Genomic DNA, 72,089 nt, shown 5'->3' on the forward strand with positions numbered 1-72,089 from the left:
AGAAGTGACAGGGAGCAGGGGCACTGCATGAGCTCTGCTCCGGAGGCGGGCCTAGTAACAGAGGCCCAGGCCTGGAAGAGGGAGAAGGAAGGAAGAGGAGCGGAGAAGGCTCCAGGAACGAGGAACGAAGAGATCCCAGGGGTGCCGGCGGGCGAGTCGACACCGCACGCCCGAATACACCTGAGTGGAGGGGTCAGGCCAAAGGGGGAGACCGGTCCCCGAAACTAGTGGAGGCGGGAAACGACCCTCAGCTAGAAACCGGAGGCTGTGACATTTTATGTGGCGCAGCACCTCACTACACCCGCTAGGAAGGCACCACATAGGGTCAGGGAAACTGGCGCCAAGTTTACCAAGAGGAGCCCGAGGCAGCCGGACAGAAGGGTTGGTAAGAAAGGCCAGACAAAGGACACACAAAGGGGGTCCTGTGAAGCGCTCCAAAGTTATCTGGGAGTTGTCTGAGCCCCTCACCTGGTGAGCACAGTACGACGTGGGCAGCCGTTACCTGCAGAAGTGGTCTGGATAATAAGAACTGTGAGTAAAGGCCCTGGACTGCTTCACTGACTTCATATCATTACTGCTGCTGCCCTGCACCATCACCCCCATCCTCCGCATACACTGCCCTGAGGCTATACTCCTCCCATGGGGAGTTATGCTACGCTCTGCTGCACCCACAACACCAGCCTCAGCGGTCTGCCCTGCAGCGGCGGTTCACTCTGACCGCAATCCACGGGTGGCGTAGTCGGACATTTAAACATCAAAACCACATAAATAGTTCCGCCACTGGATTGACCGCCCTGAGCCACGGAACCGGGTCGCCGCCACGGAGACTACAACCACCTGCATCCACCAAAAAGGGTCCGGCTCCGGGTGTCCCAAGGCCCAGGGGGCGCGTCAGAACATTTTCATCACCATTCATAATCACCAATGGGACAAGGCAGGGATGTCCTCTGTCCCCTCTCTTATACATCCTAGTGACGGAGCACCTGCTCTCATCAATTCGCCATAACCCCAATATTAGGTGGATTGAGGTGGGAGGCACCGAGTACAAGTGCTCTGCATTTGCTGATGATGTCCTAGTATATAGCACTCAATCACATATATCCATCCCTGCTGTTATGGCTGAAATAGATCACTTTGTTACATGGTCAAATTTTAAAATCAATGCAGCGAAGTCTGAGGCCCTCGATGTCTCCCTCCCCAAATCCATACAGGATTCCATCCAGTCCAACTCTCCCTTTGCCTGGCCCTCACAGGGTATCAAATACTTAGGAATTCCTATTCATAGAGACCTCTCCCATCTATGTTATCTTAATTTTGGGCCCTTTATTGAACAACTCCATACAGACCACGGTTGGCAAGTTAGAACTGTAAGATTCACTACGTGAACCACTGGTGTTTTGTGGAAAAGCACATGTACACTGTGTTCCAAATTATTATGCAAAAAGTGTTTAGGAGTGATAAGGGAAGAATTTGTTTGTTTGTCAGTTAAACTCATTGATGGTGATGTGTGTCAGGGCTCTTTATATCACTGTAAGCAATTGCAGACACCTGTGCTAATTAGTTTGGCAGGTGTGTCCAATGAAAGGCAAGACTACTTAAGAAGGCTGTCTCACATTATTAAGCAGCCTACATTTTCTGCCAAAATGGGAAAGAAAAAGGATGTGTCGGCTGCTGAGAAGCAACAAATTGTGGAGTGTTTAGGTCAAGGCATGACTACAATCAACATTGCCAAGACACTTCATCCTGATCATCGCACAATCAAGAAGTATGTAGCTGATTCACAGTGCACACGTGTGCGTGCTGATAAGGTAAACTTGAGGACTCTTTCCTACAGGCAATTACGTCAGGTTAAAAGAGCAGCGACAAAAAAGCCTTGTCATAGCAGCAGACAAGTTTTTGAAGCTGCTGGTGCCTCCAACGTCCCCCGAACAACAAGATGCAGGGTCCTTCAGAGGTTTGCAGCTGTGCGTACGCCATCCTGTCGACCTCCTCTATCCACTGCACACAAGCAGAAACGTCTCCAGTGGGCCAAACAATACATGAAGACTGACTTCAAAACTGTTTTGTTCACGGATGAGTGCCGTGCAACGCTCGATGGTCCAGATGGATGGAGTGGAGGATGGCTGGTTGATGGACACCCCACGCAAACACGGCTACAGCGTCAACAAGGAGGAGGTGGAGTAATGTTTTGGGCTGGAATCATGGGGAGAGAGATTGTCGACCCCTTTAGGATCCCTGAAGGGGTAAAGATGAACTCCATAATGTATGTGGAGTTTCTCAAACAGCACTTCCTGCCATGGTTCAAGAAGAAGAACCGTGTATTCCACAGCAAGATCATTTTCATGCATGATAATGCAACGTCTCATGCTGCACATAACATATCTGCATCTCTGGCTGATATGGGCATAAAAGGGGACAAGCTTAGGGTGTGACCCCCATGCTCCCCTGACCTGTACCCCATTCAGAACCTTTGGAGCATCATTAAAAGGAGTGTCTATGATGGCGGGAGGCAGTTCACATCTAAGCAACAGCTCTGGGAGGGTATTCTGTCCTCATGCAAAACAATTGAAGCAGAAACGATCCAAAACCTGACAAATTCAATGGACGAGAGAGTTCAGAAGCTCCTTTCGAACAAGGGGTCCTATGTGCAAATGTAACATTACCTAGAATAAAGTTTTGAGTTGAAAACTGTTTGATTTCAGTTTCTAATAACCTGCTAATGCTTATAATTTCAAAAATGACCATTTTTTTGGTCTTTATTAAAATGAAAAGGTTGATCGAAGAGTGTGGGGGATCTAAGAGTGTGGCAACCCAGTAGTCATTATTACTTCGAATTCTGACAATCTGAGGATCATGTTGCAGGTAGTGCAGCAAGAAGGCACTTATGTGTCTTGCGCATCTCGGAGCGCCAAAATTATTTTCCGGGCTAGATGCAGCTAAAAATTATTATTAATTTTAAATCTGGTGAAGCTTATTATAGATGGCCTAATAGGATCAGTGCTGCACACTGCTACAAAGTCCAAATTATTTTCCAGCCAAGATACAGATAAACATGATTAGTAATTTTAAAGCTTAAAACGGTTGGTGAGGTGATTTTAACCAATCATCAAGCTTTTACTCTCCCCAGGATGACACAGGGGTAGAAAAGTCATTTCGGATCCATGATTTGTTCATCTTTATAAACGTGAGTCTGTCTACATTATCAGTGGAGAGCCGCATGCGCTTATCTGTCAGCACACCACCAGCAGCGCTGAACACACGTTCAGACAGAACGCTGGCTGCGGGACATGAGAAGATCTCCAAGGCATAAGTGGCGAGCTCCGGCCATTTATCCAGATTGGAAGCCCAAAAAGAGCAAGGGTCCAGTGACACAGTCATGGCTTCAATGTTTACTTGGAGATACTCCTGTACCATCGTCTCTAGGTGTTGACTATGTGTCAGACTTCTTGTCTCCTGTGGCCTTGCAAAGGATAGGCTAAAAAAGTGGTGAAATGATTCCGCAAAATTGATGTTACCAGCAGATACTGTGGTTCTGTTACGGTTTGAGTGCTGAACACTCGACGGTCCCACGGTTGGCAAGTTGAAACTGTGAGATTCACTACGTGCACCACTGGTGTTTTGTGGAAAAGCACATGTAAGATTCTGCAACAGTCTCTGCTGATACTCCTGCATGCGTGCATCTCATTCTATGGTAGGAATAATTTCTGCAAATTTACTTTTGTACCGGGGATCTAACAGTGTGGCAACCCAGTAGTCAGGATTATTTCTAATTCTCACAATTCGAGGGTCATGTTGCAGGTAGTGCAGCAAGAAGGCACTCATGTGTCTTGCGCATCCAGGAGCGCCAAGTCCCTGTTGTGTTGGTGGCGAGGTAACAATCATGCTTCCTTCCTCTGTCCTCTCCCCCCAACCTCGCACAACAGAAATGTGTTCAAGGTCTCCCTCATCTGATGAGTCTTCCATCAGTTCGTCCTCCACTTCTTCCTGGGCTCCTGCACCTTCCTCACTAGTTTGGCTGCTACCATGCGCCCTGGTAAAACCATCTCCCCCACCCTCACATGCCTGCCGCCTTGGTGCTGCCGACCGTCTGGACCTTGCAGATGTTAGCCCTTCCGCATACAACTCCTCCTCCTCTATTTCCTCCACCTCCTCTTGCGCCACCACCTGACTCCGAATTCTGTTTAACATGTGCTCCAGCATGTAAATCACCGGAATAGTCATGCTGATAATGGCATCGTCAGCACTAAACATCTTCGTCGCCATTTCAAAACTGTGCAGAAGGGTGCATAGGTCCCTGATCTGAGACCACTCCTCCAGCGTGATTTGCCCCACCTCTGGATCTCGTTGGCCCAGGCTATACGTCAGAACGTATTGCACCAGGGCTTGTCGGTGCTGCCACAGTCGCTGCAACATGTGCAGAGTTGAATTCCACCGGGTAGGCACATCGCATTTTAGCCGGTGAAGTGGCAAGCCCAACGACTCCTGTAGAGATGTAAGTCGCTGAGCTGCGGGATGCGAACGGCGGAAGTGAGCACACAGCGACCGTGCCCTCTGCAGAAGGCCATCTTGTCCGGGATAGTGGGCTAAAAATTGCTGGACAACCAGGTTCAACACGTGAGCCATACAAGGCACGTGTGTGACATTGCCCCGGCGAAGGGCCGCACCCAGGTTTGCAGCATTGTCGCACACGGCCTTCAATGGTTTCAGGTCCAGTGGAGACAACCATTCATGAAATTGGTTCTCCAGAGCTAACCACATCTCCTCAGCTATGTGACTCACATTTCCCAGACATTTCAAAGTAAAAACCGCCTGATGACGTTGAGCCCTACTGCCAGCATAGTAAGGAGGTGTGCAGGATCCCTTCTGCACAGTTAGAAAGCTTTTGGCATGACCAGACAGGCTTTGGGTGCAGGTGGAGGACCGAGAGGAGGTTGAGGAGGCAGAAGCAGTGGAGGAACTTTGACATAAAGAGGATTGAAGCACAACTCGTGGGGACGGCAAGACTTGGACAGCAGCCCCTTGTCCTGCTGTCACCATAGTTACCCAGTGCCCAGTCAGCGACATGTAACGCCCCTGTCCATGCCTACTCATCCAAGTGTCTGTGGTGAAATGCACCCTGTCACACACAGAGTTTCTCAAAGAAGCGGTGATGTTGTGTGCGACATGCTGGTGGAGCGCAGGCACACCTTTCTCTGAGAAGTAGTGCCGACTGGGCATCTGGCACTGGGGCACTGCGACGGACATAAGGTCTCGAAAATCCTCTGTGTCCACCAGGCGGAAAGAGAGCATTTCTGTAGCCAAGAGCTTGCAGATGGTGAAATTCAAACTCTTAGCTTTCTCATGGCTAGGAGGAAATGGTCTTTTACTTGTCCACATCTGAGGGACCGAGGGCTGGCTGTTGTGCTTTGACGGGGTTGATAAGGGTGTCCCCGGCAAACTGCCGGTCTGTGAGGAAGATGCAGTCGGACATATTAGGTTGCCTTGATCCAAAGGTGGTGCTATCGATGTCGGACAGCGCTCAACACCAGCTGGTGTTACCACCTCCAAAGAAAATGATGACCTGCCAATCACGCTGGCTGTTGCGGGTAAAGAGGTTTCAGGTCTGCGTCCCAAAACAGGTGTGACTGCTGTCCCACCAGTCACAGAGGATGAAGAGGCCGCAGATGCACAAGATGGGGCAGACGGTGGTTGGCCCGGCCGGCTAGGTCGCATTGTAGCACAGTGAGCTTCCCACTGCAACTTATGCTTCATGTCCATGTGCTGGTTCATGCATGAAGTACTCAAACTATGTATTTTTTGGCCTCTACTTAGCTTTTGCTGACAAATGTTACAGATAACACGAGTTGGGTCATCTTTATCGATCTGAAAAAATGCCCAAGCTATGCAAGGCTTAGCACCCATGCGACCTGAAGAGCCACCACGACTTGTGGTCAGAGGCAGAGTTGTGTTTGAGGATGCAGTTGTTGACGTGCTTCCAGTACTACGTCTCTGTCCAGGAAGGCGCAACCTGACCTCGTCGTCACTAGCATCCTCCTCCACCTCCTCTGCTGACCTCATCTCTTGGCTGACTGTGGGTTGACAGTAAGTGGGATCTCCTACCTCATCATCATCACCCTGTGTGTTATCACACCCGTCGTCCTCAGAGCCAACCTGTTCCTGCCCTGACAAAAAACTAAAGTTGTCGCTCCAATCAGGTATTTGAGTCTTATCATCGTCTTCCTCATTGTCTCCACCAACAGGAGTTACAGTTTGGGAATGAGGGTCTACATTATGGTCAGAACCTTCTGCGTCTGGTCCTGGATCCGACTCATAAAGATTCTGGGCATCAGTGCAGATCATTTCCTCGTCTGGATTCACAGAAGCGCTGGAGCCGACCTCTGATTCCCAGGCTATAGTATGAGTAAACAGCTCTGCAGACTCAACCATCTGTTCTACCTCATACTCAGACGGGCAGCTGGAGATTTGGGAGCTGTGAGGAAGCAAGTGCGATTGGGGTGACACCTTTGAGGACTGGAGTATTTGTGATGTTGAAGTTGATGTGAAGGAGAGCCCACTTAAAGGAGCACTTGATATCCGTTGAAGCACCTGCTGTTTTTGTGCCTCATCTGGAATTTGTAGCGATTGGCATGGCCGTAAGAAAGGGATCTTATCACATTGCCCGCTAAAAGAAGTAGACATTTTAGTTTGGCTGGAAGATGGTCTTTCTTCTGCAGATGTTACTGTTGCTTTAACACCTACCCCACGGACACAACCTTTTTTCCCCTTCCCAACACGCCTATTCCCCTTTCCACCAGCAGCAGGCCTTTTTCCACTCATTTTGGTGGTTAACTAATTCACAACTTTGGAGTTGTTTGCACAAAAAAACAATGGATGGGAACCGAGCAGAGCTGAGTGGCCAAACTGTGGTATTAGGCCAAAACTATTGTCTGGGTTAAATGCAGAAAAAAATTATATTCAGTTTGCAACCTGATGGAGGTCAGTATAGATGGACTAATAGAACAAGTCCCACACACTACTTGAAGTCGAAATATTTTTTCAGAGGTAGATGCAGAAAAAAATTATATTCAATTTGCAACCTGATGGAGGTCAGTATGGATGGACTAATAGACCAAGTCCCACACACTGCTAGAAGCCCAAATATTTTTTCAGAGCTAGATGCAGATAAAAATTATTTTTAATTTGCAACCTGATGGAGGTCAGTATAGATGGACTAATAGACCAAGTCCCACACACTGCTAGAAGCCCAAATATTTTTTCAGAGCTAGATGCAGAAAAAAATTATATTCAATTTGCAACCTGATGGAGGTCAGTATGGATGGACTAATAGACCAAGTCCCACACACTGCTAGAAGCCCAAATATTTTTTCAGAGCTAGATGCAGATAAAAATTATTTTTAATTTGCAACCTGATGGAGGTCAGTATAGATGGACTAATAGAACAAGTCCCACACACTGCTAGAAGCCCAAATATTTTTTCAGAGCTAGATGCAGAAAAAAATTATATTCAATTTGCAACCTGGTGGAGGTTAGTATAGATGGACTAATAGAATGATGCTGTGCCCAAAAGGTTTTACTTCACTAGGTGCAGTAAAAAAATTGGTATTCTATACACAGGTGGTGCAGCTTGCAACACAGATAGGCTACTCCACTGACTAACACACTCTGCAATAGGCCCAAAAGGATTAGCTTTGCTAGATTTAGCCAAATGCTGTGAAAAAAACTTGCACAGCACTGGCACAGACCTACCTGGCAAAAACTGATAGGAACTGATGTAACTTAGTCCTGAAAAGGACTGCAATTACAATTAGTCTTTACTCCCAACCTATCTATTTAAGAGCACAGACTTGCCTGATAAAAGTCGTAGGAAATGCTGTAACCTAGTCCTTAAAAGGACTGCAATCACAACTATTCCCTACTCCCAAGCTATCTGTAGATTTGTGCGAAAATTGGCTTGAAATTAACAAGGTATAGCGCACAGCAACAGCGGTGCCGTCTAACACGCAGCTGCAGCAATGAGAAAATGGTGGCGACGGGATAAATGGCTGGGTCTTATAGGGCAAGGACATGTAACATACAGTGCCAATAACACATGCCCTTGCTTGTGTGAAAAAAAGCACTTCGCTCCGTGTGTGCGCTGCTGATAGGCTGACAGACTGCACCGCCCCACTGTAAATGCGGGAAAGAGAAAAAAAAATGGAGATCTTCATTATTCCTGCAGAGATCCATCCCCTGCCCCTCCCCCCGCCCCACTGTACACTATAACTGCGTATTAACATTAATTTTCAGCATTACTGAGAAAAAATCCAGTTATGATTTCGGTGCACGAACAGTTATCGAACATAACCTCGAACAGCCGAATTTTTTTCAAATCGTTCGTGTTTGCCGAACGGCTCGAACACCGCCCAAAACAGCTCGAATTTGAGATTGGCGAACAGTTCGAGTCGAACAACGCTCATCTCTAGTACGGAGCCAGTCCACAGCTTTTTTTGCTGAGTTGTATTTCACCACAGCCATATTCTGTAGCTTGGTGAGAGGACTTGGGAAACCATATCTACCCAGCTGTCATTTCTCCCAGGAAGTCCTCTAAAGCTGCTTTCACTTGAAATGTGGCCTTTTAGGCTCGTGGAGGCGGAAGCTTTTCATAACCTCATGACGACGGCAGCCGGGTGTCCATACTTGGTCCCCAACCGCCACTATTTCTCCCGGTATCGTCTCCGCCTTCCACAAGCATGGGTCCCATAACATTACTAGTGCCCTCCCCAGTGCACTTACTGGGAAGGACCGCCTAACCACAAACACGTGGACAGGTGAATGTGGCCAGGGACGGTACGGAGCCAGTCCACAGCTTTTTTTGCTGAGAGTTGTATTTAACTCAGTGAAAGGACTGACATAGAGGGAAACGGTATCTGCCCTGAGTGTCATTTCTCCCAGGAAGTCCTCTAATGCAGCTTGATGCAGAAGCAATGGCAGCTCATCCAACATCAACTCGCACTTGCCAGTGGTGCTTTAACACGCAAACATCTTTCTTTGCGCATTTAATTTCATGAATACAGAGTTGGACACTGGCCTGATCTGCAATGCGGTTTAAGAAATAACATGCATAAGCATGACCAATGCACATTAAAAAAGCAGCCATAGAGTGTCCGGGAACCTTCCCCCACACTTTTCGTATCCAGGGCTGCTTCTCGGCAGGGTTGGACGGGCCTACCAGAGAACCGGAGACTTCTCCTGTGGGCCCTGGCTTCTCCTTCAGGAGAGTTCATAGTGCCGAGGTGAGGCCATGATGATGATAGAGGCCACCATCTGCTTAGTTTTCTGTTATTTCGAATGCAAGGGCAAGTATGCCGCCACCCACCCACCCACAGGCCACAACACTTAACTGCCAGATTTCTGGGCAGCTGCTTGCACTTGAAATATGGCGGCGGAAGCTTTTCACAGCCTCATGCTGGCGGCGGCCGGGTGTCCATACTCGGTCCGCAGCCGCCACTGTTCCTCCTGGTGTCGTCTCCGCCTTCCACTAGCATGGGTCCCACAACATTACCCATGTCCTCCCCAGTGCACTTACTGGGAAGGACCGCCTAACCACAAAAACGTGGACAGGTGAATGTGGCCAGGGATGGTACGGAGCCAGTCCACAGCTTTTTTTTTTGAGAGTTGTATTTGGTGAAAGGACTGGCATAGAGGGAAACCGTATCTACTCTGGGTGTTATTTCTCCGTCACAAGGTTCCGCCCATTGTCACACATGACCATGCCTGGCTGTATGTTCAGCGGTGAGAGCCACAGATAAGGCTGCTGTGTTACAGCTTTCAACAACTCTGCAGCGCTGGGCGGTTTGTCAATTAAGCATGTTATCTTCAGCACAGCCTGTTGCCGCTTGGCCAAGGCAGTGCTGCAGTGCTGTCAGCTTGTGACTGCTGTGGTCATTTCGGAGATGGAGGAGGAGGTGCAGGAGCTGAACAATGTGATTACATTGAGGTTAAATTGGTGACGCTGTTTTTTATACTAAAGAAAGATCCTATTGTTTTGGGGTTTTTTACGTTATTTTTTAAGACAAATACATTCACCGGGAAATGTCATTTTAACATTTTACAACCTTATCTGGCAATGTGGTGTGTGACATCATCAGACACATCCTGTTTTATTTATGATGGACGGACTCTGAAAGTCATAAAGCCTATTTTTATAGGGCCATCAGACGGCCCTTACTATTCTTAAAAGGTCAGAAGTCAGCCCTCGCTATTGTTAGAGAGCCATCAGCCGGCTATACTTTGTTGTTCCCACTATTTACAAGTGGTTCTCCTATACTGTTATTGCGTATCCAGTGACTGCAAGGGCTGCCAAGAATTTGGACGCAACCCAATACCCCTTTGATGAGACATAGAGGAGAGTCTCAGTAAAAAAAATGTTCCCAATATAAATGAGCGGGTCTCCTATAGTGGTAATGCCCATGCTGTGACTGCAAGGGCTGCCAAAATTTGGGAAAAACCCCACTAAGTATTTAAAGACACATAGAGCAGGGCCACAGTAACGACAAATTCCCATTAGAAAGGAGAGAGTCTGCTGTACAGTTATAGGGTATGCAGTGAGTCCAACGGCTGACCAATTTTAGGAAAAACCCCACTAAGAATTTAAAGACACATAGAGCATGGCCACAGTATGACAAATTACCATAAGAAAGGAGAGAGTCTACTATACAGTTATAGGGTATTCAGTGAGTCCAACGGCTGACCAATTTTAGGAAAAGCCCCACTAAGAATTTAAAGACACATAGAACAGGGCCACAGTAATGACAAATTCCCATTAGAAAAGAGAGGGTCTGCTATACAGTTATAGGGTATGCAGTGAGTCCAACGGCTGACCAATTTTAGGAGAAAACCCACTAAGAATTTAAAGACACATAGAGCAGGGCCACAGTATGACAAATTACCATAAGAAAGGAGAGAGTCTGCTATACAGTTATAGGGTATTCAGTGAGTCCAACAGCTGACCAATTTTAGGAAAAGCCCCACTAAGAATTTAAAGACACACAGAGCAGGGCCACACTAACGACAAATTCCCATTAGAAAGGAGAGCGTCTCCCTTAGTGTTGGCCTATGCAGTGAATGCAAGGGCTGCCAAAAATTTGGAGGCACTTCAATGCCCCTTGGAAGAGACGTGGAGGAGGGCCTCATAAAAAAATATTCCCATTAGAAATGAGTGGGTCTCCTATACTTGTTATGGGCTGACAAACATTTACACCTGGGGGGTATACATGAACATACTGTATAAAAAAAAATATTTACAGGCATCATAAACACCCTTTAAACAATTATGTGGGTGTTGCATCATGGACCATGGTCACCCTAGTGATATGGTGGTGGAGGATGAGGAGAACGAGGAGGACAAGAGCAAATAGCCAAAATCAGAAAGCGTATACCCATGTGTGGGTGTGAAAAGGTGCATGGGAGTACACCTCCCAAAAAAAGACACTGGATTTGAGTTTATGATACGCTGCTATCATTCGGTGGTGTTGAGAAGTCTGGCCCAATCCAGCCCTTGTTCATTTTTATAAGAGTCAGCCTGTCAGCATTTTCAGTTGACAGGCGGTTGCGCTTATCAGTTATAATTCCACCAGCGGCACTAAAAACCATCTGTGATAAAACGCTGGCGGCAGGGCAGGCCAGGACCTCCAAGGCATAGAGAACTAGTTCATTCCACGTATCCAGCTTGGATACCCAATAATTATAAGGCACAGAGGAATCACGGAGGACGTTGGTGCAGTCGGCAAAGTACTCCCTCAGCATCTTCCAAAACTTTGCACACCTTGTGAGAGTACCCCGCTCCTCAGGGCCTGTGCGATGGGAGGGTCTGAGAAAACTCTCCCAGAACTTTGACAGTGTTCCCCTGCCTCTGCTGGATTGAAGTTGTGTCTCTCTCGCTTGTACTCCTTGGTTGTCCAACGAAGTGTGCCCTCTGCCGCCGATGTTTTCAGATGGGAATTTTTTTAATAGTTCCGCAACAAAGGCCATCTGGTACAGCCCCATTTTTGTAGATCCGTCCGCCTCAGGAATAAAAGATATAAAGTTCTCCTTGTAGCGTGGGTCTAGAAGTGTCACCAACCAGTAATGACTGTCACCCAAAATTTTTAGAACGGAAGGGTCATGGGAAAGGCACCGTAACATAAACTCAGCCATGCGTGCCAGACTACTAACAGGCAAGACTTCCATGTCCTCACCAAGAGGATGACTGACCATGCTCTCCTCCTCCTCCTCCTCTCTGTCCTCTGGCCACCCACACAGAACAGACGGTATGACAGCTGTGCAGGTACTACCATCTATAGTGCACGAAACTAGCTCGTGTCTTTCCTCCTCCTCCTCTTCCTCATTGTCGCCCAATCCACGTTGGGATGAGATGAGGCTTGGCTGTGTGTAATCACCCTGTATGGTTCCTTGCTCCATCTCATCGTGCTCCGCCTGCCAGCCTGACTACAAGTCCAGTCCGCCAGCCTGACTACTAGTCCAGTCCGCCTACTTGTCTACTCTCCAGCCCGACAGTCTATCTACAGTCCAGTTCGCCAATCTGTCTATGGGCTCTGTCCGCCTGCTTACCTGGAAGCACCTGCCTGTTACCTGCCGTGCCTACCAGCCAGCCTACCTGGAGGCTCCTGCCTGTTACCTGCAGTGCCTACCAGCTAGCCTACCAGGAGGATCCTGCCTGTTACCTGCCATGCCTGCCAGCCTTCTTACCTAGAAGCACCTGCCTTTTACCAGCCGTGCCCATCAGCCCGCCTACCTGGAGGCTCCTGCTTGGTACCTGCCGTGCCTGCCAGTTCGTCTGCCCGGATCACCCATCAGCCTGCCTGCCGTGCCCATCTGCTGTACCGGTCAGTCCCTACCTTATGACCCGTGGGAGTCACCTGCTCTCATACAAGGTCAGTCCCCAGAGTAGCACCTGGTCCCTCTGCTCGGTCCCTCCCTGGTCACGGAATCGATTGAGCCACCGTACAGCCTTGGTCAGTCAAAGTTGATACCTAATTACGCCCCTCTGGTCCCTCCTTGCACCGCAGCACAGAGGTTCCACCACCCGGATCCGTAACAGTTTGCAGGGGCCATGGAACCTGGTGGCCCCCAGGCCCCTTCGCTTCCTGACCTGTACCAGGAGGTTTCTCGTCAGAGATCCCAACAGGAAAACATCCTGGCCTACCTGCGGTCTGTCAACTCTCGCCTGGACACACTGTCTGTCCCACCTGTGTCTGCCTAAAGTCCAGCGACACCCGCTCCGGCAGCGCTGCTACCTACCAATACCACGGCATCCAGCCTAGGACCTCGGCTTTCTGCACCTCCTTGTTTTGGAGGTGACCCCGTACTATGTCGGGGCTTTCTGAATCAGTGCGCACTGCACTTTGAACTTCTGCCACATCAGTTTCCCTCCGACCGGGCCAAGGTGGCGTTCATCATGTCTCACCTCACCGGGGAAGCACTGGCATGGCTTAACCCTCTATGGAAGAGAGGGGATTCACCTGGTGTACGATCTTCCGGCTTTCCTCACTGCCTTCCGGAAGGTCTTCGATGAACCCGGACGAAGGATCTCTACTGCCTCCTCATTGCTCCGTCTCACCGTGGCCCAGTATGCCATACGGTTCCGTACCCTCACTTCTGAGCTTGCCTGGGACGAGGCCCTGGTGTCCACCTTCTGGGAGAGCCTTTCCAGTCGGATTAAGGACGAGTTAGTCGGCCGGGACATTCCTACCATCCTAGATGACCTGGTGTCACTAGCAACCCGGATTGACATCCGTTTCCTTGAACGTGCTAAGGAGACTACCCGGGAGAGAAGATTTCCTTGTATTGCTCCTACTTTCCAGAAACCTGCTTCCCAATCTGCAACTCCCCGGGCACGCTCGCCCGAACCTATGCAGATCGACCAGGCCAAGATGGTCAAATCTCACCAAGAGACACGCCGAGCCGAGAGGAGCTGTTTCTACTGTGGTAGTAAGGAGCACCTGATTCGTTCCTGCCCGGTTAAGCCGGGAAACTCCAGTGCCTAGGACCACTCAGAGAGGTCGTCCTAGGCAAAAGTAAGTCCTCTCCGTTCTTGACTTTATCTGTCTCTATTTCCTGTGGAGAGAACCGCTTCTTTGAAACTGCACATCTGGATTCCGGAGCCGCTGGGAATCTCATATCCCAGTCCCTGTAGAGAAGTATTAAATTCCTACTAAATCTCTGGCCGAACCATTGGCAGTCGCTTCCGTGGATGGAAGAATCCTTCCGGTGACCATCTTGGTCATCACGGAGCCCGTAACCCTGCAGGTGGGAAAGCTGCACTCAGAGAGGATTTCCTTCCATGTGCTTTCTGGACTCTCTCACCCCCTTTTGCTAGGTCTACTCTGGCTACAGAAGCATGAACCCATTCAGAATTGGCAATCCGGTGAGGTGCTCCGTTGGTGGCAGGATTGCCATGAGACCTGCCTGGTTCCAGTTTGCCTGGCTTGACCCCCATCTACTCTGACTAATTTACCCGGTCTACCGGCACCGTACTGGTCCTATGCTGATGTCTTCGACAAGAAGGAGGCAGAGACTCTGCCACCCCATAGGCCATATGATTGCCCTATTGACCTGATACCCGGTGCCACTCCACCCCGTGGGCGTATCTACCCATTGTCGTTGGCCAAAACCCGGGCCATGTCGGAGTACATCGAAGAAAATCTGGCTAGGGGATTCATCCGGAAATCTTCCTCCCCGGCTGGAGCCGGATTCTTCTTCGTTAAAAAGAAAGACGGTTCACTACGTCCATGTATTGATTATAGAGGACTCAATCAAATCACTGTCAAAAACAAATACCCCCAGCCGCTCATCTCTGAGCTGTTCGACCGCCTTAAAGGCGCAAAGATCGTTACCAAGCTCGATCTTCGTGGGGCGTATAACCTGGTTTGGATCCGCCAAGGAGACGAGTGGAAGACGGCATTTAATACCCGGGACGGTCACTATGAATACCGTGTGATGCCCTTCGGTCTCTGTAATGCTCCCGCCGTCTTCCAAGAATTAGTTAATGACATCTTTCGTGACCTCTTATATTCTTGCGTGGTGGTGTACCTGGACGACACCTTGGTCTTCTCTCCGGATCTTCCCTCTCATCGGAGGGATGTTTGTCAGGTCCTGCTTAGACTTAGGCAGAATCACCTATATGCAAAATTTGAGAAATGCCTCTTCGAGCAGTCCTCTCTTCCGTTCCTGGGCTATATCATCTCTAAGACAGGTCTACTGGTGGACCCTGAGAAGGTCTCTGCCGTCTTAAAGTGGCCCCGTCCGGAAGGGTTGAAGGCGATTCAGCGATTCCTGGGCTTTGCCAACTATTGCCGTCTCTTCATCCCACATTTCTCTTCCCGGACTGCTCCCATCTCTGCACTCACCCGAAAGGGAGCAAATCCTAAGGAATGGCCGTCCGAAGCGGAAGAGGCCTTCCTCTCTTTAAAACAAGCCTTCTCTTCTGCCTCTGTGCTGCACCATCCAGATAACAACAAACTATTCTTTCTGGAGGTTGATGCTTCCTCTTCCGTAGTCGGAGCGGTGCTCACCCAGAAATCTCCATCCGGGAGAATGGTAACCTGCGGCTTCTTCTTCAATCTCTTCTCCTCATCTGAGCGCTACTACTCCATAGGAGACCGAGAACTGCTAGCTATCAAATTGGTGCTGGAGCAGTGGCATTACCTGCTCGAGGGGACTCTGCACCCGGTGGTCATCTATACTGACCACAAAAACTTGGCTTATCTTCAGATAACGCCCAAAGACTCAATCCGCGTCAGGCCCGGTGGTCTTTGTTCTTCGCCCACTTTAACTTTACCCTACATTACCGCCCGGTTGACAAGAACATTAAAGCAGAAGCCTTGTCCTGATCCTTCCTATCTTCCAATCAAGAGGAGGAGCCTATGCATATCATCGATCCCTCCAAAATGATGAATGTGGCCCCCTTGGATCTGTCTCGTCTCCCACCCGGTAAGAGGTTTGTAGCGGTTCCGGATCGTAAGAAGGTTCTTCACTGGGGTCATTCATCCAAACTAGCCGGCCATGCTGGCCAGAAGAAGACCTTCCTGCTCATTACCCGGCATTACTGGTGGCCTACCCTGCGCCATGATGTGGTAGACTTCGTCACGGTCTGTTCGTCCTGTGCCCGCAACAAGGTTCCCAGACATCTTCCTGCCGACCGTCTCCTGCCTCTTCCCGTACCTGCTGCCCGTTGCAACACATTGCTATGGACTTTATTACTGATCTCCCTGTTTCTGCCGGTTGTACGGTCATTTGGGTGGTCGCTGATTGCTTTTTTAAAATGGCACACTTCATCCCTCTGCCTGGTCTCCCGTCTGCATCTGTGCTGGCTAAGGATTTCATCCATCACATCTTTCATCTCCACGGCCTACCCCTCCACATTGTGTCTGATCGAGGGGTCCAGTTCACTTCGCGCTTTTGGAGAGCTACGTGTAAGCTGCTGGATGTCACCCTAGATTTCTCCTCCGCTTACCATCCGCAGTCCAATGGCCAAGTGGAGCGTATCAACCAGATCCTTACCAGCTACCTCCGGCACTTCGTCAACGCTCACCATACCAATTGGGTGGAGCCCCTACCATGGGCCGAGTTCTCCTACAACAACCATGAGAGCGAATCTTCTTCCAATTCCCCGTTCTTTGTGGTCAACGGTCAACATCTCCGGATTCCGTTTCCCGTTTCCGCTTCAGTGGACAACCCGGCCATGGAGTCTCTGGTCAGCGAATTTTCCACTATTTGGGAGGACACTAGATCCGCACTTCTTCAATCCTCCGAGCGGATGAAGAAGCATGCTGATAAGAGACATCTGGATCCACCTCAATTCCGTCCGGGAGACAAAGTTTGGCTCTCCTCCAAACATGTTCGTCTCAAAATACCCTTCTATAAGTTGGGTCCACGGTTCATCGGCCCATTTGAAATCCTCAAGCAAATCAACCCAGTAGCCTACAAGTTAAAACTCCCGGCCACCTTACGGATTCCCAACTCCTTCCACGTATCTCTCTTCAAACCAGTTGTGCTTAATTCTTTTTTCGACAATCCAGGTACCTACCCAGCTCTGGTCTCCGCTGAGGACGTCTATGATGTAGAGAACATTCTGGCCACCAAGAGGGTAAAAGGAAAAACCTTTTTCTGGTGGATTGGAAAGGATTTGGCCCAGAGAAGAGATCTTGGGAACCTAGGGAGAACATTCATGCCCCGCTTCTCCTTAAAAAAATTTCTTGCTGGCCTGAAAAAGAGGGGGCGTAAATGGGGAGGGTACTGTAGCATCGGCGTCTCTGCATCCTGCCCGGCAGAGACGCCGTCCCCCTTACTGCCGCGGTCCTGCTCCGGCGTCTTCTGGCCTCTCTGCAGCTGCTGCTGGGGCACGCAGCTTCCCCGGCTCTGTGCTTAGGGCACGTGCGTGCGCTCCCCCCTCTTAAAGGGGCCACACGTGCCGTCCTAAAACGTCCCCGGCCAATGGCAGGAGGACTTCCCCTATAAAAGGCACCTCCTCCAATATGGAGGGGCCCGTGCAAGGTTGTAGCTTTGTGTGTGATGCTCTGCTTCAGCCCTCAGGTCCCGCTGCTAGCCTGACTACAAGTCCAGCCCGCCAGCCAGACTACAAGTCCAGCCCGCTAGCCAGACTACAAGTCCAGCCCACCAGCCACTGAACCACAAGGTTAAGCACATGGGCCAGGCATGGTACGTGTGTGAGCTCGCCTCGCCTCAGAGCCGCCACTAGGTTCCGGCCATTGTCACACATGACCATGCCTCACTGTAGGTTCAGCGGTGTGAGCCACAGATCTGCCTGCTCTTTCAGAGCTGTCCAAACTCTTCAGCATTGTGCGGTTTGTCACCTAAGTGTAGCATCGGTGTCTCTGCATCCTGCCCGGCAGAGACACCGTCCCCCTTACCGCCGCGGTCCTGCTCCGGCGTCTTCTGGCCTCTCTGCAGCTGCTGCTGGTGCACGCAGCTTCCCCGGCTCTGTGCTTAGGGCACGTGCGTGCGCTCCCCCCTCTTAAAGGGGCCACACGTGCCATCCTAAAACGTCCCCGGCCAATGGCAGGAGGACTTCCCCTATAAAAGGCACCTCCTCCAATATGGAGGGGCCCGTGCAAGGTTGTAGCTTTGTGTGTGATGCTCTGCTTCAGCCCTCAGGTCCCGCTGCTAGCCTGACTACAAGTCCAGCCCGCCAGCCAGACTACAAGTCCAGCCCGCCAGCCAGACTACAAGTCCAGCCCACCAGCCACTGAACCACAAGGTTAAGCACATGGGCCAGGCATGGTACGTGTGTGAGCTCGCCTCGCCTCAGAGCCGCCACCAGGTTCCGGCCATTGTCACACATGACCATGCCTCACTGTAGGTTCAGCGGTGTGAGCCACAGATCTGCCTGCTCTTTTAGAGCTGTCCAAACTCTTCAGCATTGTGCGGTTTGTCACCTAAGTGTAGCATCGGCGTCTCTGCATCCTGCCCGGAAGAGACGCCGTCACCCTTACCGCCGCGGTCCTGCTCTGGCATCTTCTGGCCTCCCTGCAGCTGCTGCTGGTGCACGCAGCTTCCCCGGCTCTGTGCTTAGGGCACGTGCGTGCGCTCCCCCCCTCTTAAAGGAGCCGCGCGCGCCATCCTAAAAAGTCCCCGGCCAATGGCCGGAGGACTTCCCCTATAAAAGGCACCTCCTCCAATATGGAGGTGCCGTGCAAGGTTGTAGCTTTGTGTGTGATGCTCTGCTTCAGCCCTCAGGTCCCGCTGCTAGCCTGACTACAAGTCCAGCCCGCCAGCCAGACTACAAGTCCAGCCCGTCAGCCAGACTACAAGTCCAGCCCGCCAGCCTGACTACAAGTCCAGCCCGCCAGCCTGACTACTAGTCCAGTCCGCCTGCTTGTCTACTCTCCAGCCCGACAGTCTGTCTACAGTCCAGTCCGCCAGTCTGTCTATGGGCTCTGTCCGCCAGCTTACCTGGAAGCACCTGCCTGTTACCTGCCGTGCCTACCAGCCAGCCTACCTGGAGGCTCCTGCCTGTTACCTGACATGCCTACCAGCCAGCCTACCTGGAGACTCCTGCCTGTTACCTGCCGTGTGTGAGAGTGTGAAATGTGATAACAGCAGGAGAGCACTAGGACCCTGTGACTTTTGCCTGGCTGGGCTCAGAGGAGGGGCAGTGCTAGAAACTGTGTGTATTCTAAGAGCGTCTGATGTGTGAGTCTAGACAGGAAGTCTGTGAGAAGGAGCTGCAAGAAAATGCTGTCTTTACACTCTTCCATGTGGAGTTTGTTTACCCCTTTCTCTGTTTAAGGACAAGTGCTGAGCTGGGGAAGCTGTTAGGCTCTGTGGAGTTTTGTGGAAGTCCATGCTGAGTGGATTATAGACTTTGTGCTGAAGGAGTCACGTGTCGAGTGATGAAGGGACTGAGTAATCCATTTCTGTGACTGAGCACGCGGTTGGTGTACTGGATAACAGTGAGAGACTTCAGGAGGAAAGAAGGTTTCTGGTGCCATTTCCACTGAGAGGATATTGACAAGACTTTGTGAAGAGATCTTCCCAGACCTTAATCTGAGGCTACAGGACTAAAGTCCCCGGCGTGTGGGCTCGGCATCGGCCAACAAGACAAGGAATTTTTGCTGTTTTGTGAACTTTGTTTTTGTTTTGGCGCCAAAGTTTTCCGGGACTAGCTGCAGCCACCGTGATTCACAGGCCTGTGATAGACTGCATCTGAGGTTAACGGTACCATAACTTTAAGATATTCGGATATCCTGATAATAAGGGTATAAGAGCAATTGATATAGTTTCATGCATTATTATTGTTCATAGTGGTAGGATTGTATGCAGTGTGCCATCTCAGGGGGTCCGCATATACCGCCCTCACTAGACTGACACAGTGTTTAGGTAAAATTGTTCCAGATCTCTAGAATAATTCACACAAGCTGGAAACCTTGAGATTGGCACATTGATTTCAGCTTTTGCTGATTGTGTGTATTTAGTAGAGACAGTGTCCCAGGCAGAATGTGAGACTGATTCATTCAATACTGAATTTTAGTCTAATCCCTATTTTAGTAAAGAAAGTGTTGTTTATTTCTGTCTCTGTCTCAGTTTGTGACTCACTGGTTCTCTCTCGGACCTCCGGTCATTACACGTGCCTACCAGCCAGCCTACCTGGAGTCTCCTGCCTGTTACCTGCCGTGCCTACCAGTCAGCTTACCGGGAGGCTCCTGCCTGTTACCTGCCATGCCTGCCAGCTCGCTTACCTAGAAGCACCTGCCTGTTACCAGCCGTGCCCATCAGCCCACCTACCTGGAGGCTCCTGCTTGGTACCAGCCATGCCGTGCCCATCTGCTGTACCGATCAGTCCCTACCTTCTGACCCATGGGAGTCACCTGCTCTCATACAAGGTCGGTCCCCAAAGTAGCACCTGCCGTACGGCCTTGGTCAGTCCGAGTTGATACCTAGTTACGCCCCTCTGGTCCCTCCTTGCACCGCAGCACAGAGGTTCCACGACCCGGATCCGTAACACTAAGCATATTAGCTTCAGCACAGCCTGTTGCCACTTGGCCAAGGCAGTGCTGCAGTGCTTCCAGCTTGTGACTGATGTGGTAATTTCAGAGATGGAGGCTGAAGAGGAGGAGGAGGCTGAGGAGCATGAGGTGCAGGAGCTGTAGACCATGGGGGCAGCCCTGATTGACCTAGGGCCCGCAATCCTTGGCATCGGGAGGACGTGTTCCGTCCCAAGGTCCAACTGGGTACTGGCTTCCACTATGTTAACCCAGTCTGCCATCAGCGAGATGTACCATCCCTGCCCACAAGCACTTGTCCACGTGTCCGTGGTTAGGTGGCCTTCCCTGGTAACTGCGTTGTTGAGGGCACAGCTAATGTTTTGGGACACGTGCTTGTGTAATGCGGGGACGGCACACCGGAAGAAATAGTGGCAGCTGGGGACCGAGTACTGATGGACGGCCGTCGCCATCAAGTTGCGGTATGCTTCCGTCTCCACAAGCCTAAAAGGCAACATTTCGAGCGCAAGAAGTCATGAAATGTGAGAATTTAGTAGTGTGGCCTGTGGGGCGTTGGCTGCATATTTGCGCTTGCGTTCCAAGGACTGGGGTATTGACAACTGAACGCTGCGCTGAGACAAGGACATGGATGTGCTTCCTGATGCTGCTACTTGAGAGTGCGCAACGACAGGTGCTGGGCAGGATGCATCTTCGCATGCACCATGGAGAGGGGATGGGCTTGCATGCACAACAGCGGAAGAAGCAATGGTGCAGACACTGTTCCTGGACCCCGGGGTTCGGCCCACAAGGTCGGGTGCTTTGCTGTCATGTGCCTGATCATGCTGGTGGTGGTCAGGCTGGTCGTTTTGCCACTCCAGCTGATGCTGGCCTGCCAGGTGTTGCAAATGGCCTTTTTGGGGTTATCGGCAGAGTCTTTAAAAAACAACCAGACTCGGGAAGACCTAACAGTTGTACCTGCAACTTCCTTTGTCTTGGTGTTACGGGGCACGGTTGCCTGCCTTCTGTCTGCGGCCACCACACTGCTTCTTCCTGCCTGTTGGGGTGCTCTGCCTCCCTCCCCTGTGTGCTGCTGTCCTCACTCTGCATGTCCTCCTGCCAGGTTGGGTCAGTTACTATATCATCCACCACCTCGTCTTCCACTTCCGTATCCTGGTCCTACTCCTGACTTTCTGGCAATTGTGTCTCATCATCGTCCACCTCTTGTGACACTTTCCCACCGTCGCCTTTGTGTGACCGTGGCTGCTCAAATATTTGGGCATCGCTACACGCGATCTCCTCTTGCCCCGCTTCAAGTGGCGGACCAGACTCACGGCTACTGAGGCTTGACCATGTGGAAGACAGGGTGGTGGTGTTGGCTAAGTGACTGGAAGCATTATCCAACTATCCAACCAACAACCTTTTGACACTGCTATGGGTTCAATAGTGGTGTGCTGCGGTCCCCTAGGAATTGGGACAGGAAGGTCGGGCGAGAAGATGTGGGTGTTTGTTGTGGCAGAATTTCAGCTTGTCCTCAGCCTCTGCATGCACCATTACCATCATGTCCAGTTCGCCGTCCCTTGCCACGTGCCTTGCCCATTTTAAATGGAGGACAGTATCTTCCACGCTCACTACAAATGACTGAGTTTGGAGCGAACTTATATGTGATCCGTGTGACGGAGAAAACAGAGTTTTAAATACCTGGCCTGTATGTAAGTAGTTTGAACAGCAAACTGGTGGGAATTGCTTCACTGACACACTAAAGGAAATTTTTAATGGAGGCCAGAAATGGCAGTATTTTCTGACAACGTATATGTGATCCTTTTGATGGAGAAAACACGGTTTTAAATAGCTGGATTTCTAGCGCTGTAATATGGAAAGGACGTGGCTGTATTCTGTAGTGCCAACAAGCAAATGGCGCAGAAAAACTGTGTTCTCTCAATTGCTTTTTAAGCAAATAGTGAGGATTAAGATCCAAAAAAAGTATTCCTGGCCCCTGAGACCTGGGCCTTTGTATAGAAATATCTAACAGCAGCAGAAGGCAGAACTGGAATGGAGCCTCTTGTCCTATGTGCACTGTAGTCTGCTGTATACCCTGCCTGCCTGCCTGCCTGCCTATATACACTGCCTGCCTGATATCTCAGAAGATGGATTAGTTAATCCTCAAAAGGACTGTTTGTTAACATGGATATGTGTAATGTACGGTTTTTCTCCCTACACTACCTAATACACAAGCAAATCTCTCCCTGACGCAGCAGCACCTCTCCCTACTGTGCCTGATTTTGGAGTCACTGTGACGAGCACAACGGCGCCAGGTCTGATATAGACCCGATGACGCTATGCGGCCAGCCACTCACTGTAATGCCACAAGCAACATGGCTACGGCATTACAGTGAGTGGCAGGCAATCCCTGCATGTTGATTGGCATTCTAAACAGCGCCAAACATGCAGGGAGGGGACCAAAGCTCCCTCCGAGCAACCCCGGAAGTACTCGGCGAGCGCCAAGCATCTTGAGAAGTGAGATGCTCGGGCGAACATCGAGCAGTAGCGAGCATGCTCGTTCATCACTAGTTCTCTGTCAAAAGTGGTACATGCCTATAACTGTGCAAAGAGCGATGCAACAGGTTACTCACCCTTCTTCCTATTGTATGGACGATCGCCAAGACTGCCAATCAACATCATGTTTGATACTCCGGTGTCAGAGACTTACAGAATGTATCTGGAGTACATTCGGAAATGGAAGGAACGGATGGCAGAGGCATACAACATAGCGTCCAAAGTGGTTACTCAAGGACAGAGCAAGAGTAAGGAGTACTATGATTGAAAATGTTATGGAGCAGAATTAGCACCGGGAAGCCGGGTGCTAGTCAAGAACATACGTGAGAAAGGTGGTCCAGGAAAACTTTGTTTATACTGGGAAGACAAGGTGTATGTGGTTGTGAGGAGGAAAGCCGATGACAGTCCAGTGTATGAAATCCGATTGGAAATGGGAGACAAGAAAGCCAGTATAGTCCATCGGAATTTACTACTACCTTGTGATTATTTCCCACCACAACAAGACTTCCCAGAAGTAGACTGACATCCTCCGAGATCGACTAAGGGACCACCACAGACTGAAGCTCCAGAGGTGGATAGTGACCTTGAAAGTTCCTATGAAGAAGAGCACACTGTTGTATTTTTCACAGGAAATGATTGTGGTGGAAGAAACTCATGTGACCGAAGAACCCGGAGGATGTCGACTCGAGAAGTGAGGAGGCCCGTGATGCTGACGTATGAGACACTTGGTGAACAGAGTCAAGTGCCAAGGACTGTCGACTAGAAACAGGTGTGGACCAGGTAAGCCCACTTGAGTGGTATTCACCACCGAGAGACAGTATGAAAGATGTTACCTGGTGGAAAGACTTGTTTTCATGCTTTGATTTTCCTTTAAAGACTTTGTAGAAACAAAGAACTGTTAAGGCCTAGTGAGAGAGAGAGCTGGTTGAAGACGTACTAAAAGCTCCTGCTGAAGAGATGCTGATTGTGTTGTTTGTGTTAATTATTTATTTCTTACAGGAGTACTACAAGAAAAAAGTCAAAGAATAGGTTGTTATCAATGTTTATAAATGTTATGCCAATTTCACAATGCCGATTTGTATATAAAGCTACTCAACTTTCACCACTGTCTCAGAATTGGTCAGATTGACAAGGTGAATGTCGAGGACAACATTCAAAAAGGAGGGAAGAGTATGACATGCAGAAGTAGTGCTGTTGCTTCAAAAGCATCCAGCAATTATAAGAGTTAACATAGTCACAAGAGACAGGAAGTGTTGTGCTTCACAAGTATCCAGCAACAACAGGGGTTAGTAGCAAAGTCACAGGAGACAGGGAGTGTTTTAGCAGAGCCCCATGGGGATTGTGGGGAAGTTGTTTACTGTTCTGGCTGGAGCCTTAGAGAAAGGTAGTGTGTTATCTGTATCTGACAGAAGGCAACTGAACTGGATTCAGATCAGGAGAGAAACTAAACACAGGTCGGATAAACTCCCTGAACTAACAGTGCAGCGTATTATCTGGCAAGAAGATAAGGACTGGAAGGAATTGTGTCACAGAGATCATCTCCCTCATCAAACCCTCCCCCCCATCTCCATGCAGGATAAAGAATGCTGTGTACTAGTGAGTCCTTGTGAAGGAAAAGCCTGCTGTTTATACAAAGAAGTGTGCTGTCAAGAGATCTAATCTGTGCTGAATTATGCTACTGAAGAGACTGACATTACTGTGCCTGCTTTATGAGACTGTACTGTAATGAAAATCATTGCTGTAATATCCCTGCACTGGTCATGCTTCAGATTAAATTCCACTTTTAAACTGTTGAAAAAGACTCTTGTCATATGTGTCTGGTCAGCAACTGAATCTATCGTGTGCCTGAGAGAAGCTGCAGCCTATGGTCGCCCTGAGTAACAGTTCCCCCAGGATTCCAACGAATTCATGAAACCCATCTCGCCCTATCTGAAACTAGCAGCATGCGTGTAACAAAAGGCTCGCTTGTACAGTGTCCATTACTATTGCTGATTTTTTTTAATCTAATAATTGGCTCTGGGTTCTTAATATTATAAATCTGAGGTTTTATTCTCATTTATTAGAAGTTGCAGAATCCGGATTGTAGAAAATTATGAATCATTGTTTGCTAAGGGCAGAGCGGTGAGAGAGGAGACAATGTGGCCATGTTGTTTTAATATTTAAATACATCAATATTACTAAATGCTGTGTACACATCTTCACACATACAAACCTTAAAATCTGGTTTAACATTAAGTCTCCACCCCGGCACATAATATATAAAATCACATTATGTCTGAGTGTCCTTAGGCTCTGATCGATCAGACTACACAGAGGTAAGAGCTTTTACTCCAGCTCCAATATCATCCCTTTCAGGTGCACTTTCTCACTTGGTCAGGTGGAGCAGATCACTTAGTAGGATAATTGCCGGCTTTGAAAAAAAATTCATAAAATACCAATTTTTTTTTTATAGATCACGCATTTCGGAACATATCTAATATGTACATGCATTTGGACTTGTTTTTCTTTCTGTAGATAAATGGGGGGTAAAAGTAGAAGTGACCCCCAGTACCTGGTGCTTGGGAGGGCTCAAAATGACTAAACAGAATATTTACCAACATCAGGACAATCAGGACTTTATTAATAAATATTATTTTTCCCCCTTTCATTATTTTGGATAGAGCTTGGTCAACATGAAGATCGCGTCAGTGACTTCATTGCTGTTGCTGGGTAAGAGCTATAAAAAATTACATAAAAATGTTCAAAATCAACAAACATAATAATGAAAAAAAATATCAATAAAAAATGTGTTTTTTTTTTTCAGTTTTAATTTCAGTGCACGGATCAGTGGAGTCAAGTAAGATATATATTTCCCCACTTTTTGTATTATATACATCTGATTTTCTGATAAGTATTAAAAAATTCCAAAATAATAATATTAAAAAAATTCTCAAAAATTTGAATAATCTGGCCAAGATTTTATCAAAGAAACCAGTAGTAAAATTAATGATCGAGGAGAAAAATAAGGAGCTCATTCAGTATAAATTGTGGATTAGAAATGACCTGCAGCAATGTATTTAAAATAGTAGCTAGAACTTAGTAATAATGTTACAATGTGGTTTCTTCTTACAGATTGTGGCTCACAACCATATTTTTCCCCCATAAGATACTGAGACTATTTGGTGCAGATGATTTATCCGCCTTGAGACTGTATGGGAGTCTCAGGATGGTACTTTGTAGGTGGAGAGGGCGGGCACTGAAGGGTGGATCAGAGCACCTGGGAAAGTAAATGTAGTCTGGAGGCACAAAGGAAAGACTGGCACAAAGTTCAGAATGTAAACAATAGCATAAAATAAGTATGGATGCAGGAAGCTAAAGGTCAGCTTAAAAGGAAAATAAATGAAACATTGAGGTTTGGGAGCTCACTGCATTGAGAGCAATATTTTTTTTCTTGGTTTTCTGAAACTCTTTAAACTATCGATTTTACTTGCAATACCCCTCCTGACCACACGGTGAGCTGTAAAGAAGAAATGTAGGAATAAGCCATATTCAATCATATTCAAACCCTTAGGGGAAGGAACGAATAACCATAGCCCATTATATATGTATAACATGGAGTCTCCGGAAGTTACTGATAAAACCAAACTTTTTATTCCCTCTTCGCAGCCAGAAGAGGCTCAGAAAAGTGTGAAGGATGAGGGCAGGTCTTCAAAGGCTCAAAAACACTGAAATCTCTCTCCTTCCTATCTCTCACAGTAAACTTTTTTTTCTTCTATGATCTAGAAGATGTTCTTTATCCATACGGGCTCGATCAAGGGGACGAAGTGACCCCAACGGAAGATGATGGGACTTCCGGTGAAGTGCAGCTCTCCATTGAGTTTAAATTTTTTGGCAAAAAATATAAATCTCTTCACGTAAGAATATTTCTTTAATTCTTTTTAATATCTTTTGTTCTATTTTTTGGGATGTCACAAAAATTTTAGGAATTTTTATCAATTGTTATCTGCTGTCCTTGTCAAATATATTTTTTAAAATATAATGAAAAATGTGACTTTTGGCAACTTGTATCTACATTACATTTAACATTGTCATGGTAGTGTCCAAGGTCACGATCTATAATCAAGCAAATTAAGTCTTAAGTGCAATGCTTTCTGGGAAAACGTATGCAAAATAGCTCTCCTCCTGGAAGAAAGAAAACTGCATCTCTAGCACCACCTGTTGGTGACTACCCAGTAAGTCAATGTACAACCATTTAAAGGGCAATTATCAGGATCAGCAGCCAAATGAGAGACATATTGGTTGCACCAGAGATACAGATTTGGGGATGTGATTTTGTACACCCGTGATGGGGTCAAGATATTCTACAACTAGAATTAATTTTTCAACATTTTTATTTTTGCTTTTTTTATAAGTTGTCTGTGATATTGCACTTCAGTTCCGTTAAGTTTGATGGTGCAAAGCTGGAAAAAAAATTATTAATCATGCCCAAAAAATCATAATTCAGGCTTCCATCCTCTTCTTCCTGACTTCTGGGATAAGACTTGCTGGTGGCCATTAGGAAATCTCATTAGATATTGCACACATTGTAATAATCCCAAAGTTACACGTTTTCAATGTCCCATTTCCCCTTTTTTCATTTTTTTTCTTATTAGTTTCCCTTTAATCTAAAGTTTATTGTTACCGCCCCCTGCAGGTGACATGTGGTATTTCAAGCACAATCTGAATCATAACTTTCTATGTTGCAGGTAAATAATAATGGAGTGATTTCATTCAACATGGCAGTTTCCCAGTACACCCCAGATGCTTTCCCCCTCACTAATGGAGAAACTTTTGTCACCCCCTTCTGGGGAGACGTGGACAATGACTTGGGGGGCACCGTGTACTACCGGGAAAGCACAGACCCTAATCTTCTGCAGAAGATATCAGAGGACATGGAAAAGCACCTGCCAGATCTGCACTATAAGGCCACATGGGCATTCGTGGCCACCTGGGACCAAGTAGCATATTATGGGTCTGCATCTAAAAAGGTCAGATATACATATAACTATTAATATACTGGTATCAATGGCGGCAGATGATGACAATCTCCAGTTTTGCCAATTTTGGTGCCACCTGTAATAAGAACTTTTTCCTAATAAAGTTTCTAAACATAAATATGACATTTCCTCTATTAGGTGAACACTTTCCAGGCCGTCCTCACCAGCGACGGTTATAATTACATTGCCATCTTAAATTATGGTGACATCCAGTGGACGACTGGGACCGCCAGCGATGGAGACCCCAACACTGGACTGGGTGGGACCCCGGCTCAGGTAAGGAAAACAAGCGTAAATATTGTGTAATACCGCCTCCTGCTGGTGATCTCTGGTATGTCAGCAGATATCTGCATTTTGGAAGTTAACCAGATACATTGTAATACTGTATATATATATATCACAGGCTGGATTTAACAGCGGAGATGACACTCATTACTTCAATATTCCCGGATCCAGAACTAATGAGGTGCTGAAAATCCAGTCCACATCTAACGTCAATTACCCTGGACGATGGGTGTTCCAGGTCGATGACTTTAAGGTTCCTGGAGGCTGCATCTTCCAAGGTAATTCTTTATTTATTACAAGGTACAAGATAAGAAAAACAAGCAAAAATGATATGATTAAAACCATCAATTCCAAATCTCTCTTTCCCCTGTCCATCTATCCAACCATTCACCTCTCTGTCTGTCCATTCTTCTATCTATCTATCCATCCAACCATCTCTCTGTCCCTCCCTCCATCCCTCCATTCATCCATTCCTCCGTCCATCCCTCCATCTCTCTGTCCATGGTGGGATCACCATCCATCCATCTCTGTTCCTCTGTCCATCCCTCCATCCATCCATCCATCCATCCATCTCTCTGTCCGCCCCTCCATCCATCCATCCATCCATCTCTCTGTCCGTCCCTCCATCCATCCATCCATCCATCCATCTCTCTGTCCCTCTGTCTGTCCATCCATTCATCCATCCCTCCATCCATCTCTCTGTCCGTCCCTCCATCCATCCATCTCTCTGTCCCTCTGTCCGTCCCTCCATCCATCCATCCATCTCTCTGTCCGTCCCTCCATCCATCCATCTCTCTGTCCCTCTGTCCGTCCCTCCATCCATCCATCCATTTCTCTGTCCATCCCTCCATCCATCCATCCATCCATCTATCCATCCATTTCTCTGTCCCTCTGTCCGTCCCTCCATCCATTTGTCTGTCTATCTATCTATCCATCCATCTCTGTATTGATCACACTTGTGATGTTACTTTACATTATTTCCTTATCACAGCAAAGTTTGCTAAGGAAGGTGATGATTTCTGGAGCGAGGCCTCGTGCAGCACTAAGTGCAGGTGTCAGGGTGGTAAGGTGTCCTGTGCGGAGGAGCGCTGCCCGGCATCCGGCACCTGTGAAGCCTCAGGATCTTTCTTCACCTGCAAGACCAAGAAAAAGGGCTGCTTCTAAGACAATGGCGTCCAGACGTCATCCGCCATAACATCTGACATCACTAATCTCTACAAGTGCAAAATCGAATCTAGTCACAGCCATGGGCAACCTATTGTGCAATCAATGGCATAAGAGGTCCTAAAGAGCAGTGAGGAGACCTCCTTATGGTCCTCCTTGTATAGACACTTATGTATACATTACTCCGCTCATTGCTTCAAATGAGTGATATAAACTGTGTTTTATATATAGAGGATCATGCAATAATAAAACTCTTCTGACCACTTGTCATGTCCTTGTTTATACATTGGATAAGTCATTAATATCGGAGTCATGAACAACCCCTTTAATTCTCTTCTTTCTGTTTCCCTCTGTCCGTTCTGTTTGATGTAATAAGTCGGCTCGTCTGGTCTCAGACAAAATAATAAAGCCATTAATGATAATATCGTAGGGTGCTACACTTGTATATGGAGACCAAAGACATAAACATTTACCAAACATAACAAAAGGAGACGTTCGATTAGGTGTGAAAAAATCACAAATATAAATAATTACATAATAAAAAGTAATTAAAAACTGCCCACGGTCTGTATTACCAGTCACATGGTGATATCATGTGCTGAAATCGCAGAAGAAATGGGAGAGATGACAATAACAGCATTCAACCCAAGACTTCTAAGTTGTGCAAAGTTTCTCAAACAAACAGTAAATAAAACCAAGATACAACAGAGGAAGAGAGAAAGAATATCAATATGGATAATAACTATCAATATGATAGTAATATGATATTAAAATAGGAATAAACATACTTAGACAGTATATTATTTACACCCTTGGATATCAGGGAGCTGAGGATAGATGTGTTCATCATAGAATAGATTCCAATTTCAATGCATTTTTGCTTTAGTTACATCAACAGAAAACATGACAATAGGTTGGGCGCTTTAGTCCTATATGTGACCAATAGTGATGAGCGAGCATGCTCGCTACTACTCGGTGCTCGCCCAAGCATCTCACTGCTCGAGATGCTCGGCACTCGCCGAGTATTTCCGGGGTTGCTCGGGCGGGAACTCGGGTCCCCTCCCTGCATGTTTGGCGCTCTTTAGAGAGCCAATGAACATGCAGGGATTGCCTGCCACACACTGTAATGCCGTAGCCCTGTTGGTTGTGGGCATTACAGTGATTGGCTGGCCACACAGCGTCATCAGGTCTATATCAGACGTGGCACCCTGCTGTGTCAGGGAGAGATTTGCTTGTGTATTAGGTAGTGTAGGGAGAAAAACCGTACATTACACATATCCATTTTAACAAACAGCCCTTATGAGCACTAACTAATCCATCTGCAGAGATGTCAAGGAGGCAGTGTATATAGGCAGGCAGGGTATATAGCAGACTGCATTGCATATAGCACAAGAGGCTCCATTCCAATTCTGACTTCTGCTGCTGTTAGATATTTTTAGACATAGGCCCAGGTCTCCGGGACCAGGAATACTTTTCTTTGGATTTTAATCCTCATTATTTGCTTAAAAAGCAATCCAGAGAACACCGTTTTTCTGTACCATTTGCTTGTTGGCACTGCAGAATACAGCCAGGTCCTTTCCATATTACAGCACTAGAAATCCAGCTATTTAAAACTGTGTTTTCTCCGTCACACGGATCACATATACGTTGTCAGAAAATACTGCCATTTCTGGCCTCCATTAAAAATTTCCTTTAGTGTGTCAGTGAAGCAATTCACACCAGTTTGCTGTTCACACGGAACACATATAAGCTCGCTCCAAACTCAGTCATTTGTAGTGAGCGTGGAAGATACTGTCCTGCATTTAAAATGGGCAAGGGACGGGGAAATGGACGTAATGGTAATGGTGCATGCAGAGGCCGAGGACAATGCCGTGGGTAAGCCGAAATTGTGCCACAACAAACACCCACATCTTCGCGCCTGACCTTCCTGTCCCAATTTCTAGCGGACCGCAGCACACCACTATTGAACCCAGAGCAGTGTCAAAAGGTTGTTGGTTGGATAGTTGGATAATGCTTCCAGTCACTTTGCCACCACCAACACCACCACCCTGTCTTCCACACGGTCAAGTCTCAGTAGCTGTGAGTCTGGACCGCATATTCCTCACCCTGATCCTCCTTCCTCCCACCATGCCGAGTACCCAGAGACAACTGATCCCACACTTGGACCCTCTGAAGAGCTGTTCACTTTTCCATTTATAGATTCGGACCTCTCGCCCGGTCCACTTGAAGCGGGGGAAATAGGAGATCGCATGTAGCGATGCCCAAATATTTGAGCAGCCACAGTCACAATAAGGTGACGGTGGGAAAGTGTCACAAGTAGTGTTGAGCGATACCTTCCGATATCGGGAAATATCGGATCGGATTGGATCGGACCGATACCGAAAAAGTATCGGATATCGCCGATTCCGATACCGGAAACCAATGCAAGTCAATGGGACAGAAATATCGGAATGAAAATAAACCCTTTCTTTCCTTGTAGGTTAATTCTACATGAAGGAAAACAACTAAGAATAATGTAGAATGTATTGGGGGAGGGGTTGGAGACAATAAAGGCATAGAGGTTTAGCCCAATCAAATGGAATAGCAGGAATTAATATTTTTTTTAAAGACGTTCTGAGTTACGGAAATATTGACTATGTTAAGTTTTTTTATATTTTGTCAGATATTTATGTTTCACTACTTCCATGCTCTTCACCTTCTTTTTTACTTCTCCCACACTTTCTCCTTCATCATCCTCAGCATCCTTTTCATCCACTTCTTCTTCACCTTCTTCATCTTCTTCTTCTTCACCTTCTTCGTATTATTCTTTTTTTTTACATTCTTCATATTCTACTTCTTCATCTTCTTCATCTTCTTCTTCTTCATCATATTCTTATTTGTGGCAGGCATTCCTGTAGTTGTTATCTATAAAAGGTTGGACATTACACCTTTCGTTCTGCCCGTCACAAAAGATTTACAACAGGATTTGTCCGCGTTCAGTTTGGCCTGCAGCAGCAGGTCTTTTCCAGGGGCACCACGAGGAGGAACGGACTCACCCCCATACACTGCTTAGTCATCTTCTGCTTAAAATTTAGATATTATCTTTTGCTCTGATTTTTAGTCTTATGCTTAATGTTCTTCCGCTTTTTGCTCTGCAGCTTCTTGTATTTCTGCTTCTTGGTTTTCTGTCTCTTGTTCTTCTGTATCTTGGTGCTTGTCTTCTCTTCTTTGTCCTCTTGGTCAACTTCTTCAGGGTCATCTTCTTGGTCTTCTTCGGGGTGGTCTTCAGGGTCGTCGTCTTCGGGGGTCCTCGTCTTCGGGGTCTTCGTCTTCTTCGGGTTGGTCTTCTGGGTCCTCGTCTTCGGGGTCCTCGTCTTCTTCGGGGTGGTCTTCAGGGTCCTCATCTTCTTCGGGGTGGTCTTCAGGGTCCTCGTCTTCAGGGTCGTCGTTTTCGGGGTCCTCGTCTTCTTAGGGTTGGTCTTCAGGGTTCTCGTCTTCAGGGTCCTCGTCAGGGAGATCTAGAGTGATTACCAAGAACCATTTCAAAAAGCTTGAACTTGGAAATGTAGCAGAAGGTACAAGAAAGCTGAGGAACTACCGAGGACCAGCTGACGGTACTGGAACCCGGATGGGTAGCAGAAGGTACAAGAGCCAATGGAACTGCCGAAGACCAGCTGACGGTACTGGAACTCGGTTACTAAGCAGGAGGTACCTGTGCCAGAAAGCACTACCAAGGACCAGCAGACGTTGGTGGAACTTGGATACCGAGAAGGAGGCACCTAATCCAAAGGCACTGCCGAGAACCAGCTGACGGTACTGGAACCCGGATGGGTAGCAGAAGGTACCCATGTAAAAAAAAGTTCAAGGCCGCGAGCCGGCCGCAGTTACCAAAACCCACAGTCCTACAGGGGGTGCTTGTCCTATTGGCACTATGGAACCAGCCTTCATTGCCAGATCCCGCAGCCCACATAGGAGTCACCTAAACTGCAGGCACCATATAGTCGGCTAACCTGACCGCAACACGACAGGACAACGCATTGGAGGCAAAGTGACGTTGACACTACCCGGAAACAGCTGGCGTGCTGGAACCAGGCTGGGCAGGAGGGAGTACCCATGCCAAAGTCACTGCCGAGAACCAGCTGACGGTACTGGAACCCGGATGGGTAGTAGAAGGTACAAGAGCAAATGGAACTACCGAGGACCAGCTGACGGTACTGGAACCCGGATGGGTAGCAGAAGGTACCCATGTAAAAAAAAGTTCAAGGCCGCGAGCCGGCCGCAGTTACCAAAACCCACAGTCCTACAGGGGGTGCTTGTCCTATTGGCACTATGGAACCAGCCTTCATTGCCAGATCCCGCAGCCCACATAGGAGTCACCTAAACTGCAGGCACCATAGAGTCGGCTAACCCGACCGCAACACGACAGGACAACGCATTGGAGGCAAAGTGACGTTGACACTACCCAGAAACAGCTGGCGTGCTGGAACCAGGCTGGGCAGGAGGGAGTACCCATGCCAAAGTCACTGCTGAGAACCAGCTGACGGTACTGGAACCCGGATGGGTAGTAGAAGGTACAAGAGCAAATGGAACTACCGAGGACCAGCTGACGGTACTGGAACCCGGATGGGTAGCAGAAGGTACAAGAGCCAATGGAACTGCCGAAGACCAGCTGACGGTACTGGAACTCGGTTACTAAGCAGGAGGTACCTGTGCCAGAAAGCACTACCAAGGACCAGCAGACGTTGGTGGAACTTGGATACCGAGAAGGAGGCACCTAACCCAAAGGCACTGCCGAGAACCAGCTGACGGTACTGGAACCCGGATGGGTAGCAGAAGGTACCCATGTAAAAAAAAGTTCAAGGCCGCGAGCCGGCCGCAGTTACCAAAACCCACAGTCCTACAGGGGGTGCTTGTCCTATTGGCACTATGGAACCAGCCTTCATTGCCAGATCCCGCAGCCCACATAGGAGTCACCTAAACTGCAGGCACCATATAGTCGGTTAACCTGACCGCAACACGACAGGACAACGCATTGGAGGCAAAGTGACGTTGACACTACCCGGAAACAGCTGGCGTGCTGGAACCAGGCTGGGCAGGAGGGAGTACCCATGCCAAAGTCACTGCCGAGAACCAGCTGACGGTACTGGAACCCGGATGGGTAGTAGAAGGTACAAGAGCAAATGGAACTACCGAGGACCAGCTGACGGTACTGGAACCCGGATGGGTAGTAGAAGGTACAAGAGCCAATGGAACTGCCGAGGACCAGCTGACAGTACTGGAACTCGGTTACTAAGCAGGAGGTACCTGTGCCAGAAAGCACTACCAAGGACTAGCAGACGTTGGTGGAACTTGGATACCGAGAAGGAGGCACCTAATCCAAAGGCACTGCCGAGAACCAGCTGGCGGTGCAGGAACCCAGGGTAAATACTAAAAACAGAGTGGAGCCAGAGGTGTAATTGGAGCAAGTTTTAAATCAGTAGTACAGTGGATATGGACAGAGCAGGAGAAATTGCCGTCCGCACAGCAGGGGAACAGCTGACGTTACTGAACCCCAATAACATGGCAGCAAGTGTTGACTGTGCAGACGGCACTTCCGAGCGCCAACTGGCGGTGTTGGAGCTCAGGGATAATACTGAAAACAGAGGAGCCAGAGGTGTATTTGGAGGAGGTTTTAAATCAGTAGTACAGTGGATGTGGACAGAGCAGGAGAAATTGCCGTCCGCACAGCAGGGGAACAGCTGACGTTACTGAACCCCAATAACACGGCAGCAAGTGTTGACTGTGCAGACGGCACTTCCGTGCGCCAACTGGCGGTGTTGGAGCTCAGGGATAATACTGAAAACAGAGGAGCCAGAGGTGTAATTGGAGCAACTTTAAAATCTGTAGTAGTGAGAATGTGGACAAAGCAGGAGAAATTGCCGTCCGCACAGCAGGGGAACAGCTGACGTTACTGAACCCCAATAACACGGCAGCAAGTGTTGACTGTGCAGACGGCACTTCCGTGCGCCAACTGGTGGTGTTGGAGCTCAGGGATAATACTGAAAACAGAGGAGCCAGAGGTGTAATTGGAGCAACTTTAAAATCTGTAGTAGTGAGAATGTGGACAGAGCAGGAGAAATTGCCGTCCGCACAGCAGGGGAACAGCTGACGTTACTGAACCCCAATAACACGGCAGCAAGTGTTGACTGTGCAGACGGCACTTCCGTGCGCCAACTGGCGGTGTTGGAGCTCAGGGATAATACTGAAAACAGAGGAGCCAGAGGTGTAATTGGAGCAACTTTAAAATCTGTAGTAGTGAGAATGTGGACAGAGCAGGAGAAATTGCCGTGCGCACAGCAGGGGAACAGCTGACGTTACTGAACCCCAATAACACGGCAGCAAGTGTTGACTGTGCAGACGGCACTTCCGTGCGCCAACTGGCGGTGTTGGAGCTCAGGGATAATACTGAAAACAGAGGAGCCAGAGGTGTAATTGGAGCAACTTTAAAATCTGTAGTAGTGAGAATGTGGACAGAGCAGGAGAAATTGCCGTCCGCACAGCAGGGGAACAGCTGACGTTACTGAACCCCAATAACACGGCAGCAAGTGTTGACTGTGCAGACGGCACTTCCGTGCGCCAACTGGCGGTGTTGGAGCTCAGGGATAATACTGAAAACAGAGGAGCCAGAGGTGTAATTGGAGCAACTTTAAAATCTTTAGTAGTAAGAATGTGGACAGAGCAGGAGAAATTGCCGTCCGCACAGCAGGGGAACAGCTGACGTTACTGAACCCCAATAACAAGGCAGCAAGTGTTGACTGTGCAGACGGCACTTCCGTGCGCCAACTGGCGGTGTTGGAGCTCAGGGATAATACTGAAAACAGAGGAGCCAGAGGTGTAATTGGAGCAACTTTAAAATCAGTAGTACAGTGGATGTGGACAGAGCAGGAGAAATTGCCGTCCGCACAGCAGGGGAACAGCTGACGCTACTGAACCCCAATAACACGGCAGCAAGTGTTGACTGTGCAGACGGCACTTCCGTGCGCCAACTGGCGGTGTTGGAGCTCAGGGATAATACTGAAAACAGAGGAGCCAGAGGTGTAATTGGAGCAACTTTAAAATCTGTAGTAGTGAGAATGTGGACAGCGCAGGAGAAATTGCCGTCCGCACAGCAGGGGAACAGCTGACGTTACTGAACCCCAATAACACGGCAGCAAGTGTTGACTGTGCAGACGGCACTTCCGAGCGCCAACTGGCGGTGTTGGAGCTCAGGGATTACAGTTCAGGTGGTAGAAACATGAACAGAACACGAGACCTGGATACTGTTGCCAACCAATTATTTATTCTGGAAGAGGACTGGCAAATTCATGAGAGAACCAGGCTTTATTCATTTTGAGAAAAGTAAGCCGGTCAACGTTATCGGAGGATAGTCGCATGCGACGGTCTGTTAGTACACCACCTGCGGCACTAAAGACGCGTTCCGATAATACACTAGCAGCAGGCCAAGCTAGCACCTCCAATGCATACTGACTAAGCTCTGGCCATGTATCCAGCTTACAGACCCAAAACTTGAAGGGAGAAGAGCCGTCTGGGAGTACACTAAGAGGGCAAGACATGTATTCTGTCACCATCTGACGGAAACGTTGCCTCCTGCTGACTGGAGCCGTCTGTGATGGTGTAGACATTTGTGGCGGCGGGGACACAAAACTTTGCCACATTTCGGCCATACTGGTCTTGCCTTGTGCTGAGGCGCTGCTTCTGCTCCCTCTTTGTGCAGAGCTTCCTCCACTGCCTCGACGCACTGAGCTGCTTTGTAAAGCACTAGCAGCACTGCTCTCGGTTGGAATGGAGAACATGATGGAATGCACCAGTGCGTCTTGGTACTCCCGCATTTTACGCTCCCGGTTCAACGGTGTTATGAGGCTTTGTAAGTTGTCCCGGTAGCGAGGATCTAGGACGGTGGACACCCAATAATCAGCCGTGTTGAGAATGTGGGCGATGAGGCGGTCGTTTCTCAGGCACTGCAGCATGAAATCAACCATGTGCTGCAGACTGCCAACTGGCCAAGAAACGCTGTCCCCTGCTTGAGGCGTGATCTCTGCCTGCTCTGCATCACCCCACCCTCGCTCTAGATACTGACTACTAGAGCATTGTGTACCTCCCTCCTCTGGACAGATGTCTTCCTCATCCATTGACTCCTCCTCATCCTCCTCACAAAGTGTCCCCTGCCTAGGCCTTTGTGAGGAACCACGTTGCGCAGACTGTAGAGAAGCAGATGGCATTTGTGACTCCTCATCCTCCACCTCTTCCAAAACCTCGTCCCTTAGTGCTTGCAGTGTTTATTCAAGCAGGCAGATAAGGGGGATAGTCATGCTGACTAGTGCATCATCTGCACTCGCCATCCGCGTGGAATAATCGAAGGCACGCAAAACGTGGCAAATGTCCTTCATAGAGGCCCACTCAGTGGTGGTGAAGTGTGAACGGCGCGCACTGCGACTTGTTTGCGCCTGCTGCAGCTGGTGCTCCATTACTGCTGCCAGCTGCTCACACAACCTCTCCAACATATGTAACGTTGAATTCCACCTGGTGGGTAGGTCACATATGATGCGATGTTCCGGAAGACGTAATCGGCGCTGCAGAGCTGCAATGCGTGATCTTGCATTGCTGGAACGCCGCAAGTGAGCGCACTCTATGCGGACCTTGTGAAGCAGTGCATCAAGATCCGGATAGTCCCTCAAAAAACTCTGCACGACCAAGTTGAGCACATGTGCCAGACATGGGATGTGAGTGAGGTTGCCTAGGCCCAGAGCTGCCACCAGATTTCGGCCATTGTCACACACTACCATGCCTGGCTGGCAATTCGCTGGCACAAACCACACGTCGCTCTGCTGCTTGATGGCATCCCAGAGCTCCTGCGCTGTGTGGCTTCGATTCCCCAAAGAAATTAATTTTAATATGGCCTGTTGACGTTTGGCCACGGCTGTGCTCATATTGGTCACCATAACAGGTAACCGTTCACGGGTCGATGTGGAGGTAGACCGTGACGGCTCCTGCAGCGCTGATTCAGAGGAACTGGAGTATGAGGAGGAGTCAATGTGTACAGACTGGATTCCTGCAATCCTTGGAGTTGGCAGAACACGTACAGCGCCACTCTCAAGATCTGTACCCGGCTCCACAACATTTACCCAATGGGCAGTGAGGGAAAGGTATCGTCTCTGTCCATGCTTACTAGTCCACGCATCGGTGGTCAGGTGGACCTTGCTACTGACGGCGTTTTGTAGCGCATGTTTAATTTTTCCCTCCACATGATGTTGCAGGGCAGGGACGGCTTGCCTGCTGAAATAAAATCGGCTGGGCACGTTGTATTGTGGGACTGCCAATGCCATAAAGTTACGGAATGTGTCAGTCTCCACCAGCCTGAATGATAGCATTTCAAGGGCCAGTAGTTTAGCAATGCCAGCATTCAGAGCCTGTGCTCGGGGGTGGTTTGCCGAGTATGGGTGCCTTTTCTCCCATGCCTGTGCTAACGATGGCTGTAGACTGGCCTGGGAGTGTGAGGATGACTGGGATAGTGGTGCTGTGGGTGGAATTACACTGTGTCTCTGTACAACAGTGCCAGAGATTCTTCCATGGCGATCCTGTGAGGAAGCTGAACCAGCTGTGTGTGAGCTGGAGGAAGAGGCTACAACACGAGCTGAAGCGGTGGTAGGTGGCTCTGTAGGTTGGCCTAGGTCTTCAGTGTGTTTTTGTAACTCCACCACGTGCTTGGTCCGCACATGTTTCCACATATTTGTGGTATTGAGGTTGCTGACACTTTTCCCTCTTTTCACCTTCTGATTACACAGCTTGCATTTGACAAAGCAAATGTCATCTGCAACTGTGTCAAAAAAGGACCAGGCACTGCAAGTCTTGGGAGCGCCCGCTTTGGATTTTGGAAGAGCCATGCTCCTAATGGGTGCCGAAGTGGAGACTACAGGCAACCAAGTCTGCCCCCTCCCTCTCCCTCCTTTTTGGGGAATCTCTTCCTCAGAGCTGCTCCCACCACCTTCCTGTCCCTCACGCCATGATGGGTCAAGGACCTCATCATCTACACCACCCTCTTCAAACAACTGCTTCTCCTGGGTAGTCTCGACAGCACAGTACGCACCAGAAAGTGGCACCTGAGTCTCATCATCAGATGCGTACTGAGGTGTGCTGCTGACCATAGGCACTGGCCCACCTGCCTCTTCAGATTCAGAGAGACAAAACGGTTGCGCATCACTGCATACTACCTCTTCTTCAAATTCTCGAATTCTGCTTGGCTGGCCCCCTCTTTCCAAGCCAAGAGATTCAGAGAACAGAAGTAGAGATGGCTCCTGTCCAGGGCTCTCTGACTGCCTGGGTAATTTGGCAGGTGGTGAAGAGACAGATGGGTGCTCTTCAGTGCTCAGGACCTGAGAGGATCTGGAACTAATTGAAGTCGATGCGTTAGCTGCCATCCATCCGACAACGGCTTCAATTTGGTCCTCGCGCAGCAGTGGGGTACGGCTAGCTCCTACAAAGCTGCGCATAAAGGACTGTTCCCTGGTAAAACTGGGGGATGCTGAGTCACTGGTGCCCGCAGCAGGCACAGAATCCCCACGTCATCTCCCTGCAGGCACAGAATCCTCACGTCCTCTCCCTGCAGAAACTCCACGCCCACGCCCACGACCACATGCCTTACTCCCTGCCTTCTTCATCTTGGTAGACTGATAAAGATAGGCAGAAAAGTACTAAGGGCTTAGTGTGCTTATTCCTGAACAGCTGCTAACAGGTATAAGAAACACTAATTTTATAAAGTGTGGACTAGACTTTAATATGAGCTAATGTGGCCTACACAACTGTAAAGTGGAGTGTTTGGTGAACTTTATTTAGGTTTTTTTTTGTCACAAAAAGACACTGGATGTGCCTAAAGATGTAATAACGATAGTATCACAAACTTTTTGTAGCTATTACAATGTAGGAAGGTAACCTACAATGCAATAGATGAGGCTGCAAAAAATAGGCTAATACTAATCTGGCTGGGGCTGCAAGGCCCAATGCTGCAGAAAGGCTCCTCTAACTACTCCTATATAGTGTGTTTGGAACCAATTTAGCTGAATACGGATGGAACCACCACACTAATAGGAGAAATCAGGAAAAATTATGAATTGGCAAAAAAGGACAATGTATGAGGCAGTGACAGACACTGAGTGCACTACAACCAGACGTGGTTGAAGTACACACTACAGGGTGAGTTGCACTCACACACCAGATCTTGCAGACAGCGGTGAACAGTACAGATGCAGAGCACTGTGCACTAGCGCTGCAAGACCAAAAAAAATTCTCTATCTACTCCTATATAGTGTGTTTGGAACCAATTTAGCTGAATACGGATGGAACCACCACACTAATAGGAGATATCAGGAAAAATTATGAATTGGCAAAAAAGGACAATGTATGAGGCAGTGACACACACTGAGTGCACTACAACCAGACGTGGTTGAAGCACACACTGCAGGGTGAGCTGCACTCACACACCAGACCTTGCAGAAAGCGGTGAACAGCACAGAGAACTGTGCACTAGCACTGCAAGGCACAGCGATTTATAAAGTAGCTTGGGTAAAGCAGAATAGACCAAATAGGTAGCTAAAACTGTCCCTCAGAACAACAGCGTCCTATCCCTAACTGAATTCACAGCAGAGTGAGCTCAAAATGGCGGCGGCGGCTTTTATAGGGCATCATGACATCATTTCAGCAGCCAATCACAGCCATGCCATTAGTTAAGATGCCTACATGCCTAACAGGATGTACCCACACTTCTTAGGATCCTCATTGGCTGAATAAAATGAAAATGGCTCATTGCATTATGGGAACTTCGGATTCCGGTATACGATATTGCAAAAGTATCGGAATTAAGTATCGGAATTCCGATACCGCGAATATCGGCCGATACCCGATATTTCAGTATCTGAATGCTCAACACTAGTCACAAGAGGTGGACGATGATGAGACACAATTGCCAGAGAGTCAGGAGGAGGACCAGGGTGCGGAAGTGGAAGACGAGGTGGCGGATGATATAGTAACTGACCCAAACTGGCAGGAGGACATGCAGAGCGAGGACAGCAGCACACAGGGGAGGGAGGCAGATCACCCCAACTGTTAGGTCTTCCCGAGTCTGGTTGTTTTTTAAAGACTCTGCCGATAACCCCAAAAAGGCCATTTTCACCACCTGCCAGACCAGCATCAGCAGGGGTGGCAAAACGACCAGCCTGACCACCACCAGCATGATCAGGCACATGGCAGCAAAGCACCCGACTTTGTGGGCCGAACCCCAGGGTGCAGGAACAGTGTCTGCGGGTGGCACCATTGCTTCTTTCGGTGTTGTGCATGCAAGCCAATCCCCTGTCCATGGTGCATGCGAAGATGCCTCCTGCCCTGCACCTGTCGTTGCACACTCTCAAGTAGCAGCATCATGAAGCACGTCCATGTCCTTGTCCCCGCACTGCGTTTAGTTGTCCATACCCCAGTCCTTGGAACGCAAGCGCAAATATGCAGCCAACGCCCCACAGGCCACACTACTAAATTCTCACATTTCATGAAATGTTGCCTTTTAGGCTCATGGAGACGGAAGCATTCCGCAACCTCATGGCGGCGGCCGTCCCTCAGTACTCGGTCCCCAGCCGCCACTATTTTTCCCAGTGTGCCATCCCCGCATTACACAAGCACGTGTCCCAAAACATTAGCCGTGCCCTCAACAACGCAGTTACCAGGAAAGTCCACCTAACCACGGACACGTGGACAAGTGCTTGTGGGCAGGGACGGTACATCTCGCTGACCGCACACTGGGTTAACATAGTGGAAGCCGGGACCCAGTCAGATCTTGGGACGGAACAAGTCCTCCCGAAGCCAAGGATTGCGAGCCCTAGGTCAATCAGGGTTGTCCCCACAGTCTACAGCTACTGCACCTTATCCTCCTCAGCCTCTTCCTCCTCTTCAGCCTCCATCTCCGAAATGACCACATCAGTCAAAAGATGGAAGCACTGCAGCACTGCCTTGGCCAAGCTGCAACAGGCTGTGCTAAGCTAATATGCTTAGGTGAAAAAACGCACAATGCTGAAGAGTTGTGGACAGCTCTGAAAGAGCAGGAAGATCTGTAGCTCACACCGCTGAACCTACAGCCAGTCATGGTCGTGTGTAACAATGTCCGGAACCTGGTGGCGGCTCTGAGGCGAGGCAAGTTCACACACGTACCATGCCTGGCCAATGTGCTTAACCTCGTGGTTCAGCGTTTTCTCAAATCCGGAGCTGCCAGATCTGCTTGTTAAACTACGCTGCCTGTGTGCCCATTTTAGAAAGTCAGCTACAGCTTCCAACCCCCTTGCAGTGTTTCAGCAGCATTTGCAGCTTCCGGCTCACAGACTGGTGTGTGATGTCCCCACGCGTTGGAACTGTACACTGCAGATGTTGGGAAGGATTTGTGAGCAGAAGAGGGCAGTTGTTGAGTACCAGCATCAACAAGGCCGTTGGTATTCAGTTCAGATTCCACACATAAGACCTCAGGAGTGGACATGGATGTCAGACATATGTACCATCCTCCAAAACTTTGAGGACTCCACCAAGATGGTGAGCCGCGATGACGCCATATTTAGCGTCACCATCCCGCTTCTCGGTCTTCTGAAACGCTCTCTGCTCACAATCAAAGAGGATGCATTGTAGGCAGAGCACGATGAGATGGAGCAGGGAACCATACAGGGTGATTACACACAGCCGAGCCTCATCTCATCCCAACGTGGATTGGGTGACAATGAGGAAGAGGAGGAGGAGGAGGAAGGACAGGAGCTAGTTTCATGCACTATAGACGGTACCACCTGCACAGCTGTCATACTGTCTGTTCAGCATGGATGGCCAGAAGACAGGGAGGAGGAGGAGGAGGAGAGCATGGTCAGTCATCCTCTTGGTGAGGAATCGGAAGTCTTGCCTGTTAGTAGTCTGGCACGCGTGGTTGAGTTTATGTTACGCTGCCTTTCCCATGACCCTCGCGTTCTCAAAATTTTGGGTGACAGTCATTACTGGTTGGTGACACTTCTAGACCCACGCTACAAGGAGAACTTTATATCTCTTATTCCTGAGGCGGACAGGTCTACAAAAATGGGGCTGTATCAGATGGCCTTTGTTGCGGAACTATTAAAAAAATTTCCATCTGAAAACGAAGGCGGCAGAGGGCACACTTCGTTGGACAACCAAGGAGTACAGGCGAGAGGGACACAACTTCAATCCAGCAGAGGCAGGGGAACACTGTCAAAGTTCTGGGAGAGTTTTCTCAGAGCCTCCCAATGCACAGGCCCTGAGGCGCCGGGTACTCTCGCAAGGAGTGCAAAGTTTGGGAAGATGCTGAGGGAGTACCTTGCCGACCATACCAACATCCTCCGTGATTCCGCTGTGCCTTATAATTATTGGGTATCCAAGCTGGACACGTGGAATGAACTGGCTCTCTATGCCTTGAAGGTCCTGGCCTGCCCTGCTGCCAGCGTTTTATCAGAGTGGGTTTTTAGTGCCGCTGGTGGAATTATAACTGATAAGCGCATTCGCCTGTCAATTGAAAATGCTGACCGGCTGACTCTTATAAAAATGAACAAGGGCTGGATTGGGCCAGATTTCTCAACACCACCGAATGATAGCAGTGTAACATAAACTCAAATCCAGTGGCTTTTCTTGGGACGTGTATTCCCATGCACCTTTTCACATCCACACATGGGTATACGCTTCCAGATTTTGGCTATTTGCTCTTGTCCTCCTCCTTCTCCTCATCCTCCACCACCATATCACCAGGGTGACTGTGGTCCATGATGCAACATAAAGGGTGTTTATGATGCCCGTAAAAAAAAAAATTTATACAGTATGTTCATGTATATGCCCCAGGGGTAAATGTTTGTCAGCCCATACACTTAGTGCATGGGCATTACAAGTATAGGAGGCCCGCTCCTTTCTAATGGGAACATTTTTTTTATGAGGCCCGCCTCCACATCTCTTCCAAGGGGCATTGAAGTGCCTCCAAATTTTTGGCAGCCCTTGCATTCACTGCATAGGCCAACACTATGGGAGACTCTCTCCTTTCTAATGGGAATTTGTCGTTACTGTGGCCCTGCTCTGTGTGTCTTTAAATTCTTAGTGGGTTTTTTCCTAAAATTGGTCAGCCGTTGGACTCACTACATACCCTATAACTGTATAGCAGACTCTCTCCTTTCTTATGGGAATTTGTCGTACTCGTCACTGTGGCCCTGCTCTGTGTGTCTTTAAATTCTTAGTGGGGCTTTTCCTAAAATTGGTCAGCCTTTGGACTCACTGCATACCCTATAACTGTATAGCAGACTCTCTCCTTTCTAATGGGAATTTGTCGTTACTGTGTCCCTGTTCTATGTGTCTTTAAATTCTTACTGGGGTTTTTCCCAAATTTTGGCAGCCCTTGCAGTCACAGCATGGGCATTACCACTATAGGAGACCCGCTCCTTTATAATGGGAACATTTTTTTTACTGAGACCCTCCTCTATGTCTCTTCAAAGGGGTATTGGGTTGCGTCCAAATTTTTGGCAGCCCCTGCAGTCATTGGATACGCAATAACAGTATAGGAGACCCACTTGTTAATAATGGGAACAACAAACCATAGCCGGCTGATGGCTCTTTAACAATAGCGAGGGCCGACTGCTGACCTTTTAAGAATAGTAAGGGCCGTCTGATGGCCCTATAAAAATAGGCTTTATGGCTTTCAGAGTCCCTCCATCATAAATAAAACAGGATGTGTCTGATGATGTGTTACACACCACATTGCCAGATAAGGTTGTAAAATGTTAAAATGACATTTCCCGGTGAATGCATTTGTCTTAAAAAATAACGTAAAAAAAACAAAACAATAGGATCTTTCTTTAGTATAAAAAACAGCGTCACCAATTTAACCTCAATGTAATCACATTGTTCAGCTCATGCACCTCCTCCTCCATCTCCGAAATGACCACGTCAGTCACAAGCTGACAGCACTGCAGCACTGCCTTGGCCAAGCGGCAACAGGCTGTGCTGAAGATAACATGCTTAATGCTTAATTGACAAACCGCCCAGCGCTGCAGAGTTGTTGATAGTTGTAACAAAGCAGCCTGATCTGTGGCTCTCACCACTGAACATACAGCCAGGCATGGTCATGTGTGACAATGGGCGGAACCTGGTGATGGAGAAATGACAGCCGGAGTAGATACAGTTTCCCTCTATGCCAGTCCTTTCACTGAACTAAATACAACTCTCAGCAAAAAAAGTTGTGGACTGGCTCCATACCGTCCCTGGCCATATTCACCTCTCCACGTGTTTGTGGTTAGGCGGTCCTTCCCAGTAAGTGCACTGGGGAGGGCATGGGTATTGTTGTGGGACCCGTGTTTGTGGAAGATGGAGGCGACACTGGGAGAAACAGTGGTGGCTGGGGACCGAGTATGGACACCCGGCCGCCGCCGGCATGAGGTTGTGAAAAGCTTCCGCCTCCACGAGCTTAAAAGGCCATATTTCAAGTGCAAGCATCTGCCCAGAAATCTGGCAGCTTAGTGTTGCGGCCTGTGGGTGGGTGGCTGGCTGCATACTTGCTCTTGCATTCCAAGTAACAGACAACTAAGCAGATGGTGGCCTCTATCATCATCATGGCCTCACCTCGGCATTAGGAACTCTCCTGAAGGAGAAGCCAGGGCCCGCCGGAGGAGTCTCCGGTTCTCTGGTGGGCCCATCCAACCCTGCCGAGAAGCAGCCCTGGCTAAGAAAAGTGTGGCGAAAGGTTCCCAGACACTCTGTGGCTGCTTTTTTAATGTGGATCGGCCATGCTTATGCATGTTATTTCTTAAACAGCATTACAGATCAGGCCATTGTCCAACTCTGTATTCAAGAAATTAAATGCGCAAAGAAAGATGTGTGTGTGTGTGTGTCAAAGCACCACCGACAAGTGCAAGTTGATGTTGGACGGGCTGCCACTGCTTCTGTAACAAGCTGCATTAGAGGACTTCCTGGGAGAAATGACATGCAGGGTAAATACAGTTTCCCTCTATGCCAGTCCTTTCACCGAGCTAAATACAACTCTCAGCAAAAAAAGTTGTTGACTGGCTCCATACCATCCTTGGCCACATTCACCTGTCCACGTGTTTGTGGTGAGGCGGTCCTTCCCAGTAAGTGCACTGGGGAGGGCACGGGTAATGTTGTGGGACCCATGTTTGTGGAAGGCGGAGGCGACACCGGGAGAAACAGTGGACACCCGGCCGCCGCCGGCATGAGGTTATGAAAAGCTTCCGCCTCCACGAGCCTAAAAGGCCATATTTCAAGTGCAGCTGCCAAAAATTTGGCAGTATAGCATTGCAGCCTGTGGGTGAGTGGGTGGCTGGCTGCATACTTGCGCTTGCATTCCATGGAATGGGATAGGGACAACTGAACGCTGCACCGGGACAAGGACGTGGACGGTGATTGCTGCAAGTCTGCAACGACAGGTGCATGGCGGGAGGCATCTTGGCATGTGCCAAGGATCACTTATGATGGGCACACTTTTAGGCAGTGACCTGGGAGTCAGAAATGCTTCCAGGGGTCTTCCCCATGCTGTTCCCATGTCATTTGAGCACTGTTCCCACCGATTCGGGCAATTTTTAGGCCCTCTGCAGACCGCCAGGGGGAGCCGCCTGAAAAATGCTCGAGTTTCCCATAGACTTACATTGGGCTCGTTGCTCGGGTCGAGCACCCGAGTATTCCAATTTGCTCGACCCGAGCAACGAGTACCCGAGCATTTCAGTGCCCGCTCATCACTAGTGAGCAACTGACCTGCACATTGTAACAGTTTGGCTACCCTATGGCCTGAGTGGGTTCAAGTTGGGTAATCTAGCTGGTGGACTGACTGAGATAGTAAAGATTAGCCCAAGGAAACTCTGTAAGTGAAAAAGATGCTAACTGCATAAACGTCCTACAAAATCTGATCAAAGGGTTGTGTTATTTATTAAACATACATTGAAGCACAGTAGCAATGAACATTCAGTTTATTATTTACATCCCAGGATATCAGGGAGCTGAGGATAGATGTTCATTATACAATGCATTACCATTCTATGCATTATTGCTTAAGTTATGGCAAAAGAAAATGTAAAAATTTTGGTGAGTGCTTCAGTCCTGATAGAAAAATATAAAAAATATTAAAATTTGAGAGTCCTCAGTGGTTGATACCTTTTAATGGCTAACTGAAAAGATGGTAATGTGGCATCCCAGGGATCTGGTTTCCACAGTAACAGCAATGTTATGTCTGAGAGCAGGTGGGAGGTCTCTTGGTCAGGAATCCTATGCATGCCACAACTCCTGCCCAGTCCTGGGAGGGGAAGAACTTCCCCTATATAAACCTAGGGCTGAGGCAGGGTTAGGGAGTAGAGAAGAAGTAGAGACAGAGAAAAGAAGCAAATATAGGAACAGAACATCAGGAGCTCTGTGGGAGCAGTGTTACAAGGAGTCAGGGGCTGGCAGCTGCAGAGCTCGCCCTGACTGAGAAGATTTCTTACCGGACCCGGAGTCCGAGGCTGTGGGGACTAACTCCTACCCAGCAGCAGAATCCGTCAGGCAGGGGATTCCAGGTCCTCTGGCCAAGAAACCCGAAGGCACGGTCACACGCATGGGACCAGCACCGCCGTCGTGGAGCGGAAGCTACTAGAAGGCCCCGAGTCACCGGCCATACGGGTGAGCACCACACGGTACACTCAGGGACGTGGGCTACTTATACCCGCCTCTAGCAAGGTAGCCAGAAGAGTACAGTTAGTTTGGGAGGCCTACAACTCCGCCTGGCCAGGGGAGATCCCATCTGCTCAAGGACTGACCAGGCCCCAATCGCTAGCCAGTACTCCGGGAGGGTCTATCTTTGTCACCAGTAAAGACCCTGAACTACACCATACCGTCTCCGAGTGGTTCCTGCTACCCCCATCATCCACGTCGGCTGCCCTGAGGCCATACCCCTCCCGTTGGGGGTTATACTATCACGCTGCACAATCCTACCACCGGCCTCAGCGGTCTGCCCTGCAGCAGCAGCTCCTTAGCTGTACTCAACGGGTGGCGTAGTCGTCCAACATCTACCGCTGATACATCGCCGCTCAATTTGACTCCCTGGGCACGGACCGGGTCACCGCCACGAGACTACAACCCTCAACAGATCCGGCTCCGGGTAAGCTCCCGCGTGCGCAACGCAGCGCGACACAGGCCCAGGGCCGCGTCAGTAACAAATTGCAAACTTTTGAGATTACTTAGTTCTCTTCAACTGGCATCTATCCTCAGCTCCCTGATATTCTGAGACGTAAATAATAAACTGAATGTTCATTGCTACTGTGGTTCAATGCATATTTAATAACTATGTTTGATAAGATTTTGCAGGATATTTTTGCAGCCGGCATCATTTTCACTTACAGGATTTCCTTGGGTTAATCCCTACTATCTCAGTCAGTGCACCAGCTAGATTACCCAACCGGAACACACTCAGACCATAGGGTAACCAGTCTGTTACAATGTGAAGGTCAGTTGCTCACTTTTAGGACTGAAGCGCTCAACCAAATTTTACATTTTCTGTTGCTGTAACTTAAGCAGAAATGCATTGAAATTGGAACATATTCTATGATGAACACATCTATCCTCAGCTCCCTGATATCCAAGGGTGTAAATAATAAAATGAGAATTGAGTTCTACTCTGTTTCAATGGATGTTTAATAAATATGAATCCTTAACTGTGTCCTTTGATCAGATTTGTAACATCTTTGTGTAGCTAGAATAAAACTATGAACAGCAATGGGAGGCAAAAGAGGATTCAAATTCAGCACACAGACCAGGTAAAATCCCAAAAATTATTTTGCCAATTTAAAAACAGGGAGGGTTAAAAAACCTTGATTTTGGAATCAAGTTTCACGTATGGAGACTCCCTGACCCTCTCTCCTTTCTCTCCTTTATGAGAAGTAATGTTTCACCATTAATACCCGATGATGCCATGGGCTGAAGCAATATTACAGGAAATAATTGTACATTTGTAGCACAGTATCTGTGATTCCTACATATTCCCGTAGCAATATCTTTCCTCAAATTCAACAGAGCTCACAACTCCCAGCATTCTTCACCCATCTCTTACACACCAAGGAACCCAGGGCCCCCTGTCCACATACAGTAAGATTTTACGAATCGCCATCCATCCAACTTGCACTTCAGAGACTCCCATTGTCACAAGTATTTTCACCCCAAAGATCCTCACCCATTACACCCAAACTTGCACCTTAATGACCTTCATTCATTACACATATACTACTAGGTAAATCCAACTGTTTCTAAAGCAGCACACCAGCGACACGCCACCCTTCTCACATGCCCACAAGGGACCTTCAACCCATTGCATTAACTCCTACTTCAGGAATCCACACCTCTCTTACACACAAATTGGGATCCCCACTCATGCACATACTTGCACTGCAGCGCCACCCAACCATCAAGCATCTGAACTGCAGGGTCCCCCTGCACACATGCACTTCAAGGACCCCCACTGTCACATATACTTGCATCCTGTGCCCCCTTCATAGAGACAGTGTTGAAGTGTAGTCCTCTGCCCTTTAATTGTCCTATGGTCCCCAGTCACACTTCACACATGACACCATCTCACAGGCCGATATCTGCTCATCACACAGACCTAACCTACACTTAACCAACAAATAAAGTAGCACTCTGTAGCGCTATGGTATACAAACATGAAATATATGAAATTTGAATTGCATTACTGCTCTAGAAAATAGAAATAAATGAGAATTCCCCAATTCATGTGTACCCCGGCAGCCACGGTAAGGCGACTCTCGTTGTTGAGAATCTGCCTAGTGTGAATACTCTCTTAGAATGAAGTCTAAATGTATATGGGAAGGTAGGATCCTGCTATAATTATTGGCCAATTTAGGCACTATGATTTCTCATTTATTTCTATTTTCTAGAGCAGTAATGCAATTCAAATTTCAGATATTTCATGTTTGCATACTATAGCGCTACAGAGTGCTACTTTATTTGTTGGTTATATATGGAGATGGCTACTCTTAGTAAGCACCTGTACACACCTATTTTCTTTTTTGGAAGTGATGGTCAGTCCTTTCATATTTCTAATCTACACGTACGCGCTGTCTGCTTTAGGACTACGCCAAAACCCACACTGTGTACAGCAGAAACTGAGCTTGGTTCCTTATTTAAAGTAGAGTCACAAGACCACTGACCTTACATCTCACTCCAGCAATTCCGTTCTACTCCATTCTAGTATCTAACATGGAGGAGCTCAAGAGGAGAGGGCCGGACATACATCACCGAGGCTACCAACCCCGATGATACATATCTACTCTCAAGGACCTGTCCGGCGGCCATCTTACAATATATATATACATATTTTGACAGGGTCACTGGTGATGTATGTACGGGGAGATATGTATCACGAAGATTGCTATCTTCCATGATGTGAAACCCAGAAGTTTCTCTCCAGCATGTTATGTGCTGAGAGGGGTTAATGAGCCGTGACAGGGTTGGGTTTTTGTGAGTGGCTGTAAGGGATAGGTGGGATGGCCACTCACCATATCTCCACCTCAAGAGTGTGATTGGGGAAGTTAAATGTCCAGCTACTGAGGTTTTTTTCTCTGTTGTGTGTTTGGAGACAAGGAAGTCTCCAAGCTGTGTGTGTGGAGGCAAGAGAGCTCCACAGAAGTGTTTAGGTGAGCTTTGTTGTTGTACCTTGATCGGGCGGAACCCCGTTGGCCTATGGACTGTGTTGTTCATTATCTTTGATTTCTCGTTATGCCAGAAAGGCCATGTTTATTTTGTTCAATCCTGCATTGGTTTATGCCGTGTCCTAATAAACCAGCAGGAGATTAACCCAAGAAGCATTCCTGTGTCTATCTTTGTGAGAGCCGAGTGAGTCGCGTTACCACAGTTGGTGGAGAATGTGGGCAACATCTCCAGGAAGCAAGTGTGACTGCTGCATGTCTTGGGTGAAGGCGGCTATAGGGATGGAACAATGGTCAGACAAAATGGAGAAGCACATCAAGCACCTGATCCTAAGCCAGCAGTAGCAGCACCAGCAACAGCTCCAGCAGCACTGAGAGCAGCACCAGCAGCACCTGTAGCAGCAGCACCGAGAGCAGCAGCAGGTACGACAGGAGACAAATAAACTCCTGATGCAGCAGATCCAACAGCAGCAACAGCAGATGGAACTACTGGAAGGGGATGTTCGTAGCAGAGAAACAGCCCCTTCCCCAAGTCCAGGTGAAGTCTCGTACATCCTGAAGGTGGTAAGGCAAACTATGAAAAAGATGACCCCAGGTGATGATGTTGAGGCATTTTTTATTGTGTTCGAAAGGGTAGCAGAGCTGGAAAAGCTGCTGTCGGAGCAGTGGGCGAAGGTGGTGGCCCCTTATTTAACGGGTGAACCCCAAAATGCTTATTATGACCTGGCCCTACAGGATGCAGAGGAGTATGTGACATGCCCCCTGGGGCTGTGGGGTACTCGGTAGCCGGGCCGGTCCTTTTTTATTTGGGGTAGTCACAGTGGCAGTGACCCGGTCCGTGGCCCAGGGCAGTCAATAAAAAGTCAATTGGGGAAATAAAGTGTTTGGGGATAAAGTTTGTGACACCACCCGTGGTATGCGGTTATATGTGGCTGCCGCTGCTATTCAGATCCACTGGGCCTGTTCGTGACGCAGAAAAGATGGTTCAGCTCTCCACGGGCAGAGCTAGGCCTCAGGGCAGTTTATAGTGATTGATGAGGTAGATGTTGTTGGTGTAGTGCAAGGCAGGTGGCACAGCAATTAGTCAGGGAAACAGCGGGGTGCAGTCTTCAAGTATTTACTAACAGTTGTCAAGATGCTCCAGGTTACAACCGCCGAATTATAACCGCCCACGTCGTCCTGTGTCCACCGGGGAATTGATCCAGCCAACTCTCAGATAACTTGGGTGCACTTGAACGGAACCCCTTTCTTATGTACCTTCCCAGGTCGTCTCTCTGCGCTGGTTCTCGCCCTCCTGCCCTGCGCCTCACACACAGTGTCCCGAATCAGTGGCTGCAGGCATTGTTGGGCAACGTCCTGTCTATCCCCTTTGTCCTATATGGCCACCTTTTCAACGATAGTGTGTGGATTTTGGCTACGGCACATGAAGATACCGCAACCTCCGGTTTGCTAGCTGAGCCTTAAAGTACTCCACTAGTCTGGGACCGGTCCCCTACTGTAGCCTTGATCCCGCCACTGTCAGCGTGTACTCGGGCGCACGGGTGGCATCCCGCACTGACCGTGCCACTAGGATCCCTTCTATCTGTGGAGCCCCTCTCACTGCTCCGGTGTTTTCTCCTCACTCTCCTCCTGGGCCCCTTTGACTGGGCCCCCTCGCCATCAGGACCTTATTCCTCAGGGTCCTCTGAACAGCCAACAAACTCCTGTTCCTCAGAACTGACTGTTTCTAGATGTTTCCACCCTTCCTTTTATACTCTTCCTTCAGTGCTCCTCTAAACTACTTCCTCCACCCACCTCCTCTACATAGTTCCATCCCCATAACAGAGACCAGGCCTGTGCTCTTGTGGTGCCCTGCTACACACAGGTGCCACAGAACCCAGTAGGGTACATGGATGGACTTCTGCACAAGAGGCCCTCATTACATACAAACACCTCCACCCTACCACCTCAGACCACCAGAGGGAGCCCGTTAGGGATATATATATAGGGAGGGTGGAGCCAGGCAGTTCAGGTTAGTTCAGAGAGTGTGCTCAAAGAGAGAGCAGCATGCAGGCTGCTGTGTGAGGCAAGTTCAGGCCTACAGTGCGCACTGAAGCCTAGTGAGGGCACCGAGTGTAGCCGAAGGCAAGAAGGAGAGGAGAGAGGAGTAAAGGGGGCAGGGGAGCGTACCAGGCTCACCCCGAACTATACACCGGACACCGGGTCCGCGCCTATAGGGTCCCTTTATACCCAGTAGGAACCACCGGATACCTGGAGCACTACAAGTCCCAGGTTGACCAACGCTGACTACCGTACCAGGGCTAGGAGTCACGGAGGCCCCAGCGTCCAGGGAGAGTGATTTCCAAGAGAAGGCCCTACCACCAGGTCAGCAGGTGCAAGTGAGAGAGAGACAGTAATTAAGCCAGGCCTAGCTCCAGGCAGGTCAGAAGCTTAGCAAGTGAAAGCAATGGATCAGGAAGCCCTATACCCACTCCCTGGGGAGAGTCCAGAAGTGCACCCTTTGTACCGAGTACCCTGGACCATACCTGCATCTACACCAGTAAAGGTACCGAAGCGAACCCCCGTGTGAGTGTCTGTCATTTCTCCCTGAACCGTCCTGGCCGTCTCTCACCTGTACCACCATCCATTTCCCCACGCTGACCTGAGGCCCGCTCCACCTGTGGGGAGCCGTTCCATCATAAGCTGCCCTAACATCTGCCTCAGAGGACTGTCGCAGCATTGGTAGACCTTACCAGGCACCACAGGTGGCGTCACGAACTATTCCAAAACCCCATATAAACCCAAAACCCCCTTCCTTTTTGGTTGACCGCCCTGGGCCACGGACCGGGCCAGCCACCGTGATATCCCCCACCAGCATCCATAGGCCCGGCTGCTGAGTACCCGATAGCCCTGGGGGCGCGTCAACTTCTGGCATCACAAACAGGATTCCATGCCCGTTGCTACCGGGTACTGTGCACCTTAAAAGACTGTAACACTTACTGTGGTGAAGATTTCCCGCCATTTCCGAGGTTTCCCGCCATTATCCGCCATTTTCCTGTCACCGCGCAGGAAGAACAGGGGCGTAACCACCTGAATCAGAGAGGTGTAGCCGCTGGAAGCGCGCGAAGCCCAGGACACGCCCGACCCTTGACGTCGAACCAGGAAGCGTCAGGTCCTGGAAGGAGTTCAGTGGACGCTCTGACGTCAGACTCGAGCGACGCAAGGTCCTGGAAGAAGACTGTCACCCGCGGAGCTGCGGCCTACCTGATAAAAAGTGAAGAAGGTAGGCTACGGTTTACTAGGGGGGGCGCAACCATGGACGACGACCAGCAAGCCGCCGGAGCACCGGTTAATGCTCCTGATTCCCAACTTGCGCCAGGTGCTGCACAGGCCGGAGCTGCCGCCCCACCAGCAGTGGTCGTGACTCCGTTGATACCCATGGCCCCGCCGTCTATCCCTGGAGCGAAATGGCTTCCCCAGTATGATGGCAAACCAGACACCCTGTCTGGGTTCAAGAGAAAAATATGCAGTGTACTGGACATGTATTCTATGACTGGTAAACAGAGAGCTGCTGTTGTGCTGGGACAATTGACTGGTGCCGCAGAGCGGGAAGTTGAAACCTGGCCAGCCGCAGACCAAGAATCAGTATCCACTATCTTTAAGAGACTGCAAACTGTGTTTGAAAACCGCACTGAGACAGATCTCCGGATGAGGTTCTACCACTGTGTCCAGAAACCTGAGGACAGTATCCGGGACCACGCCTGGCGCTTACAGGAAGCCCTGCGGGCCCTGAAACAGGTTAGTCCGGCCAGCATACAAGATGAGAATAAAATGCTGACGGAACAGTTCATCCGGGGATTGAGGTCCCAGGAGGAGAGCAGAACTGTACGGTGGTGGGCCTTAGATCATCCAGACGCCACCTTTGACACCCTCAAGGGCATGGCTATTAAGGGTCTACAGCCCCTGAAAACATCAGGGACTGCTATCCAGCATTACCAGGGTGGGGCCACCCCAGTGGCTTCAGCACCCACTGCTCCTTTATTAACGGCTGAAACAAAGATGCAAACAGTGCCCCCTAGCGAGCTGGACAGCCTGCGCTCTGAAGTGCGTCAGCTAAGTAAAACCCTGGCCACTGTCCTGAGCAGCCTGCAGCTACAGACGGAGCCCGAGCTGGAAGGAAGGATACTACTCCCCGACAGCCCTGAGGATTTCCCCTGGATGAGGAGAAGAAGGAGGACAACGCCACCCCGTAGGAGGACAACGCCACCCCGGAGGAGGATGTGGAGCCCCTGAGGGTTCTGTCGCCACAGAGGTATTGCATCTCATCCAGGGGTGTGGTATCTCACTCTCAGGTAAGGAAAGAGTATGGCTCAGGACCCTAACACTACACCACATTTCCGGGGGACAGGGCGAGATTGCTCCTACGGTAGAGCACAGTCCCTGATCCCTGGCTGGAGTGGGGAGGAACCACTTAGAGAGGGGAAACTAAGTAGTGGATGGGTGGAGGACGTAGATCCTGGGAGCACTGGAGTAGGAGTATAAAACAGTACTCCATCTTAGATCAGAGTTCGGAGAGTTCAGTCGGAGGAGTAGTGAGGAGGAGACCGGGACTGGTCCGCGGAGGTGGAAGACCAGCGGCCTTCACTCCTGCCCGCTCCACAGCCCGCCGCCACCGCCGTTTCCCAGGTACCGGAGGATGAGGCCCAATTCGAGTGGGATCACTCGGGGGGAGGATCTGCTGGGGTTCTCCCAGGAGACCAGGGCAGCCGCAGCTCGTCGCAAGGAGTTTTGCTGCCAACAAATGGTTCAGCTAGAGAAGGAGCGGAAGCTGCGGAGTGAGTGGTGGGAGCAACTCGAGGTGTCAGGCAAAATGTATTTTTGGTCCTAGCTTTAAAAAAATGAGAGCTGTCTCAAATTTCCACCCCCACTGTCCATTTGTAAGACATAGAACTGCAGTGCTTGCCCCCACCCTAAGAAATTTTATTACCGTTGTAAACCCTCAGCGCAGAGCAGCTTCTAGTTCAAAATAGTTATTCCCTCCAAAATTCCCATTGTTTAAAAGCTTGTACAGTTAATGTAGAATTTAAAAACGCACATGACGGCCACAAACACAAGGACCACATTTTTGGAATGCTCACCTTTTTCCCATTGTAATAGTATATCTTGCATAACTGAGAAACGACCGGGAACTGGGATAATGGATTCTGAGCTTCTGAGCGTCATAGCGATTTCATATTTGATATCAATCTTCATGAATAGTGGTGACGGCCAACATGATGTCTCCATCTTGGATGTGGGACCCCCCCACACCAAGATATGAAATCTGAAGGTTTTTATGTTCTATGCAGCTGGGTGGTTTCACAAAACCGAGCCCCCGTGTGAGGTAAACAAAATGGGTGTTTCCTAATCGTTTGGCCCCGTTAGTAAAAACCAGAACGGCCATTTTCCAAGTCATTCTTCTCAGGGACGTCAGACGCATGCACACCACGCTGCGTGGAAGAATCACATCTAATTTCCGGGGAGCCGTCCCCCCCACAGAATCTGAGACCATCACCACGTGAAGCAGGTTTTGCTATTACTTATCCCTTTTATTTTAATAACTGTTTATGCATATATGTAAATTGTCTCTTTTGTAATATCTTGTATATCTTTTGTAAACACTGCCCCTTTTGGGAGTAAATCATTATTATTTACCAGTTTTGTTCTTCTTGTCCTATGTCGAGCAAACACGTTCCTCACCCGCTAATTCACGTTACCTAATGGGTACCCGATCCACCTGTTAAGCGATCGGTGGTGGCAGTATACCAGTATTTATGTGATATTGTGGTTTGAGGGTGACTGGTCAGAGGTATATATATTTTCCTGGAAGGAACTGGTGGTATATATACGTCCTGTCACATCACGTGCCGCAATAGTCGACATAAAATAGAGCAGCTGCACCCGTGCTTATCCTTGGTCAATACCGTGTGTGACCAGCAGGATAAGGGGGCGCCAGAGAGCTGCAAGGTCTGACCCAAAAGTGGGTGTTGTTTCATGACAAATTGGTGGCAAGTGGTGGGATCATAGGACATTAGTGATCTGGTTTGAGCAATCATTCCTCTCACTAAAAACTTGCACAAAAGTTTTGGAAGATCGAACTCAGTGTTTATTAGATCTGAGACATTACTGTATGTGTAGCAGTTGCCCCTACCCTTCTCTTGTTTTCTATCCTATCTTTTATTTGTCAAAAATGGCTACACGTGGAGAGCCCTGGTATCACCAGCAGACGAAGGACACTATCACTGCTCTCTGTGAGCTGAGGTAGATTGACCCCACAGGCAAAACCAAGGCCCAAATGATTGCTGAACTGTTACAAGGTACTGCAGAGCCCGTCCGACAGCAGAGCCCTGATGATGGGGCGGCCAGCCAAGGCCCGGATGACGCTGCAGCAGGGGTCCCACCTGTGATTGCCAGCCATACCCGCAACCAGGGTAGTGTGGACCCCCACCTGCAGATGGCCTTGGAGGAGCTTGCCGCAGACGATCGTGATGGACGACTGCAGCTGATCCTGAGATTCCAGGAGCGAGCAGAGCAACAGGCCCAAGCTGACCGAGAGGCTGCTGAGCGACAAGCCCAAGCTGACCGAGAGGCTGCTGAGTGACAAGCTGACCGACAACACCAGCTGGAGCTAGCCCGGATTCAGAAGGAGTCGCCCTCTACTCAGACCCATGAGTCCAACAGTGCCAGCTGCTTTAAACCTCATCCTGAGCACTTCCCTGTGTTGGAAAAGGATGGGGACTTGGACACATTTCTGCGAGGCTTTGAAAAGGCCTGCAGGCAGTATCAGCTGCCAACAGACGAGTGGGCAAAATATTTAACCCCAGGACTCCGAGGAAAAGCTTTGGAGGTGTTTTCTTCCCTCCCTCGAGAGCAAGATGGAGACTATGAGGCCGTCAAGCAGGCCCTGATAAAAAAGTACCAGCTGACTCCTGAGGTGTACCGGAAAAAGTTCAGAGCCCTCCAACGTGGACCACATGACACCTACAGCGATGTGGTAGACGGGCTCCGAACCAACTTTGATCAGTGGATCCAAGGACTGTCAGCGACCACCTTTGAGCAGTTAAAGGATCTGATGGTGGATGACCAGTTCCTGCATCTGTGTCCGACTGAGGTACGTCAGTTCGTAATGGATCGGTAGCCACCAGATGCCAATAAAGCAGCGCAGATCGCAGACACCTACGAGGCTAACCGGAGACCGGAGGTGCGGAAGCCGGTCATCACCAGCTGGAAAGGGGGTAAGCCGTCAACCACCATCCCTGCCCCTGCCAGCCTTTTCCCCGTTACCAAGGCCCTGCCTGCATCTGATGCCCGCAGGTGTTATTTCTGCAACCAGACTGGTCATCTCAGCGCCACTTGCCCAGAGAAGCAGAGGAAGAACCCCCCATCCAAGGCCCCAGGGCCTAAGGCATCAGTTCTTTTGGTGGGTGGGCTGGTTGGGAGGGCCTGTGAAAACTTGCAGTTTGTCAGGGTGGGGAACACTCTCACTATAGGCCTCAAGGACACTGGGGCCGAACGAACCCTCATCCGACCCGAACTGGTGTCCACTGAACAACTTATTCCAGGAAAGACCCTGACTGTCACCGGGATTGGGGGCGTCCAATGCCCCTTGCCTATGGCCCGGGTTTTTATTGATTGGGGTGCGGGGAGTGGGGTGAAGGAAGTAGGAGTATCTGACAACCTACCTGAAAATGTTTTGTTGGGAACTGATTTGGGGAGGATGTTTGCTTATTATGTCCCTGACCCCCCTCCCAGATCTGATACGGTTGGTAAGGTTAATACTGATAATGGGAATGTAAATGCTTTACATGATGATGATGATGATGATGATGATGTTGATGTTGTATTGGAAGGTGCAGGAGAACTCAGCCATGTGACTCTGTGGGGTGATATTGCTGAGGATCCCCTAGCAGGAACAAGTGTCAGTGCTAAGGGTAATGGGGAGAGGCACAGGGACCATGAAGCAGGTGGTGCTGTGCCAGTGACCAGTGTCACAACAGATGGTGACCTGGCTGATAGTCGCTGCCCCATACATAGCACTGTGCCTGAGGTAATGGAGGATGATGGAGAAGTAGTTCTCATGGCCTCGCAGGCTAATGAGACGGTGTTATTCCCAGGGGAGACGGCCTATATAGCCGCTGTTACCCGCAGTCAGAGTGCCCAGAACGCAAGTAACGCCCTGCCTTCTGGACCCTCCTCGGACAGAGGAATAACAGGATCCATGGACCCAGAGCCGGTCCCAGAGGGTCCCAGTGAGGACGTGGCCTTAACCTCACTTCTGGCTTCCTCCAGCCAGGAGTTTCAGGCAGCTCTGCACTCAGATGCTAGCCTGGAGACGTTAAGGAGCCTCACTGAGAAACCCACCTCTGAGTCGGATAAGGAGAGGGTATTCTGGGACCAAGGGAGGTTGTACCGGGAGACAGTTCCCTGTACACCCCAACAGGAATGGCTGAGGGAAAGACAGCTGGTCGTCCCCTACCAATTCAGGGATGAGTTGTTGCGGATCGCCCATGAAATTCCACTCGCTGGACACTTGGGGGTCAGCAAAACCAAGGCCCGGCTGTCTCACCACTTTTATTGGCCCAAAATGAGGACGGATGTGGTGAACTACTGTCGCTCCTGTACCACATGTCAAAGAGTGGGAAAGTCAGGGCCGGCTCCCAAAGCCCCCCTGATCTCTTTGCCAGTGATAGAGGAGCCTTTCCAGAGGATTGCTGTGGACATTGTGGGACCACTGGCCATACCCAGCAGCTCTGGAAAATGTTTCATCCTTACCGTGGTAGACTATGCTACCCGGTATCCGGAGGCAGTAGCCCTGTCCTCAATTACTGCGGATAAGGTGGCGGACGCCCTCTTGGCCATCTTTTCGCGAGTAGGATTTCCCAGGGAGATGCTTACCGACCAGGGGACCCAGTTCATGTCACGCTTAATGGAGGCCCTATGTAAGAAAATGCAGGTGCAGCATTTGGTATCGAGCGCATATCACCCACAGACCAATGGTTTGTGTGAGCGATTCAATGGTACCCTCAAACAGATGTTAAAAATGCTGGTTGAAACCCAGGGTCGCGACTGGGAGCGTTACCTCCCACACCTGCTATTTGCTTACAGAAAGGTTCCACAGGCCTCAACGGGGTTCTCCCCCTTTGAGCTCCTGTATGGCAGGCGTGTCCGAGGACCCCTTGGGTTGATAAGGGAATTCTGGGAAGAAGAGCCGAGCTCCCCAGGAGTGTCCATCGTGGAGTATGTCATGCGCTTCCGTGACAAGATGCAGACCTTGACGCAGTTGGTGCATGACAACATGGCGCAAGCCCAGGCTGACCAGAAGCATTGGTACGACCAGAACGCCCGAGAACGGACCTACCAGGTGGGTCAGAAGGTGTGGGTGCTGGTCCCCGTACCAAAGGACAAGCTTCAGGCGGCCTGGGAAGGCCCGTACGTCATTCACCAACAGCTCAACCCGGTCACCTACGTGATCACACTTGACCACGAGCGGGGTAGGCGGAAGGCGTTTCACGTTAATATGATGAAGGCTCATCAAGAACGTGGAACCTGCGTCCTACCGGTCTGCAACCTGCCCGAGGATGGGGAGGATGACCCCCTCTTGGACATGCTCGCCCAACCGAAGGCCAGCGGGTCCCTAGAGGATGTAGAGATAAGCGACTTGCTATCCGCAGACCAGATGTCTCAGCTGCGAGCAGTGCTGAAACCCTTCCAAGCAGTGTTCACCAACATGCCTGGCAGGACTGAGGTGGCGGTCCATGAAGTGGACACCGGGAATCATGCCCCACTCTGGGGGACAGCCTATCGAATCTCCGACGAGGTGCAGCATGTCATGCGCCAGGAGGTCGAGGAGATGCTGAAGCTGGGGGTGATTAAGCGGTCCAAGAGCGCGTGGGCCTCACCTGTAGTCCTGGTGCCAAAGAAGGACCGGACCACCCGGTTCTGTGTGGACTACAGGGGGCTCAACGCTATCACAGCCTCTGATGCACAACCAATGCCACGCATTGAGGAGCTGCTGGAGCGGTTAGCCAGTGCGAGCTATCTCTCCATTATGGATTTGAGTCGGGGATATTGGCAGATTCCCTTGAGCCCCGGGGCCCAGGAGAAGTCTGCCTTTATCACCCCCTTCGGATTGTATGAATCCACGGTCATGCCTTTCGGCATGAAAAATGCCCCTGCCACTTTCCAGCGAATGGTCAACCACCTGCTCCAGGGACTGGAGAGGTACGCAGTGGCGTACCTGGATGACATTGCCCTCTTCAGTCCCGCCTGGGAGGATCACCTCGAGCATCTGCAGCAGGTGCTCGGGTGCATTCACCAGGCGGGCTTGACCATCAAGCCGGGAAAGTGCCAGATGGGCATGAACGAGGTCCACTACCTGGGGCACAGGGTAGGTGGGGGTACTCTGATGCCAGAGCCTGAAAAGGTGGATGCTATCGTGTCCTGGCCCACCCCCAGGACCAAGAAGCAGGTGCAGTCCTTCTTGGGCACCGCAGGGTACTATAGACGCTTTGTACAAAACTATAGTAGCCTTGCGAAGCCCTTGACAGATCTCACCAGGAGGAGCCTACCCCATTCAGTCAAGTGGACAGATGAATGCGAGGTGGCCTTTCAGGCTTTGAAGACTGCCCTAAGCAGCTCTCCTGTACTAAAGGCGGTCGACGGCACACGACTAGTGTTGAGCGAACATGCTCGACACTGCTCGGTACTCGCCCGAGCATCACGCTACTCGGGATGTTCGGCGAGCACCGAGCATTTCCGGGTTACTCGAGCGGGAGCTCGGGTCTCCGCCCTGCATGTTTGGCGCTCTTTACAGAGCCAATGAACATGCAGGGATTGCCAGCCAGTCACTGTAATGCTGCAGCCATGTTGGTTGTGGGCATTACAGTGATTGGCTGGCTGCACAGCGTCACCTCGAATATTTAAAACGGGGCGCCGCCATCTTGGACACAGTCGCTCCGGATTAGACAGTGTAGGGACAGCGCTGCTGATTTAGGGAGAGATATAAACTGCGAAATAGTTAGTGTAGGGTCTGTAAAGGCTGCCAGAACAAACAAACAATCCTTTTCAGGACTAATATCCATCCCAGATACCAGGCAGGCAGGCTGTATAGGAGACACAGTGGTTATACCAGCAAACGCTGCATTACAGTCCTGTGTGCTCCTGTTGCTGAAATTGCTGGACTTAGCACCAGGTGTCGGGGGCCAGGAAAAATCCTTTTTTTTCATCTAAATCCTCCTTTTTTTTTCCTCCTTCACACTGTACAAATACCCGTCTTATTAACCTTTTGGTGTGTCGTTCCCCCCCCCCCAAAAAAAAAGCGTGTCTCTGATTTTTCAGACACAAATATAACTGTTGAAAATAGTCTGGTGTAGGCTAGAGAAACAGAAGTGTTGTTTTGCAGTTCCACGGTTCAAACCTCTGTATTATCCATTTTGGGCCATTTGTATCTTAAAAAAAAAAACAGTTTGAGTGTGTCGCTCACTGTTCAGCCGCAAATATCTCTATTTAAAAAAGTGTGGTATACCCCAGTAAACAATAACTGTGGTTTTGCCATCCCACGGTAAAAAATCTCTATTATTCAGCTTTTGGTAGTTTTTTCCGTAAAGAAAAACAGTAGTGTCTCCTGACTGTTGTGACACAAAAATATATCTGTTGAAAATAGCCTTGTGTAGGCCCGACATCCCAGTGTGGTTTCGCAGTTCCACGGGTCAAATCGCTGTACTATCCAGTTTTGGGCCTTTGGTATCTAAAAAAAAAGCAGTTTGAGTGTGTCGCTCACTGTTCAGCCGCAAATATCTCTATTTAAAAAAGTGTGGTATACCCCAGTAAACAATAACTGTGGTTTTCCTCTTCCACAGTTCTAATCTACTCTTTATTACCCTTTTTCCATTGATAGTGCAAGTGTAAGCTATTTTACTTCATTTACAATGGGCAAGGCGCGTGGCAAGGGACGTGGAAGTGGACGTTCTGGTGATGGTTCGTGCAGAGGACGGGGCCGTGGCCAAGGTGAAAATGTGCCACAACCAACAGCCACATCTTCTCGCTCCCACTTCTTGACCGAATTACTAGGGAAGCACAGAACAACACCAGTATTGAGAACTGATCAGTGTGAACAGGTTATTAATTGGATAGCAGATAATACTTCCAGTTACCTGGGCACCACCACCTCCGGTCTGTCTTCCACACGGTCAACTCTTAGTAGCCGTGAGTCTCGACCGCGTACTCCTCCTCACCCTGATGCTCCTTCCTCCCACCATGCCGAGTGTCGTCAGACAGCAAGCGATCCCACACTTGGACACTCTGAAGAGCTGTTCACAGGTCCATTTCCATATTTGGGCCCCTAGCCTGATACGCTTGAAGTGGTGGAAGAGGAGATCCCATGTTGCGATGCCCAAATATTTGAACAGCCACGGCCACAGGAAGTCGACGTTGGCAATCTGTCACAAGAGCTGGACGATGACGAGACACAATTGTCAGGAAGTGAGGAGGAGGATCGTGGTGCGCAAGTGGAAGAGGAGGAGGTGGTGGATGATCTAGTAACTGACCCAACGTGGAAGGAGGACATGCAGAGTGAGGCCAGCAGCACACAGGGAGAGGGAGGCAGAGTACCCCAACAGGTAGGAAGAAACAGTGTGGTGGCCGCAGACAGAAGGCAGGCAACCGTTCCCCGTAACACCAACACGAGGGACTTTGCCAGTACAAGCAGTAGGTCTTCCAGAGTCTGGAATTTTTTTAAAGACTCTGCTGATAACCCCAAAAAGGCCATATGTGTTAGAACCTTGCTCTTAGGTTTTTTTTCCTTTGCTGGTCACATGATCTTGTTGGCCTATTTAATCCTGCTCCGCCCTTCTGGCTTTGCTGGACTTCATTGTATATCTACTTTCTAGCTAGCCTGTGCTCTGTGTCTTGCTCTGTTAGTTTGCTTGGTCTACTGACCTCTATGTTCTATATATTTTGTTTGTTCGTCTGTCTGCTAATATTTCTGTTAGGAGGTGTCCCATATTCCTCCCAGTCCTTAGTACTTGTAGGGATTCCTTCCCCACATCTATAGGTCTCCGTACAGACTAGCTTAGGACTTTAGCAGGTCTGATCGCAGGATCAGGTCCCCTGTTACATCGTAGGGATTCAGCTGAGTTCTATCGTAGGGACAGATCTCCTCTCTTTCCTTAGCTCTGGTAGCAGAACATAACAGTAAGTCCAGCCTGCAAATTCTCTAAGGAAAGATTTTTCTGTTCCATCATGGTGTCGGTTCAGGTTTTGGCTCATCGCCTGCAGGGACTCTCTCTGGAGGTGGCCGAGCTCCGTCAGCACGTGAGTAGCTGTCCTGGAGCACATTTCTTGGAGCCTAAGGTATGTTTGCCGGATTTATTTTTTGGTGAACACCGAGAATTTTTTTCATTTAAAAATGCTTGCTTATTGTATTTTCGTTTGAGACCTAAGTCCTCTGGGGATGAATCCCAGCGCGTAGGGTTCATAATGTCACTTTTGCGCAAAGAGCCTCAGGAGTGGGCCTTTTCTTTGCAACCTAGTGATACATGCTTCAGATCAGTGGATAGTTTTTTTTCTGCTTTGGGACTATAATATGATGATCCTGACCGTGTCGCATCAGCTGAGACTGAGTTGAGACGTTTAAAACAGGGATCAGGTAATGTGGAAAAATATTGTACTCATTTCCGTCGTTGGTCTACTCAAACAGGGTGGAACGATTCTGCTCTGAAAAGTCTATTTCTTGCTGGGCTCAGTGAAAGGGTTAAAGACCTGCTAATTGCTTATCCTACACCTGAAGATTTGCAACAGGCTATGCAATTAGCTATACGGGTGGATAGAAGACTGCGTGCAAGGGTTAATGAGAGCAAATCCTCTGCTATGTCAGTTTCTGGTTATGAGAATGTGTGTACTAACAGTGGTGAACCGATGGAGATTGGATCGGTGGCACCTCGCTCTCAAGAAAAAGACCGTCGATTTTCTGAAGGCTTGTGTTTCTATTGCGGAAAATCTGGTCATTTGATTAAAGGCTGTGAGCTTCGTATGAAGAAAGAAAAAAAAAAAGGTCAGTCACGCCCGTATTGCCTGTTTAAATTCCAAGGGTATATTTTTAGCTGCTTCCACGATTGCTCAGAAAAAATTAATGGAATTTCGGGTGTTTGTTGATTGCGGGTCTACTCTGAATGTAATTGATGGGGGATTCGTGGAAAGACTCAATTTAAAACCTGAACCTTTATCATCCCCCATTGCTGTGGTTTCTGTGGATGGTTCCCCTTTGAAGAATATTACTCTCAAGGTCTGTGAATTTCCTCTCACTATTAATGGTGTTCACCATGAGAAATTGGATTTGGTAGTGTTGAATAATTTGCCTTCTCCAGTAATATTGGGATTGCCCTGGTTAAAATTTCACAATCCTGTACTGGATTGGTCTACCAGTGAAATTAAATCCTGGAGCCATAAATGTTATGACAAGTGTTGTAACGGGCGTATTGCAGCTTTGGATAGGGGAGAATTGCCTGTTCCTATTCAGGATTTTTGGAGAGTTTTTTCTGAGAAGGAATCGCAGGTTTTGCCTCCCCATAGAGACTATGATTGTTCTATTGAATTTGTCCCTGGAGCGACTCTTCCTAAAAGTCGTTTATTTAACCTTACTATTCCTGAGAGGAAGGCTTTGGAGGAATACATACAGACAAGTTTGGCCGCCGGTCACATTAGGCCCTCTAAGTCTCCTGTGGCGGTTGGATTTTTTTTTGTAAAAAAAAAGGACGGCGGTTTACGTCCTTGTCTGGATTTTCGTGAGATTAACAAAATTACTGTACGCAATCCTTACCCACTGCCATTGATTCCTGATCTGTTTAACCAGTTAATGGGGGCCAAGTGGTTCTCTAAAATTGACCTTAAGGGGGCATACAATCTGTTGCGCATGAAGGAGGGTGACGAATGGAAGACTGCTTTTAACACTCCTGTGGGTCATTTTGAGAATCTGGTTATGCCTTTTGGTCTTACTAATGCTCCTGCATTTTTTCAGAATCTGATTAATGACATCCTTAGACCTTTGATCGGTAAAAATGTGGTTGTGTATTTGGATGACATTTTGATTTATTCGCCGGATCTGGAGTCTCATTGGCGGAGCGTGCGTGAGGTATTACAGTTATTAATGGACAATTCGCTTTTTGCTAAGCTGGAGAAATGTGAGTTCGCTGTACAGAGAATTAGTTTTTTGGGCTACATTATCTCCAGCAAAGGTTTTGAGATGGATCCGGTTAAGGTTCAGGCTGTGCAGGAATGGCCTAGGCCTATTGGTTTGAAATCGATACAGAGGTTTTTGGGTTTCGCCAATTACTACAGAAAATTCATAAAAAATTTTTCTAGTATTGTCAAACCTCTGACTGATCTCACCAGGAAAGGTGCTGATGCGGTTCAGTGGTCTTCTGAGGCCATTGAAGCTTTTGTGTATCTCAAGGAGAGGTTCACCTCTGCTCCCATCCTTATGCAGCCTGATGTTACTAGGCCGTTTTTGGTTGAGGTTGATGCTTCCTCTGTGGGGGTTGGCGCAGTATTGTCTCAGGATAACGGGGATGGATTACATCCCTGTGCCTTTTTTTCAAAAAAATTTTCGGAGACTGAACTGCATTACGATATTGGTAATCGGGAATTATTGGCTATTAAACTCGCATTTGAACACTGGCGCCACTTCTTGGAAGGTGCGGAATTTCCCGTTCAGGTTCTTACGGATCATAAAAATCTGATATATCTTGATGCTGCCAAGCGCCTGAATGCCCGTCAGGCTAGGTGGGCACTGTTTTTCTCGCGGTTTAATTTCTCCGTTACTTACATCCCTGGTACTAAGAATGTTAAGGCGGATGCCTTGTCTCGCAGTTTTTCTCCCATAGTCGGTGCTGAGAAAGAGGAGAACATTTTACAAGAAGGTGTTGTGATAGCTGCTTTGGACTCCGTTTTGGAAAATGAGATTCTTAAAGCACAGGAGAATGCCCCTTCTAACACTCCTCATGGGAGGTTGTTTGTGCCTAGGACCTTTAGGAGAGATTTGTTTGTTGAGTGTCACGAATCTCGGTTGGCAGGTCATCCCGGAATCTCTGAGACCAAGAGACTGGTGGGTCGCAGTTTTTGGTGGCCTGGATGGCAGAAGGAAGTCATTAAGTGGGTGCGTCAATGTACTATATGTGCTAGATCTAAGTCCTCACATACTCCTGCTGCGGGGTTGCTTTGTCCTTTGGAGGTTCCCAGTGCTCCTTGGACACATTTGGCTATGGACTTTATAACTGACCTTCCCCCCTCTGAGGGTTTTACTGTCATCTGGGTGGTCGTGGACCGTTTTAGCAAGATGTGTCACTTGGTTCCTTTCGTCAAACTGCCCTGCGCTAAAACTCTCGCTAAGGCCTTTGTCAAGGAAATTGTCAGACTTCATGGCGTTCCTACTGACATTGTTTCTGATAGGGGTCCTCAGTTCGTGGCTCGTTTTTGGCGTGCCTTTTGTGATAGGTTGGGAGTTCATTTGTCGTTCTCGTCCGGATATCATCCTGAATCTAATGGCCAGACAGAAAGGAAAAAACAGGATGTTGAGCAGTTCTTGCGTTGTTTTGTGGCAGACAATCAAGAGGGGTGGTCTGAGTTTCTGCCACTTGCTGAATTTGCTCTGAACAATCATACATCTTCTTCTGCTGGTTGTTCACCTTTTTTTTGTTGTTCTGGGAGACATCCGTCGTTTGGGTCGTTCTCCAAGTTGGGATCTGCCGTGCCTGAGGAGGAGAATTTTTCCGGTGATTTGGAGAGAGTTTGGACGGATGTGCGTGGTAATCTTCAGGAGGCCAACAGAAAATCTAAAGACTACTTTGATAGGAAACGACAGGAGGTTTTGTTCGCTGTTGGTGACATGGTTTGGTTGTCCTCTAGGAATCTGCGGTTGAGGATTCCTTCAAAGAAATTGGGTCCCAAGTTTGTAGGGCCCTTTAAGGTGCTTCAGGTTGTCAACCAATCTGCTGTTAGGTTGGAGGTTCCTACCTCCTGGAGAATTAATCCGGTATTTCATGTCTCTCTGTTGAAAAAAGCTGTTGTATCGGATTGTGACGCCTCTGCCTCTGTTCCTCCGGTGGTGGAGGACGGTGAATATGAAATTTCTCGCATCCTTAGCTCTAGACGGTATAGAGGTAGTTTGCAGTATCTTGTGACCTGGAAAGGTTTCGGTCCCGAGGATAACTCTTGGGTGAGGTCGGATGATGTTTCCGCGTCCAGACTTATCAGAGCGTTTCACAGGAGATTTCCTGATAAGCCTGGTCCTAGGGGATCCGGAGGATCCTCTTAGAAGGGGGGGTACTGTTAGAACCTTGCTCTTAGGTTTTTTTTCCTTTGCTGGTCACATGACCTTGTTGGCCTATTTAATCCTGCTCCGCCCTTCTGGCTTTGTTGGACTTCATTGTATATCTACTTTCTAGCTAGCCTGTGCTCTGTGTCTTGCTCTGTTAGTTTGCTTGGTCTACTGACCTCTATGTTCTATATATTTTGTTTGTTCGTCTGTCTGCTACTATTTTTGTTAGGAGGTGTCCCATATTCCTCCCAGTCCTTAGTACTTGTAGGGATTCCTTCCCCACATCTATAGGTCTCCGTACAGACTAGCTTAGGACTTTAGCAGGTCTGATCGCAGGATCAGGTCCCCTGTTGCATCGTAGGGATTCAGCTGAGTTCTATCGTAGGGACAGATCTCCTCTCTTTCCTTAGCTCTGGTAGCAGAACATAACAATATGTTCCACCTGCCATGCCAGCATCAGCAGGGGTGACAAAACTACCAGCCTGACCACCACCAGCATGATCAGGCACATGGCAGCAAAGCACCCGACTTTGTGGGGCGAAAGCCAGGGTCCACGACCAGTGTCAGCGGGTGTCACCACTGCTTCTTCCACTGTTGTGTGTGCAATAGAACCCCCTGTTGTGTGTGCAAGGCAATCCCCTGTCCATACTGCATGTAAAGATGCCCCCTCCTCTCTGTCTTCACTTGTTATGGCAGTTTCTCAAGAAACAGCATCAACGTCCATGTCCCACCGCAGCGTTCAATTGTGCATATCCCAGACCTTTGAACGAAAGCGGAAATTCGCAGCTAACGCCCCACAGGCCACAGTCCTAAATTTGCACATTTCACGACTGCTTGCATTGGAAATGCTGCCTTTTAGGCTGGTGGAGACAGAATCCTTCCGCAATCTTATGGCGGTGGCCGTCCCTCAGTACTCGGTCCCCAGCCGACACTATTTTGCCCGGTGTGCCATCCCCGCACTACACAAGCACGTGTCCCAAAGCATCTGCCGTGCCCTCAACAAAGCAGTTACTGGGAGAGTCCACCTGACAACGGACACGTGGACAAGTGCTTGTGGCCAGGGACGGTACATCTCTCTGACGGCACACTGGGTAAACATAGTGGAAGCCGGGACCCAGTCGGATCTTGGGACGGAACACATCCTCCCCACACCGAGGATTGCGGGCCCTATGTCAGTCAGAGTTGCCCCCACAGTGTACAGCTCCTGCGCATCCTCCTCCTCCTCCTCCTCCTCATGTTCAGCCTCCATCTCAGATATCACCACATCAGTTACAAGCTGGAAGCATTGCAGTACTGCCTCCGCCAAGCGGCAACAGGCTGTGCTGAAACTCATAAGCTTAGGTGATAAACCTCACACTGCTTGTGAGTTGTGGACAGCTGTGAAAGAGCAGGCAGATCTGTGGCTGAGACCACTGAACCTACATCCCGGCATGGTCGTGTGTGACAATGGCCGTAACCTGGTGGCGGCTCTGAGGCGAGGTGAGATCACACACGTACCATGCGTGGCTCATGTGCTTAACCTCATGGTTCAGCGGTTTCTTAAATCGTACCCCGAGTTGCCAGATCTGCTCGTGAAAGTACGCCGCCTGTCAGCTCATTTTCGCAAGTCGGCTACAGCTTCCGCCGCCCTTGCTGTGTGGCAGCAGCGTTTGCAGCTTCCGGCACACCGACTGGTGTGTGATGTCCCCACACGTTGGAACTCTACCCTCCACATGTTGCAAAGGATTTGTGAGCAGAAGAGAGCAGTTGTGGAGTACCAGCTGCAACAAGGCCGTTGATATTCAGGTCAGACTCCACACATAAGACCTCAGGAGTGGACCTGGATGTCTGACATATGTACCATCCTGACAAACTTTGAGGAGGCCACCAAGATGGTGAGTGGCGATGACGCCATCATTAGTGTCAGCATCCCACTTGTCTGTCTTTTGCAACGCTCTCTGCAGAGAATTAAAGAGGAGGCATTGCAGCCAGAGTATGATGAGATGGCTCAAGAAGCCATAGCGGGCGATTACACACAGCCCAGCCTCATCTCATCCCAACGTGCATTGGGGGACAATGAGGGAGAGGAGGAGGAGGAGGAGGAAGAACAGGAGCTGCTATCATGCATTGTAGACGGTAGTACCTGTACAAGTGTCATACCGTCGGTTCAGCGTGGGTGGCCTGAGGACAGGGGGGAGGAGGAAGAGGAGGAGGAGGAGGAGAGCATGGTCAGTCGACATCTTGGTGAGGACACGGAAATCTTGCCCGTTACCAGTCTGGCACGCATGGCTGACTTTATGTTACGCTGCCTTAACCGTGACCCTCGCGTTGTCAAAATGTTGGGTGACAGTCATTATTGGTTGGTGACACTTGTAGACCCCCGCTACAAGGAGAACTTTCACTCTTTTAGTCCTGAGGTGGAGAGGTCTACAAAAATGGGGCAATACCAGAAGGTCCTTGCTGCAGAACTCTTAAAAAAATTCCAATCTGAACACGCTAGCAGCAGAGGTCACAGTTTGTTGCCCAACCAAGGCGTACAGGAGAGAGAGATGCAACTCCAATCCAGCAGAGGCAGGGGAACACTGTCAACGTTCTGGGACAGTTTTCTGACACCCGCCCAGCTTACAGGCCCTGAGGCGCGGGGTACTCTCACAAGGAGTGGAAAGTTTCAAAAGATGGTGAGGGAGTACCTTGCCGATCGTACCAGCGTCCTCCATGATTCCTCTGTGCCTTTTAATTATTGGGTATCCAAGCTGGACACTTGGAATGAACTCGCTCTGTATGCCTTGGAGGTCCTGGCCTGCCCTGCCGCTAGCGTGTTATCGGAGCGTGTTTTTAGTGCCGCTGGGGGAATTATAACTGATAAGCGCACTCGCCTGTCAACTGACAATGCTGACAAGCTGACCCTTATCAAAATGAACAAGGGCTGGATTGGGCCAGACTTCTCATCACCACCAAATGACAGCAGAGTAACATAAAGTCAAATCCACTGTGTTATTTCGGGAGGTGTATTCACATGCACCACTTCACACCCACACATGGGTATACGCTTCCTCGTTTCGGCTGTTTAATCTTCTTCTCCTTATCCTCAGCCTCCACCACCACTATACCACCAGGGTGCCAGCATTGCAAGTTCCTCCGTCCTTATTTTTGGCAGCTTTTGCTTGCAAGGCATAAGCAAATACTATGGGACACCCACTCCCCAATAATGGGACTTATGTTTGTAATATGCTGTACTGCATGGCTCTTGTAAGGGGCATTGCAAGTTGCTCCGTCCTAATTTTTGGCAGCTTTTGCTTGGAAAGCATAAGCAAATACCATGGGACACCCACTCCCCAATAATAGGACTTATGTTTGTAATATGCTGTACTGCATGGCTCTTGTAAGGGGCATTGCAAGGTGCTCCGTCCTAATTTTTGGCAGCTTTTGCTTGGAAAGCATAAGCAAATACCATGGGACACCCACTCCCCAATAATAGGACTTATGTTTGTAATATGCTGTACTGCATGGCTCTTGTAAGGGGCATTGCAAGTTGCTCCATCCTAATTTTTGGCAGCTTTTTCTT

The 72,089-nt window shown here is 49.1% G+C and overlaps 1 protein-coding gene across 4 annotated transcripts; it reads left to right on the forward strand.

Moving 5' to 3' along the window:
• Positions 1–25,253: 25,253 nt before the first annotated feature.
• LOC141171962 (alpha-tectorin-like) lies at positions 25,254–29,762 on the forward strand. Of its 4 annotated transcripts, none has more exons than XM_073655697.1 (8): positions 25,254–25,348; positions 25,694–25,742; positions 25,837–25,869; positions 26,799–26,926; positions 27,758–28,039; positions 28,187–28,324; positions 28,452–28,611; positions 29,325–29,762. In XM_073655697.1, the coding sequence occupies exons 2-8, from the start codon at positions 25,706–25,708 to the stop codon at positions 29,495–29,497; spliced, it is 951 nt and encodes a 316-aa protein (XP_073511798.1). In that variant the 5' UTR covers positions 25,254–25,348; positions 25,694–25,705; the 3' UTR covers positions 29,498–29,762. The 4 variants fall into 4 exon arrangements, with proteins under 4 accessions (XP_073511798.1, XP_073511796.1, XP_073511799.1 ...); XM_073655695.1 differs by having other exon boundaries at positions 25,255–25,348; positions 26,796–26,926; XM_073655698.1 differs by having other exon boundaries at positions 25,264–25,347; positions 25,689–25,742.
• Positions 29,763–72,089: the final 42,327 nt, after the last annotated feature.

Source organism: Phyllobates terribilis, unplaced genomic scaffold (assembly GCF_046119375.1).
Source record: "Phyllobates terribilis strain yellow unplaced genomic scaffold, ASM4611937v1 Scaffold_12__6_contigs__length_324123572, whole genome shotgun sequence".
In the NCBI taxonomy this organism is placed as follows: Eukaryota; Metazoa; Chordata; class Amphibia; order Anura; family Dendrobatidae; genus Phyllobates; species Phyllobates terribilis.

Coding starts and splice junctions, on each gene's coding strand:
- LOC141171962 (XM_073655695.1), top strand. CDS start 25,706: ATGAAGATCGCGTCAGTGACTTCATTGCTGTTGCTGG. Junction 25,870..26,795: donor GCACGGATCAGTGGAGTCAA/GTAAGATATATA, acceptor TCTATGATCTAG/AAGATGTTCTTTATCCATAC. Junction 28,040..28,186: donor ATGGGTCTGCATCTAAAAAG/GTCAGATATACA, acceptor TTCCTCTATTAG/GTGAACACTTTCCAGGCCGT.